Source organism: Schistocerca gregaria, chromosome 6 (assembly GCF_023897955.1).
Source record: "Schistocerca gregaria isolate iqSchGreg1 chromosome 6, iqSchGreg1.2, whole genome shotgun sequence".
NCBI lineage: Eukaryota > Metazoa > Arthropoda > Insecta > Orthoptera > Acrididae > Schistocerca > Schistocerca gregaria.
Genome location: NC_064925.1, coordinates 219,400,105 through 219,472,193, shown reverse-complemented (window position 1 = coordinate 219,472,193; position 72,089 = coordinate 219,400,105). Strand labels below are relative to the sequence as shown.

Below are 72,089 nucleotides of genomic sequence, written 5' to 3'. Positions count from 1 at the left end.
ATCTCCGGGCGGGGACTACTCAGGAGGACGTCGTTATCAGGAGAAAGAAAACTGGCATTTACGGATCGGAGAGTGGAATGTCAGATCCCTTAATCGGGCAGGTAGGTTAGAAAATTTAAAAAGGGAAATGGATAGGTTAAAGTTAGATATAGTGGGAATTAGTGAAGTTCGGTGGCAGGAGGAACAAGACTTTTGGTCAGGCGTGAATACAGGGTTATAAATACAAAATCAAATAGGGGTAATGCAGGAGTAGGTTTAATAATGAATTAAAAAAATAGGAGTGCAGCTAAGCTACTACAAACAGCATAGTGAATGCATTATTGTGGCAACGATAGACACAAAGCCCATGCCTACTACAGTAGTACAAGTTTATATGCCAACTAGCTCTGCAGATGATGAAGAAATTGAGGAAATGTATGATGAGATAAAAGAAATTATTCAGGTAGTGAAGGGAGACGAAAATTTAATAGTCATGGGTGACTGGAATTCGTCAGTAGGAAAAGGGCGAGAAGGAAACATAGTGGGTGAATATGCATTGGGGCTAAGAAATGAAAGAGGAAGCCGTCTGGTAGAATTTTGCACAGAGCACAACTTAGCCATAGCTAACACTTGGTTCAAGAATCATGAAAGAAGGTTGTATACATGGAAGAATCCTGGAGATACTAAAAGGTATCAGATAGATTATATAATGGTAAGACAGAGAATTAGGAATCAAGTTTTAAATTGTAGGACATTTCCAGGAGCAGATGTGGACTCTGACCACAATTATTGGTTATGACCTGTAGATTAAAACTGAAGAAACTGCAAAAAGGTGGGAATTTAAGGAGATGGGACCTGGATAAAGTGAAAGAACCAGTGGTTGTACAGAGTTTCAGGGAGAGCATAAGGGAACAATTGACAGGAATGGGGGAAAGAAATACAGTAGAAGAAGAATGGGTAGCTTTGAGGGATGAAGTAGTGAAGGCAGTAGAGGATCAAGTAGGTAAAAAGACGAGGGCTGCTAGAAATCCTTGGGTAACAGAGGAAATATTGAATTTAATTGATGAAAGGAGAAAATATAAAAATGCAGTAAATGAAGCAGGCAAAAAGGAATACAAACGTCTCAAAAATGCGATCGACAGGAAGTGCAAAATGGCTAAGCAGTGATGGCTAGAGGACAAATGTAAGGACGTAGAGACATATTTCACCAAGGGTAAGATAGATACTGCCTACAGGAAAATTAAAGAGACCCTTGGAGAGAAGAGAACCACTTGTATAAATATCAAGAGCTCAGATGGCAACCCAGTTCTAAGCAAAGAAGGGAAAGCAGAAAGGTGAAAGGAGTATATAGAGGGTTTATACAAGGGCGATGTACTTGAGGACAAGATTATTGAAAGAGAAGAGGATGTAGATGAAGATGAAATGGGAGATATGATACTGCGTGAAGTGTTTGACAGAGCACTGAAAGACCTGACTCGAAAAAAGGCCCACGGAGTAGACAACATTCCATTGGAATTATTGACGGCCTTGGGAGAGCCAGTCATGAGAAAACTCTACCAGCTGGTGAGCAAGATGTATGAGACAGGCGAAAAACCCTCAGACTTCAAGAAGAATATAATAATTCCAATCCCAAAGAAATCAGGTGCTGTCAGATGTGAAAATTACCAAACTATCAGTTTAATAAGTCACAGCTGCAAAATACTAACGCGAATTCTTTACAGACGAATGGAAAAACTGGTAGAAGCCGACCTCGGGGAGGACCAGTTTGGATTCCGTAGAAATGTTGGAACATGTGAGGCAATACTGACCTTACGACTTATCTTAGAAGAAAGATTACCTACGTTTCTAGCATTTGTAGTCTTGGAGAAAGCTTTTGACAATGTTGACTGGAAAACTCTCTTTCAAATTCTGAAGGTGGCAGGGGTAAAGTACAGGGAGCGAAAGGCTATTTACAATTTGTACAGAAACCAGATGGCAGTCTTAAGAGTCGAGGGGCATGAAAGGGAAGCAGTGGTTGGGAAAGGAGTGAGACAGGGTTGTAGTCTCTCCCCAATGTTATTCAATCTGTATATTGAGCAAGCAGTAAAGGAAACAAAAGAAAAATTCGGAGTAGGTATTAAAATTCATGGAGAAGAAATAAAAACTTGGAGGTTCGCCGATGACATTGTAATTCTGTCAGAGACAGCAAAGGACCTGGAAGAGCAGTTGAACGGAATGGACAGTGTCTTGAAAGAAGGATATAAGATGAACGTCAACAAAAACAAAACGAGGATAATGGAATGTAGTCAAATTAAATCGGGTGATGTTGAGGTAATTAGATTAGGAAATGAGACACTTACAGTAGTAAAGGAGTTTTGCTATTTAGGAAGTAAAATAACTGATGATGGTCGAAGTAGAGAGGATATAAAATGTAGACTGGCAATGGCAAGGAAAGCGTTTCTGAAGAAGAGAAATTTGTTAACATCGAGTATACATTTATGTATCAGGAAGTCGTTTCTGAAAGTATTTGTATGGAGTGTAGCCATGTATGGAAGTGAAACATGGACGATAAATAGTTTGGACAAGAAGAGAATATAAGCTTTCGAAATGTGGTGCTACAGAAGAATGCTGAAGATTAAATGGGTAGATCACATTACTAATGAGTAGGTATTGAATAGAATTGGGGAGGAGTTTGTGGCACGACTAGAAGAAGGGATAGGCTGGTACGATATGTTCTGAGGCATCAAGGGATCACCAATTTAGTATTGGAGGGCAGCGTGGAGGGTAAAAATCGTAGAGGGAGACCAAGAGATGAATACACGAAGCAGATTCAGAAGGATGTAGGCTGCAGCAGGTACTGGGAGATGAAGCTTGCACAGGACAGAGTAGCATGGAGAGCTGCATCAAACCAGTCTCAGGACTGAAGACCACAACAACAACAGTGTATAACCTACGGAGCGCTGTACGGATCAGGATGAGACTGACGTAACAAAAAAAAAAAAAAAAAAAAAAAATTATAAAATCTTCCAGAGAATCAGCACGAATTCACGTAAAAACAGTTCATATGAAAGGCAGCTTCCTTAAGTCAAACGCGATAACTTGGAAACAACAGTTGCAAGTGAACAGGTAGATTTGGGTTTCCTAGATTTCAGAAACGCGTACGATACTGGTCCACATCGCCGGATACTAAGCAGTTACACTCACGCAGAGTATTTTCGTAGATATGTACTGTCTCGAGGAATATTTGACTAATAGAACCCAGTACATATTACTGGATGCTGCATGTTCCACAGAAGTGAAACTAATATCGGGTTTGCCCCACGAAAGCGCAATAGGACAACTACCGTTTCCTACATACATTGGGGTGTAAAACGTAAGGAGGAAAGCAACTCTTGCATGCTGCGTCCTCCAAAGTAACACAGCTCAATGAAACATGGACCTCGCGTAGAAGAAACTGCTACAATATAGCACAGCAGATAACTAAAAGAAATACAATACTTTTGGGCGCATTACTTGTTCCCATCCCTCGTCATATGAGGGTAGGTCCAGCATTGTCGAACATAGTCGTTTTGGCGATCCAGATGTTACGTTGTGGGGAGGCGTAATGTTGCATGGTCGTACTGACCTCTAAATGTTTGAACTCGGTACACTCACTGCTCAGCGTTACTGTGATGCCGTACTCTATCCATATGTATGTCCTTTCAAGGCTGCATTTTTAGAATTCCGTAACTTAATGGATGAAAACGGAACCCTTATAGAATCACCTTGTTCCCCGTCTGTCATCCGTCTGTTAAAATCCCTTTCTCTCAGGAACGGGTAGACGTATCTAATTGAAATTGATATCAAGTCTACAGTGCCTCCATAGTGCAAATAAAAATGGAAGCTTTTAAGTCGGTGCAATCACAAGATACGGTCATTTGTGTCGCATATTTTGATACTCGAAAACTCACTCATCAAAACCTATAGGGTATTACCGTCGACCTAGAACAAAGAAAATGTGACAACAAACGATGGTTAACAGTACAACCAAAGGAAAAAAATTTGAATATTGTTATTGTGTGTTTGTATCGCGCGAAACAAAAATTCGTTTGTCATTTATTATCTGTCTGTCCATCCGTCTGTTAACTTCACTTTTTCTCAGGAACGAGTTGACAGATCATGTTTAAATTTACGTCACACACTAAGGTCTATAGACCCTTGGCGGTATAAAAAAAGTTAGATTCTGAGTCAATCTAACCAAAAGATACGGTCATTTATGCTGTATATTTTGATACTCGACAACTCACTTCAAAACGTAAAGGGTACGTCCCGTTGGTCATGAATCAAGGAAAATGACAAGTAACGTTTCACTATACGAGTAAAGTAAAACTACGAAAATCGTTAATTTGTTTTTGTGTCATACAACAATAATTTTTTTTTCTTATTTCGTTTTCAGACTAAGACACCTTTTTTCTAAGGAGCGGGTAGAAGCATCAAGCTGAAATTTAACTTCGCATATTGAGGTCTATTGTCATTTGGCGATCTAAAAAATTGAAGCGTGTTAATCAGTGTAATCACGAGTTACTGCCATTTATGTCACATTTTGATATTCCCAAGCTCGCTCATTAAAATCTGTAGGATAATTCCTGTTGACATAGAATCTTCGCGATACAAGTAAAGAAAAATTCAAAATTGTTAATTTGTAATTATATAACACGAAAAACATTTTTTATCGTTTGTTATACGGTGTCAAATTTGAAATTAAAACATTCGAAAGTCTTGGAATCTATAAGACCTGATTGTCGATTCGCGGAATGAATGGACTGTCTTTATATTTAATTATATTTGAACGTAACCCGCAATGGGCGAGTCCCACTCGCTCCTGGACAATTTTTATTAGGTTTCCGTGCCGGCTGAAGTGACCGAACGGTTCTGGGCGCTTCAGTCTGGAACCGCGCGACCACTACGGTCGCAGGTTGGAATCCTGCCTCGGGCATGGATGTGATATCCTTAAGTTAGTTAGGTGTAAGTAGTTCTAAGTTCTAGGGGACTGATAACCTCAGACGTTAAGTCCCATAGTTCTCAGAGCCATTTGAAGCATTTTTAGGTTTCCGTACCTTAATCGATAAAAACGGAACCCTTATAGGATCAGTCTGTTGCCCCTCCATTAAGACCCCTTTTTCTCAGAAGCTTGAAGAGGTATCAACTTGAAAGTTATGCCAAATACTAAGACGTTCGGTCCCTTGGAGATGTAAAAAGTTTAAGCTTTTAAGTCAATGCTATGAAAACATACGTCCATTTCTGTCACATATTTTCATACTCACAAACTAATTCACGAAAGCCTGTAGATGATCTATATACGTAATTTAGTTTGTAGGGAGTTCTCAGAGAGCGAGTTCAACTTACACCTGTTCGGTTTTTATGGAGCTCTCGGGACAAGAGGATATTCGGCGAATGGACTGCCCGTTCTCCTGACGCACCTCTCTTCGACCGTTACCGTGCTGCGTTCCGAAGTTTGGCCAACTTGCAACTAATCATGTGGTCATAAAGTTTTGGCTTACCCCTGTATGTTGGCATTACACCGAAAACCTTAGATCACGGCTTGCAGATCGAGCATTGTGAAAAATGGTGAGCACTTGTTAGTCGATACCGACAAATTCATTTTGACATGCTTCTGCCAAAGTTTTCGTACGAAAGAAAAAAAAGTGGAACATGTTATGAAGATGCTAACGTATACAATTAAGCTGTCATCCGAAAACTAGCGAGGATGCAGAGAAAACTGTGGCAGAGGGGATAAACACTGTTTCTTCCGAATTTAAGGCTCAGATGGGAAGCGTTAGTCCTTTCTGCAGGACTACAGATTCCCGAGAAATCGGTGTGGCAGCCGGGTCCTGGAAATCCCCGTGCGGTCGCGCGCACAGTGCCTTCCGTTCAATGGCTGTGACGTCCGACGCCGGTCACGCAACTCGCTGTGCGTAATTCGTCCCCACTTCCGCTAGCGTATCACAAACAGCGGTCACAGCGGAATATGCATACTCCAGTAGTGCCACAGTCTGTTCGTTCACCTCGCTGTGAATGGCACATTAGCAGGCGATGATGCGAGAAACAGCACAGCGCTAATTCATTACCCTCCCAATAAAATGTTCTGCATTCTTACGCAGTGTGGTATCAAGTACAGGGTAATTTTTTGTACGCAGCGGGCAAAGTAGTCAGCACTGAGGAGTAATGCGAGAGACCAGTATCAGGAAAGGTATAAGGCAGGACTATTCGTTGTCACCAGTCACTAGGGGATGTGGGGGAAAGTTGACGACTTTGGCGGTTAACCATTTTCAGTAAATTCATTTGTAAAATAGTTTGATTTTATTTGAATGTATTAAAAAATAATCCCTTGTTGTATTGTACATAGATATATACATTTTTATTTCAGTAAAGTCTTAATTATTTTGCCAGTTTTAAAACCTGATACAAAAGACTTCTTACACCGCTATTCTAGATCAGTTTTTTCATCAACAAAAATCAGACAAATTTTCCTCTTTCAATATTTGAGCTAGAGGGAGGTTAACGCACATGTAATCACACGCTGGGCAGTGCACTTTACTTTCTTTGGAAGTATTTCTTTGCTGTTCCAGATGTTCTTGTTCCACCTTGTGAGTTCCCATATCAACTTTTTTTCTTTTGCAGACGGCCTTCCTTTAGGCAGTAGTTTAAAATCGAAAATTCGTAGCCAACGGTTTGTCTACGTGCCAATAGGATTCGAAAGATTAACCAGCAGTTTCTGTGGGATGACCTTTGGCTGCATTGCCCATAGCGTGAATAGAAAACGATATGTGGTTTCCGCCGCAGCAACATGATACAATTAAACAATTCGATCATAAGGTTACATTTCACCTTCTTTCAACCCATTAATTGCATGAGCGACTGTATCAGAGTTGAAATAACCATGCTCAATAGATGAAGATTTCGTCAAAATGCCCCATTCCAACTGTCCCAATCGGGTATATTGAAAGTGATTTTTGATCTTCAGCCAGTATAACTGTAAAACTATTTACGTATGGGTACACAACTTTATAGCAATGATGTTCAAACCGTGCGCCCCCAGGATTTGGGTTATTAGGAATGTTTGTGTCATTACTTGTGGTTACACGTCGGTAGTGGTCCAGCGAATTTGAAAGACAAGCATCAATGTGCATCACAGTTGGAGTCAACATGGATCTGACAAGGAGGGCAGGGCTTTACTGTTAAAGCTTTTTTTTTGTACCAGAACAGTAGCAATACTGCTGCTCTTCGTGAGCATCAACACAGAGGAATAACGGAGACGTCCTCCTGACGCACTGGGATTGAAGAACCTGATTCGGAAGTTGGAAATTTGGGAATCGCTCCTGGGAGAGGCCATCGACTAACTGCGCCACAAATTGTTGAAGATGTTGCCTTTGAAGTGACATAATGCTGGATGCAATGTGCGACCTTCATGCAGTGCACGAGCTATGTCACGAAGACGGAACATTCCACTGTATACTGCTCGAAAAGTGCTGCAAGCAATTTTAGAATGATATTCGTACAACCTTCACGTTACTCACCAACTTTTGCCACTTAGTGTAACATAAACATGGTGCACAAGCAACAAATGTTGTCCTCTCGTGTGGAAATTAAAATGTGTTTCTTCCAATCATCTATTCGTTATTTCTCTTACGCATGTCCTCACAAATGTTTCCACAAAGTTTCAGTGTCCTACTAACAGTTATTCATGGAAGCCCTCTCAAGAAGCGAAAGTTTAATTAAAATCAAAAGTAACTGAAAAGCACATCGTATGTTTAGTTTTCTGTAGCCACGAAGAACCAAATCACAGTTACTCCCCAAGAGCTTCTAATGAATGGTTTGAAAAACATCTCGCCAAAGCAATATAAACGACTATTACCTAAATCAGATCGAACTGCCGGCAGTGGATCCACTGTGCAAGTTTTTAGTGTCTCACCGTGTGAAGCGTCGGTGGTATCCGTATGGTGATGCTGCCTAAAAGTGCGAACTTAAACTAAGTCGTTATATTATCCTGCTCGTCAGATTTACTCGGTCTTCTCTATACAGGCTGTTTCACAAATAGAAGGCATAATTTCAGGAATATGGTTCCCATGTGTGGACAATAAAAAAATTGATTACAAGTTATGTCGTTTCCGAGTTATGGTGTCCATAACAGTGATACGCACAAGAGCCTGTTTGCCACTGAGCCGTGCGTGGCTCGAATTCGTGCCATCTCATTTGACATCCTGTTTTTAGCGTACTACCACCTCATTGTGTTAATTTCAAATACTGGTGTCACTGAGTCAAACTACATTGCTGCGAGGTCCGTGGCTCACCGACCCTAGACACGAAAGTTGAGTTTGGATTTAATTTATCAGCAAGTCAAGACTGTTCACATTGTGCCGTCTGGTTCTCGTTGCTGGCTGTTGGGACAGTCCCACAAGCAACAACATGTATTTTCGAGTTGGCGAAGGTTTAGTCACAATCCAGTGGAGTCTGACTGTATTTGGTTATTTGCAATTGAAGTGCACCACCGGAATTCTCTACCTTGTGGCCGTTAACGTTCCGGTTACCTGCCCTGGCCATTGACGTAAATTCAGGCAGTGTCCTTTCCTCACCGTGTTGTCGCTGTCCAGCATGGTGTGTAGTTTGAAAGCTTAATGTACGCTTGGTTGTGGGCGTCCATGCCCTTTACGTTTTGCATTGAACTCCTGGTTATGTGCTGGTCGAGTGGAGTGCAAGTTACCTTGTCAGTGAGTCCGTCGGCTGTTCGTTGGTTTGTTGTCGGATCAGAAATGGTTGGGCCGACTGCCTGTCTCACCTAAGTGGTCGTTAGTATTTCAAGTGCTGGCCGACCCCCGAAACTTCTGAGCCCGGTTAGCTGCACTGCCTTTTCTCATTTTCTGTTGTGTGTATTGGTATGGCTCATAGCCGATGGTTTTGAAATGTTTTCAGTGGTGTTTTAAGTCATGGGCCTTCACCCATTTAAAAATTAAAGTTCCTTGCTTGTCAACTGTTAGATTGTTTGGGGCCCTCGGCTTAATTTAAGATAAGGCTTTGTTGTTTATATTTATTTTACCTTGAGTTTTAAGTCATGAGGCTTTCAGTCGTTTTTAAATTAAGGATCTTGTCTTTCGAGCATAAGACTGTTTGGGGCCTTCAGTCTATTTGAAGATAAGACCTTTTGCCTTGTTTTTTTATTTAATTTTGCCTTGAGTCTTAAATCATAGGCCTTCAGCCAACTTGTAGAACTAACGTGTGGCCTTCTGCCCTCTAAATATTCTCTTTGGCGTCTGAATTTTGATTTAATGGCTTTTATGCGTTTTTCTTAATTGACGAGGTTGTGCCCTTAAGGCATAAGATAGTTATCGGCTGAATGCGCCACACTAAGCTCAAGAGTTTCTACTGTAATGTTTGGTCAAATAAATAAAGTTATGTGTTCGAGTAACTGACAGCTGCTCATTTTGGCCCCTTTCCACAATTCGAACTACCTGTCCTGTCCTGCAGGTTTAGCAAGGCGTTTCTGCCCCATAGGTAATTTCCTTTACAACAACGCTCACAACGCCATCTCTTATGAACTGTGCTTCATCTGTGACTAATACTAAGACAGGAAGATTGGATCTGTAACTCACTGCTGCCAGAACAACTGACAGAACGTAACTCGTGCACGGTAATCTCCTGGTGACGGGGAAGTACATGTTGAAAATAATAAGGGCAAAGGGATACTGCAGCCGTATATATACACATGACAAGAGAAATTTCAACATCAGCCGCAATCGAGCAATGCAACGGGCGGAGTGAAAATTGTGCTGGACAGGGACTCGAACCCGAATTTGCGCCTTTTGCGAGTAGCTGCCTTAACCACTTTGGCTATCCAAACACGCTTCCTGCCAAACGCAAATTCTCCTATGTCATAAGAGACATTCACTTGCAATGCTGACCTTCGTTTGCTGATTGGTGTCGAATGCACAGGACCCAGAATCTCCTCCACTATATCTGGAGTTGTAGATCTTGGCCATCCCGACTGCAAACTGGGAGATGTAAACCCCCCTTAAGCGCACTGAAGGCGATGGGGACGTTCAAATGTCTTCAGATCTGGACACCTTCCCTGTGGATACCTCTCCTGATACAAACGACGAACCAGCGCAGCCTTAAAGTACATTAAGTCACTTCTGCCGGCTCCTAATTTGAGTACATGTCGAACGTCAAACCCCACACTCAATATACCCATCCTTCTAGCGTTGTACTCCTGAATCTGTCACTCTGCGCTGTGGCTAATATTCCCAGCTACTTGAAGAGATACCTGCACGATGTACATGCCTGTACCCCATAATTAAGTCGAATTACTTTCGTGCAATGAATTCTTTTCTGTGTAAATGAGGAGCTACGCAGAATATTATCCCATAACACATCAGTGAATGAAAAAATGTGAACTCACCTCTATATTCCAAAAGTTGGTATTCTTATGGCAGGTTACGTTTTCATAAACATGCACCTCTAAAAGCATACCATCTTCTACTCTGTTTATTATTTCTTGTTACATAGGTCAATGTGAGGTGGAAAATTTTTGACGTGAAAGCTAGATGAGCAACCTTTTTTTGTACCTCGTTGTTAACATAGGATGTCAGATCATTAACTTAAAGGAAGAACAGTAGTGCGCAAACAATCGAGCTCTGTTGGACCCCCAATGTAATTTCTACCGTTGGCCTCTTGACCTCCCATGAAGGAAAAAAATATCTAGCATTAACTGGAATCGAACGAGCGTCCTCCACATTGCTGTCATTCTTTTATGTACACCAGAAGCTACTTCACAATGCGTGGAGGAGGCTACTTCGTACCAATTTTGTCAATCTTCTTTCTCACTCTGTTCGTGTATTGAGCGACGGACTTATGACTGTCAAAACGCCTCTGGGCACAGCCTCATCTTTTATTTTCTTCTCAGGGTGCCTACGTGAGATATACGGCAGTGGCGGCAGAATTTTTGTACAGTTGCCCTCCAGAATCGGTTTTCTAAATTTATACGATAGTGTTTTCCTCCAAATATCTCCATTTAAGATGAAGTTCCTTTGGATGTTGTATATGCAGTCTTGTCCTAAGGAAGACCGTCGTAACACGGATGAAACGTAGGTTTATACATGGTTATTTTGTGGTGGTGGTGGTGGTGATACAAACTTTCAGGGAGTCAGAAGTGGGGAGGTATCAATTTGAGGTAAGGGAACCTGGTCTGGAAACGACCGAATCGAAAGTTATAAGCTAAATTCGTCCTGACACTTCTGACTATGGAACTCTTCTATTGCAAGCTCTTTTGCTTTCCACTCTGAGAGGTGTTAGTACGGGCCAAAACAAGAAATAAATGTGTAGTAAACATGGGCTGAGCAAGTGCTCATATCTCTGAAGGTACGTTTTTGGAGCCCATGTTTATCTGATTTTTTCTTCTTGTTTTGGTCGATACCAACCCTCTCCCAAAATAAGGAAAGCAAGGAGCTTGCAGTAGAAGAGGTGTCAAACGTATCCAAGCGTACTTGCGAGGCGATTATTTTCAGAACAGGATCCCTTACTTAAAACTCATACATTTACCATTATCCATCATACGTGATAGTTTGTTTCTTCATCACCGAATCATCCTTTGCTTTAAAGAAATATATATCGTCTTGATAGCGACCACGGAAGCCTATACAGGGTGTTACAAAAAGGTACGGTCAAACTTTCAGGAAACATTCCTCATACACAAATAAAGAAAAGATGTTATGTGGACATGTGTCCGGAAACGCTTAATTTCGATGTCAGAGCTCATTTCAGTTTCGTCAGTGTGTACTGTACTTCCTCGATTCACCGCCAGTTGGCCCAATTGAAGGAAGGTAATGTTGACGTCGGTGCTTGTGTTGACATGTGACTCATTGCTCTAAGTACCAGCATCAAGCACATCAGTACGTAGCATCAACAGGTTAGTATTCATCACGAACGTGGTTTTGCAGTCAGTGCAATGTTTACAAATGCGGAGTTGGGAGATGCCCATTTGATGTATGGATAAGCACGGGGCAATAGCCGTGGCGCGGTACTTTTGTATCGAGACAGATTTCCAGAACGAAGGTGTCCCGACAGGAAGACGTTCGAAGCATTTGATCGGCGTCTTAGGGAGCACGGAACATTGCAGCCTATAACTCGTGATTGGGGAAGACCTAGAACGACGAGGACACCTGCAATGGACGAGGCAATTCTTCGTGCAATTGACGATAACCCTAATGTCAGCGTCAGAGAAGTTGCTGCTGTACAAGGTAGCGTTGACCAAGTCACTGTATGGAGAGTGCTACGGGAGAATCAGTTGCTTCCGTACCATGTACAGCGTGTGCAGAACTATTAGCAGCTGATTGGCCTCCACGGGTACACTTCTGCGAATGGTTCATCCAACAATGTGTCAATCCTCATTTCACTGCAAATGTTCTCTTTACGGATGAGGCTTCATTCCAACGTGATCAAATTGTAAATTTTCACAATCAACATGTGTGAGCTGACGAGAATCCGCACGCAATTGTGCAATCACGTCATCAACGCTGATGTTCTATGAACCTTTGGGCAGGCATTGTTGGTGATGTCTTGATTGGGCCCCATGTTATTCCAACTACGCTCAATGGAGCACGTTATAATGATTTCATACGGGGTACTCTACCTGTGCTGCTAGAACATGTGCCTTTACAAGTACGACACAACATGTGGTTCATGCACGATGGAGCTCCTGCACATTTCAGTCGAAGTGTTCGTACGCTTCTCAACAACAGATTCGGTGACCGATGGATTGGGAGAGGCGGACCAATTCCGTGGCATCCACGCTCTCCTGACCTCAACCCTCTTGACTTTCATTTATGGGGGCATTTGAAAGCTCTTGTCTGCGCAACCCCGGTACCAAATTTAGAGACTCTTCGTGCTCGTATTGCGGACGGCTGTGATACAATACGCCATTCTCCAGGGCTGCATCAGCGCATCAGGGATTCCATGCTACGGAAGGTGGATGCACGTATTCTCGCTAACGGAGGACATTTTGAACATTTTTTGTAACAAAGTGTTTGAAGTCACGCTGGTACGTTCTGTTGCTGTGTGTTTCCATTCCATGATTAATGAGATTTGAAAAGAAGTAATAAATTGAGCTCTAACATGGAATGTAAGCGCTTCCGGACACATGTCCACATAACATATTTTCTTTCTTTGTGTGTGAGGAATGTTTCCTGAAAGTTTGGCCGTACCTTTTTGTAACACCCTGCTTAGTTATGCCATTTCCATAAAGGTTCCAGAGCAGCTCTTACTTTTTCGTGTAGACTGTACCGACCTTTTCGGTCGTAGCACCGCGTCTCTGAATTCATCTGATGTCTGCTGTTTCGCCCACTGTACAACACTGTAGCGACCAGGCCTATTCATGGCCACTACGCATCGGGTGGAGTAAGAGACATGGTGTGGAAGAGGGGTGATTTACGCCAGGACACACAGTGAAACAGTGGTAGCATTAACAAGTGTTTATTTCCATCAGCAATGTATTTTGCGGAGGCCGTCCTCTAGGCCGCCCAGCAAGTATGCATGCACAGGCGGCTTGGTATGAATTGATACCAATGGCGACCGTGACGTCCGCTACCCTGAGCCTTGTGCAGCTGCTACCAAGATGCCGAGTTGGCCGCCAGCAGGCGAAGTAACGGGCATGACCTATTAAGTTTGGCCGGCTATGCACACATGCACTTAACTCATAGTCCCCGTGTTGCGCGTTTGGATGCAATAGCGGACACTAGATGTTAGATACCGAGCAGCAATTACCCCGGTCACCCACAAGGGGTCGACCAGTATGATGGCCGATGACATCTAAAGGGTGTCTGATAAGTCACCCCCTTTTTTTAACAGTTATAATCTCTATTTATGAACCAATTTTCTCAGAACTACTTTTGTTACAAAGGTTATGTCTGACATTTTAAACCTCCATATAAGCTCCAGCATTCTCTGCGCATTTTTTTAAACACCAACTGGTACTTATTGAGCAAGCAGTAAAGGAAACAAAAGAAAAATTCGGAGTAAGTATTAAAATACATGAAGAACAAATAAAAAACTTTGAGGTTCACCGATGACATTGTAATTCTGTCAGACAGCAAAGGACTTTGAAGAGCAGTTCAACGGAATGGACAGTGTCTTGAAAGGAGGATATAAGTTGAACATCAACAAAAGCAAAACGAGGATAATGGAATGTAGTCGAATTAAGTCGGGTGATGCTGAGGGAATTAGATTAGGAAATGAGACACTTAAAGTAGTAAAGGAGTTTTGCTATTTGGGGAGCAAAATAACTGATTATGATCGAAGTAGAGAGGATATAAAATGTAGACTGGCAATGGCAAGGAAAGCGTTTCTGAAGAAGAGAAATTTGTTAACATCGAGTATAGATTTAAGTGTCAGGAAGTCGTTTCTGTAAGTATTTGTGTGGAGTGTAGCCATGTATGGAAGTGAAACATGGACGATAAATAGTTAGGATAAAAGCTTTCGAAGTGGGGTGCTACAGAAGAATGCTGAAGATGAGATGGATAGATCACATAATTAATGAGGAGGTATTGAATAAAATTGGGGAGGAGTTTGTGACGTAACTTGACAAGAAGAAGGGATCGGTTGGTAGGACATGTTCTGAGGCTTCAAGGGATCACAAATTTAGCATTGGAGGGCAGCGTAGAAGGTAAAAATCGTAGAGGGAGACCAAGAGATGAATATACTAAGCAGATTCAGAAGTATGTAGGTTGCAGTAAGTACTGGGAGATGAAGCTTGCACAGGATAGGGTAGCATGGAGAGCTACATCAAACCAGTCTCAGGACTGAAGACGACGACGACGACGACGACGACGACGACGACGACGACGACAACAACAACAACAACAACAACAACTGGTACTGCGATACTACTGCCTGCAACATGTTAGATGGATCATTGGCTAACACATCGGATATTACTGCTCCTCATTCATCCAGGTTCCGTGGTTTTTCTTGTAATTCTACTCATTAGCGCATCCAAAGAGAGAAAAAACCGCAAAGCGTTAAATCAGGGCTGCGAGCAGTTCATTCGTGTGCATCACGTCAGCCTACACAACGACGTAGGAAACTATCATGCAGCCATTCGCGGACATCATTTGTAAAATGTGCAGGTGCTCCATCCTGCATGAAGCGAATCTGTGGGTTATTCCAATGTGAAACTACTGGCCTTGCACGATCTTGCAGCATTTCTAGGTACCGGTCACCATTCAGTGTGTACCTCAGAAAGAAAGGACCAACAACTTCGGATGACGTGACCATGCTGCCACCTTCGGACCGCTCTGGCACATTTGTGTTGGTTTTTCGGCTGCCCAAAAATGCCTGTTTACAAATCCTCCAACGTGGAAAACTGGCTACTCAGTCCACTGAATTTCCTCAAAATTTCAGGCCAATCATCATTCCAACCCAAGAATTCTCCAAACTCTGTTCTCTCATAGTCATCAGAAAACAGTTGCTTCAAATAATGTGGCTTCAACGTCGTAAAACAAATCTTTCTTAAGAATCGTTGCAACTGTGTTATGTGAAAGACAACTTTCACGAAATCGTTGACGCAGTGATTTCTCAGAGCTCGTCGTAATAATTTCACGAACTCTGTCAACATTCTCTGGCCGTCTTGAAGTTGATGGTCTTCCTGATCATTTTGCATCGGCGGCACTTCCTATTGTTAGTTATTTGGAATGGCAGTTTTTAAGCGTTTTTGCGACAGCGTTGCAAGATCCATCGTTCAGCCCCCACCACCTTTGTACTCGCACCACAGATCCCCACATCTCATAACGAGCTACTGTTTTGGTCCTATCCACAGTCAACACAGGTGGCATTTTCCAACTGAAACAAAAGAAAAAATGTTAAACATAACCTTAACGAGTATTGGTACTGACAAAAATAGGTCTACGAAATTATAACTTTTTAAAAATAGGGTGTGACTTATCAGGCATCCTTCAGGTGCCTAGGAGGCCACGAGGGCGCGCCTCCCCCATCTGGATTGGGGACAGCTTGCAGTCCGTTGGACGAAGTCTCAGAGGGAGGAACCTGGCCGCACACCAGCTTCTTCCATCGCTGAAGTTTGAAGTCCAGTACATGCTAAGCTATGGCACGCCTCGGGCTAGCACTTGACAAGTTGAGCAAGCAGGCAGTCAGCCAACAAAACATCACCCAGAGCGTTTTTTTAGTTGCGGTTTTTCTGAAACTCAAAAAACCATCATTCTCTCTAGTTCAAGATGCAGACAGAATGGCGGGACGACTAAATACCCTGAGCCCTAGGCTCGATTATTTATATTCTTATTGCTACGCTTCTGACGTAGTGTTACTGGGAGGGACTAGTGTATTCTATCCACATTACTCGTCCTGTCCGCGCCGAGCACGCGTTCCTAGACGTGGTATATTTGCAACACGAGTGTTTCCGGCAGCATGCAAGTACTCCAAATTACAAGATGTTACTTCACTCTTGGCGACATTTTGTTGTAACCTTAGCTGTTATACGGGCTTCGCCTGTTGGTGGTGTCGCAAACCTGTCTGACCGGAGTGTTTGACACAGTGTCAGCAATACCGCCCAGTGGCCTACTTGACTAGCACATCGGGCCGAATTGGCCTCCATTTTCTGGCAGCGGATTCGGCCTCCATTTCCTGGCAACGGCAGGAATAAAAATTTGAAAAACATTTTAGAACTCGCGCGTCCAAAATTTTCGGGGTGCAGCAATACTTTACAACGGGTCGCACTACCTTCTCTTAAGTAATCTCCTTTACGGATGCATTCCCACCTCCTAAGACTCTTCCAACAGTTTCAAGGTTTCCGAGCTCCCAACCAACTAGGGAATTGCTGTCTTTTCACATTGCAGCTTCGTGTTACCAGTAAATAAATGATGCAACGTTCTGCACAAGTTGTTACTAAGCTTACAATCTAATATTGTCAGCTTCTGTCTCTTTTATAGGCGTTATCTTGCATTATTAATATTTAAAGAGAGCCTTCATTCACTATGCTAAATGGAAAATAAGTCTAGTTTTAAGCATTTCTTTCCCATCGTCCAGTGGCGAAATTTTCTTGTAAACAGCGTAGTCATGGAACAATCTGATAGTGCTGCTGATCCTATCTGGTGCTCCGATACGAAGACTGCTGATACTTTAACAGCCCGGCAAATTATCCGCATTTGATAAATGCCATCACCTCGTAGTGCAAATGTGTGCAAAAAATGCACCTCCTCAGTTGTTTGGAACTGGATTTTGTAGGAGGTTGTTGCGTGTCCTCCTGAGGGTTATAGAGCCAACATCTGTGCAATTGGCGCATTAAATTGCCAAAATCCCGACCTTGTTAAAGGATGCTGTCCACAGTCCTCCAAACTTTCTCAATTGCGGAGAGATCCGGCGGCCTTGCGGGCCAATATAGGGTTCGTTATCTTCCTGGAATGTAAGCACAGGATGGCTTGCTAAGAAGGGCAACAAAAGAGAGCATATAATATCGTCGACGTACCGCTGGACTGTAAGGGAGCCACGGACAACAACTAAAGAGGTCCTGCTGTGAAAAAAATTTGCATCCCAGACCGTCACTCACAGTTGACGGCCATATGGCGGGCAGCTGGTGGCGGTTAGTGTTTAACGTCCCGTCAACAACGAGGTCATTAGAGACGGAGCGCAAGCTCGGGTTAGGGTAGGACTGGGAAGGAAATCGGCCGTGCCCTTTCAAAGGAACCATCCCGGCATTTGCCTGAAACGATTTAGGGAAATCACGGAAAACCTAAATGAGGATGGCTGGGGACGGGATTGAACCGTCGTCCTCCCGAATGCGAGTCCAGTGTGCTAACCACTGCGCCACCTCGCTCGGTCGCGGGCAGTATCCCACTGCTGTTCGCGGCCACTCCAGACACGTCATATGGAATGTCATTGAATGGAGTAGATTTGTCTTCATTTATGAGTCCCGTTTCGAACTGAGCCTCGATGACGAGCGAAGATGTGTCTGGGGACGCCCCAGACAGTGGTGGGATACCAAACCGACTGCCGCCCAACTTACGGCCCGGTAACCATGAGTTATGGGCTGGGGTACCATTTCATTTATAGCAGGTCCCTTTTGGTTGTCATCCGCGGTACCCTTACACCACAACGGTACGTCGACGATATTCTATGAACTGTTTTGTTGCCCTTCATGGCAAGCCATTCTGGGCTTACATTTCAGAAAGGGAACATCCGCTCACACGTAACGAGAGTTTCTACTGCTTGTCTTCGTGCTTGGCAAACACTACCTTGGTAAGCAAGGTTGCCGGATCTCTCCCCAACTGAGAACGTTTGGAGCATGGTGGTAAGGCAGGCAGGAAGGAAGAAAGGAAGGAAGGAAGGAAGCTTGGGTTTAACATCCTGTCATTAGAGACAGTACAAGCGCACATTGCCTCAAGGACAATGCCTTTTCAAAGAAACCATCCCGGCATCAGCGTGAAGCGATTTAGGAAATTCACGGAAAAGCTAAATCTGCCTGGCCGGACTCTAGTTTGAACCGCCGTCCTCCCAAATGTGAGTCCACCGTGCTAACCACTGTGCCACCTCGCCCGGTTAGGAGCATTATGGGCAGGGCCCTCCGATCAACTCGCGATTTTTACGATTAAGGCGCCAGTTGAATACCTCAGAACACCAAACAACTCCACCAGTCAATGACAAGCCGAATAACTGCTTGCATGAGGGCCAGAGGTTGACGTATTAAGGACTTGATCAATTTATGAAGATCTTTCTCTTTAATAAATCATTTACTTTTTCTGAAACTGTAATGATTTGTCTGTCTGTACGTGCACAACACATCTACCGATTTCCATCCCATTTGGGTAATTCCCTCGCGAAGAGGGTTTTTTTTCCTCTGTCTTTTTCTTAGATTAAATTTTAGGAGGTAGTTGTATAGGTTAAGTCGAATAAAAGATACCATATAACTTGTCTCAAATTTTTATTTGTTACAGGCCCGTAACTGATCAGAAAGAGAATTTTCAATATCGCATTTTGGCCCTCTAGTTCCTTAGAGTTTATTTATCTTTTTTGTAATTGTATCCATATTTTGCAGATATGAACATGATTGAACTCAGTACACAGGAAGTATGAGTAGAAACGCGTTAAGTCACAATTTTTTCGTGTTTTATTAAAGTACATTTTGCATTTCGGGTCCTGTGGTTTCATTGTCAGGTGCAAATCGTCTAGAAACGTAACCTTCATTTGCTCTTGAATGAAATGCATGTTCCTGTTATGTGAATGTTAGAGGTTAGGTTTTGTACTTCGTGAATCAATTTATCGTGCTTGAGTTTACAAAGCTCAAGTGTTTTTTTTTTTTTTTTTTTTTTTTTTTTTTTTTTTTTTTTTTTTTTTTTTTTTTTTACTGTGACTAATTTTCTGGCCAATTCTGTCGTATATTAAGTTTGCTGAACGTACACTATCTGATCAAAGGTATCCGGATACCCCTATGTAATGCACAATTGACCACTAGATGTCGCGAGAGGCTGACCTTCCCTCACAAAGAAAAGAAGGAGGCGGTGAGAATGTTTTGTCATCAGAGAAGCATTAACAGCAGAGTAGGTAGGTTAGGCGAGCTCAGTGACTTCGAATGTGGACTAGTCTTTGGATATCACCTGAGTAACAAGTCATGGACATGTCAACCATTGCGCGCCAGCCCCAGATCGAATCCGCCCGGTGGATTAACGACGAGGGCCGGTGTGCCAGCCAGCCTGGGTGTAGTTTTTAGGCGGTTTTCCACATCCTGCTAGGTAAATACCGGGCTGGTCCCCACATTTCGCCTCAGTTACATGCATCACAGACATTTTAACCACGTTCGCACTATTTCACAATTGGCACTAGATGCAGACAGCTGGGGTACACTGATTCCATCCCTGGGGTACGGGGTGGCGGCAGGAAGGGCATCCGGCCACTCCTTGCCAAATCTGTTCTAACCACGCTGACCCTGCGATTGCTGCAGGCCTATGGCGTAAGTGGAATAAAGAAAGAAATGCGACTGTGACATGGAAACTTGAAGGAACGACTCCAGCAAAACCAAGACCCAAGCATACCACATCTACCTACAGACAGGGGGCATCAGGCCTTGGGGAGAGTGGTTGTAGAAACAACTCTTGAAACTAGCGAGTTCTAAACTGCTAGCAGCAGTCCACCTGGCACAATGACTGTGCTGAGTTACTAAGAACAGGGGACAATGGTCGAGCAGCTCCTGACATGCCATACATTTCTGTCTTCAGTGATAAAGCGACACTTGTGGCTCTGTAAAGAGTAACGCTACTGGATAGTGGTGACCAGAAATGAGTGATTTGTAGTGATGAGTCTTGCTATACTCTGTGCAAGTCCGATGGGACAGTTCGGATTCGCTGTTTGACGAATGTATGGAAAACGATAGCTACCATCACGTTTAGTGCCAACAGTGAAGTTCGGAAGAGGTGGGGGTGTTACGATCTGGGGGTATTTATGGTGTTTAGGTTGTGGTCTCTACATCGCGCTTAGGAAAACGAAAAATGTGGAAGGATATAAACACAGTTTACAGCATTTTGTGCTGTATTCTCTAGAGGGACAGATCAAAGGCGATGATTGTATCATCATGACAAGGCATAATCTGCGAGGCAATGGTGCGTGGAGAGTAACACTTCTGAAATAGACTAGCCTGCCCAGAGTGCCGACATGCACTCAATGGAACACCTTTAGAACGTCGACTTCGCTCTGGACCCCAGTGTCCAACATTTCTGGTTTTAGTTCTTGAGTGAGAATGGGCTGCCATTCCTCTTCACAGATATTCAGACACCTTACTGAAAGTGTCGCCAGTAAAGTTGAAGTCATCAAGCCGGCCGGAGTGACCAAGCGGTTTTAGGCGCTACAGTCTGGAACCACGCGACCGCTACGGTCGCAGGTTCGATTGGGCATGGATGTGTGTGATGTCCTTAGGTTATTTAGGTTTAAGTAGTGCTAAGTCTTTGGGGACTGATTACCTCAGAAGTTGTCCCATAGCCATTTGAACCATTTGAAGCCATCATAAAGGCGATTAGGCTGAGTATGTTTATACGATATTTGCTTACAAGTTTTGTAGTGGAAACTCCGCTGCTTGTAGAGAATACAGTAGACCAGTTCCTAACTGCAGAGTATCAGATTCGAGAGTGTTTACTCGTATTTTCACTGAACTATTTGAGACTACTGCAGCGACCATCATATTTCATATGAATGTGCAAATGAAAACAGTGCATGTGAAGTGTTGTATCACGTATCGATACCACCCTGCCGGCGTATCACAGTTGGCGACTTTCCGTCCCATGCCTATAGCGGTCGTGCGGGATACGGCGTACTCAGTGGAACACGTCAACTTGGCTCTGGGCTGAGAGCGCCCTCTGCCACCACGATACAGAATTGCCGGCGGCGGCCACTCTGGCCACTTGCACTTGGTTTGCATCACAACACCGAGTCTCATCCTAGTTGCTGCTGTATGAGCTGGACATTTAGTTCTTGCTACTGATTTGGAATGAGTCTTCATTCACTTGGAAAAATACAAGTTAAGTAAATCTTCTGTTTGTTGTGTTAACGTGTTCACTAACCATTTCCGCTCTTGTCCAGCTCTCCTAGGATGAAACTTACCACGCCGCTCTGTAGTCCACCTCTTCTTACTGTTGTGTATGAAGTCGTATACAACAAGAAGTACAAGACAGTCAGTTGGTAGAATGCACTCGTTCAACAACTGGTGTTCCACGTACAAGACTCTGGCAGACATGAGGGTATGCACAGTTTCTATCCTTATACACAGCAAATTCAACGCCTTTGGGAAGGAAATTAGGGCAGACGATTGGAACTTGGTCGTCGGCTAATTCCAAAGTGTCGAGTAGACCCAATCAGTACTGCTTAGATGAAGCCACTGTAGTGTCTTTCAGCAGAAGTAATAAGTAGTAGTGACAAAGCCACTGTAGAGTAGTGCATAAGCAGCTGCAGTGCGGCGAAATGTGGGTCAGTAAGGGAATTGCGATGAGAGTTACCCACTCTCAGCAGAAAACTGCACCGCGCAGCGTTGGTAATAACCGTAGCAGGTAGGTCGATGTCACCACAGAAGGTTGGTTGGTTGTGGGATTTGGTGGGGGCTAATCATCGAGGTCATCAGTCCCCTGTTCCAGACAGACATACTTGTAAAAGGCCTATACAGTAAAATCGTAACCTTTGCACCCAGAGAGAGGGAACACCAAGGGATACAGAGCTAAAATGAACACCGCAGTTACACGAAATAGAGGAAACTTAAAAGCAGCAGAGCAAATAGCTGACCAGAGTAAAACAGACTACAGTGGTTGATGGATCAGGTAAAAGGTCAACCACTCAACTACGAACGAAGAACCACCAGCTGGAAATCGTTGATAGAGATACCAACACAACGTATTACCATAGAAGACACTATTTTGGTATCCACGTCACAAAAGTCGCTGGAGTGGGTGTAGCCTGAGAAATCATGCGAGAGCGCCCACACTAGAGTGAGTGATAAAACCTAGATGCACTGATAAAACGTGAAACAGCTATAGAGGCATCTTCACCTAGAATTAAAGGTAGTGCAGCTGGTAAATTAAAGGACTGGGGCTAAAAGGGGGGCAGTTCATCAGAAGATGGACCACTGTCAGCCCTGCATCACAGCGATACTTGATTGGGTTCTCACGGCGAAGGAGATAGCTATGGGTCAACCGCGTATGTCCAATTCGGAGACGGCAGAGAACAACTGAGCCCCTACGCGTGCTCCTCAAGTATGATTTCCATACAGCCGTGGACGACTTTACCATGCGGAGCTTTTTTGGCGTGTTCAAGACAGACCATTCAGAGCTCCAGACATCGAGGACCTTGCGATGTAGGGCTGACCCGAGGTCTCTTTCCACGAGACCAAGCTCCAAGGGTGGCGAAGTGGTGGCCTGCTTGGCCAACCGATCGACACGTTCGTTTCCTGGAATGCCGACCACAGAAGGGCCAATCTCTTCTTATGGGCGACGTGACTAGGTGCCGAGTTTTAGTTAAACAAATGCTCCCTGGCATGATATACGTGTCTGATTTTGACGCCGAAACGTCCAGCAGCACAATCAATGCCAAGGCCACACTGGACAGACATGGGTTAGAGACCGCGTTGCACCTGTCACCGCACTAAGTTCCTCACGGCCTACAGATGCCGCTGGCCAGCCCCGGGCCTGCTGTCAGCAACGCAGGTTGCCTACCCAACATCCTCTCTCCAGCGCAGAAGCCACCGCCCGTACGTCAGCGCCAGCCAGGGTCAACAGAGTGAGACGTTCGGCCACTCTGAGCCACGATAAAGCATTTACTGAAGCTGAATAAAGCACTCTTTATTTACAGCAGTGTTTCCACTGGGCCTACCGGCCCGTCACCACACTACCACCACACACCCCTCAGAGCTCAACTTCACTCTTCACCACTTTCACTCTCAGTGGTCCGACGAAAACCCACATTTTCAAGAACGTTTTTCTGTAAGCGTGTGGTATAGTATAAAAGTCAATCAGCTGAAATGGCCAGATGTGCTTCCTAACCATCTTGTAGGGCTCTGTTCTTTACACTTCATTGAAAACGAGATTCCAGCATTACTGGAAAAGAATCCTGTGACCACAACGATGGGTATGTTTTTCCAGCATGAAGGGGTCCCCGCACATTTTAGTCATTAGGTAACATCTAAATCTAAAATTCTCTGGAGGGCAGATAGGCAGAAACGGTCACGTTTCTTGGTCACCAAGGTTTCCTTTGGACTTGTGCTTATGGGGATGGCTGAAAGCCGAAGTGTGCAAGGAGACAGCAATACGCAATACATGAACTGAACGTATTAGGCATAGAGGTGCCCTCATAAAAGAATGCCCAGAAGCCTTCAGAAGAGAAACGGAATTGCATTGGCGTCAGAGGTGGAACTTATGAAAATCAACTTTAACTTACTATTTGCCTTTGCTCATACCTGTGAATACTGGTTTGGATTACATTCTAACAGCTCTGTCAGTACAATCAATACGAATTGGACACATGTTGTATGGAATATTTTACTTGAATTAGTCAGCACACTATATTTACTATTCGTCATGAACCATCCTTCATACTATGCACGTTTATAAAAGACAGACTTGAGAAACAACCGTACGGTGACATGCTTTTGGCGTGTGGTTGTGGTCCACTACCTCCCTTAAGAACTAACCAGTTCATGGCCTAATCAGAAGCAAATCCAGAGAACGACCTAAACAGTTTTCGAGGATTACATTAATTTCCTTCAGCTTGAGTCTTCAACTGGAGTAAACCTTTTGTAGGTAAAAACCATTTTCCTCCTCCGACTACACAAAATGAATTTATCTTTTTAAGACCATCGTTCACTTTAACGCTATCAGCTGATTTCGGAGCACTGTAATTATCAACTGCTTCAAAAGTAAAGGCAGTTTAAAGTACATGGTGCTTCGATGTGTGTGTGTGTGTGTGTGTGTGTGATTTAGGGAGGCTCAACGACGAGGTTATCAGCGCTTTCGACTTTTAAAGCACTTGATAAAGAGCAAGTGTCTAAATCAGCTAATGGTGCGTAAGTGGATGACAAAATGAAGAAAGATTCGTTTAAAAACAAAAACTGGCTAGGTGCGAGTGGGATTCGCACACTGAGGGTTTCGTACAAATTAATTATGTAGCTAGACAGTTCATCAATTCCGGGAATCCAACATTGACGATTTTTGCCTGTTATCGACATTGATACTAACAAGTTATCGGTCCAAGAGACTCCAAGGCTCTCGAAAATGTTGTAGTTTGAAATCTGAAGTCGGATAACAAATGACAAAAGAAATAGCTTTTCGTGTGATGTAATTACAGATTCAAATTTTTGAATTTTTTTCCTATACTTGTTTAGTGTTACCTTGCTTCTCGCCAAATTTCATTCTGAACAAATGGTTCCATAAAGGTTTTGATGAGCGGGTTTGACTGAATTGACTCAGAGGCTTACAAGTACACCGCCAAGGGGCTGTAAACCTTAGTATACGGTACCGCTTTCAACTTGCTTCGTCAACACATTCCTAAGAGAAACAGGTCGTAACAGGTGTGATGAGGGTATTTGCGACCATCAAAATATGTTACATAAATAGCCGTATCTATTGACTGCATTGACTTAGAAGCTTCACTTTCTTATATCTCCAAGGAACTATAGATCCTAATGTGTGAATAAATTGCAGCTTGACACGGCTACCTGTTCCTGAGGAAAAGTGTTTTGAACAGTCGGTCGGACAGACAGACAGACAGGACAAGAAGGCAATCCCATAAGGGTCCGTTTTTAGCGATACGGGTACGGAACCCTAAAAATTAGCAGCCGAATATGGTTAAATGGTTTTACACCTTTAAAAAGCCTTAGATTTTTGCAGCCACTTAGAGTAACTGACCATACTTAAGGCTTTACGTTCCAGAAAATGTGCCGCACGGGGTTAGCCGAGCGGTCTCAGATGTTGCAGTCATGGGCTATACGGCTGCTCCTGGCGGAGGTTTGAGTCCTCCCTCGGGCGTGTGTGTGTGTGCGTGTGTGTGTGTGTGTGTGTGTGTGTGTGTGTGTGTGTGTGTGTGTGTGTGTGTGTTTGTCCTTAGGATAATTTAGGTTAAGTAGAGTGTAAGCTTAGGGATGATGCACTTAGCAGTTGAGTCCCATAAGATTTCTCTCACTCTCACACACACACACACACACACACACACACACACACACACAAAATTTGTTTCCACAAATTTTGACCGTTTATACAACACTCCTATTATTATTATTATTATTATTATTATTATTATTATTAATTAAATTGCAGTGCAGTGTACTTTGTGTGTAAAACCGTGGTCCGATGTGAGGAAGGACCTGGAGGCTGGTCAAACAAATTAATAAATACAAATGTGTGAAACTTACAATAAATTCCTTCAAACGGTACACTTTTTAAAAGAAGTTCCTACAATTATTTTTAAACGGTATCAAGGAGATTTCCTCGCAACTTCGATCTTCCCTAGCATTACGGAGAGAACGCTGTTTCCGTGAAAGAATTGTGTGGGCTTGAGCATTAGATGAACCTGTATCAAGATTAAAAATAGTAATTCGCTACACTGCACATTATTAACGAATTGTAATGTTTAAAGTTGCGCCATTTGGATGCTGAATCGAGGGGGCGTGGGGCGGCCTTGGAAGCTACTCCCCAACTGTCATCTTGAGGCTGAGAGCGGACCTCTTCCCAGTCCAGTTCATCCCCCCCCCCCCCCCTCCCTCCCCCGCCGACGCAGCAGCAAAGGACAAATCCCTTGCAGTACCGGAAACTGCGCTTGACAACCGCACTGACCCCGCCGCTGATGAGAACAGGTGCGACATAATCCCTTTAAAAAGGTTCTAACCGACAATCGGTAGTATTAGTGATGGTCATAAATGTCGTTCTGACAACGAACACACATACACTTCCTGACAGATAGATCCATTGTTGAATACTGGAGAAACAACCCCTATCTTCAACTCGCCATTTGATTGCTCCTCTGATAACATTGTGAATAACGGACTCGTTTGGCGCCTGCTACTAAGCATCGTCAAATTAAGTACTCTTTTGATTTAAGCAAATACTGTTTTGCTTTTATTTCGCTGAAAATTAATGAAAAAATGACCGCTGTAAGAGGCGACAGTTACCTTCAACTATCGCATTATTAAGATCTGACAAAGTGTAACGTCCGTAGACAAACTCGCGGTGGATGTCTTAGCAGACCCAGGTGGTAATGAGCAGACGCACTAAGTAGGTGCGCCAAGACCAGCTTAACTGTCACGCATCTTCTCTTGCCGTAAGGACCAGGAGACAGTAAGAGTAAAGTGTGGAATAACGAAACAGTTCCTTAGATTAGGCACTGATTGTGACTAGGGATGTAAACGAAGAGCAAGTTTCACATTAACTGTCCTACTGAAAGCGCTCTAAGTTCTACTGCATTAACTGTTTGGCACCACGCTCCCCTGTGACAGCTGCAGTTGTATAGGAGACTTCTGACAAGGGAACCTCCCCATCGCTCGCTCCCCACTCAGATTTAGTTATAAATTGGCATGGTGGATAGGCCTTGAAAAACTGAACACAGATCAATCGAGAAAACAGGAAGAAGTTGTGTGGAACTATGAAAAAATAAGCAGAATATACAAAAGGAGCGCCGTGGTCTCGTGGTTAGCGTGAGCAGCTGCGGAACAAGAGGTCCTTGGTTCAAGTCTTCCCTGAAGTGAAAAGTTTATTTTTTTATTTTCAGACAATTATTATCTGTCGGTCCGTCCGTCCGATGCGAGGTAACTGCGCCGTAGTATGGGGACGCCACACCTAAACAAACATCGAGACACGACGTCAGACGACTACAGCGCACGGAAGAGAATATTCATGCTAACGAGACTCCCTGGGTGGCAGTAGACTGTTCGCTACTTTGGACGAGAGTGCATTAAATACGTGAGATGTATTCCGTGGGCAATATGAATCCAACAAATATAGCTCGCGACTTCAATAACAATCGCACGGTTGTGCGGAGCGGTCGCCAAACACAGACACTGAACTTATTACAGTGAACAGAGACGTCAATGAACGAACGAACAGATCATAACTTTGCGAAAATAAAGAAAGTAAACTTTTCACTCGAGGGAAGACTTGAACCAAGGACTTTTCCTTCCGCAGCTGCTCACGATAACCACGGGACCACAGCGCTCCTTAGCTCACCCTGTCCTCGATGTTGCCTATGTTACTCATGGACTACTCAGTTCGTATATTTTGCTTATTTTTCCATAGTTCCACACAACTTCTTCCTGTTTTCTCGATTGATCTGTGTTCAGTTTTTCAAGACCTATCCACTGTGCCACCTTATAACTAAATCTGAGGGAGGGTGCAATGGGGAGGTCCCCTTGTGAGAAGTGGTTCACGAAATAAAAGGTCCGTTATATCTTACACTACGCACCTCATTAAATACGTGTCACTTTAGAATGCAGGAAGCATATAATAACTGTAAAATTTACATCAACTGAATTTATGTGTGCCACCCTTGTAATGTCGACTTTCGCATACCAAATCTCTGTTTCTATAACTGTATGCGAGACTATCAGCAAATCTAATGTTCGTATGCAGTATGAAAGTAGTAACATCAATTAAATTTTTTCCTTAAGAAAATGGAAAGTGGTTTATACGTTATCTTATTTGAAACGTTTTCGATAGCGGCTGTAGCACAGCTTGCCTTACCGCTTACTCACTCGGCAAGCAATTATCTTGGAGTGGCGCACGTTTCCTCATTTGCTTTATCTCGTACGTGTAAACAGGGGCTTCCTCGTTCGCGATAACGGTCTCGCGTAGACCAATGGAACGCCGGGGAAAGCTGTGAACATATGCACACACGTCGCGCTCGCGTGAGATATCCTATTTCACCACGAGGCCACTTAACCTCGTTTGTGCGTGCAAATACTTCTCTTAAAAATGTGTGGTACCGGATTATCTAACACGTAATGAAAGCGGATGCTGCAGATGCCACCCACACATATTGCTTCAAAAATGACAACCCACCAAGCACATGCAAATTTACGTTATTAATACAGATTACGTCGTAGGCTGTCCGTGACTAACTTCAAGGCTAGCGATATACTACCTAATAATATTCCTTCTACAGTCACAGTATTTTTATTTCCTAATTACTGTCTAGCGCGTTTCACAACTACAGCTCCATTCTGGACTATATAGACACAATGGGCGTTACAACTGTTTCGGTTTTCCAACCAGAAGTGACAGCACGCCACAGATGTTAGTTTTACGAGATCAACTGTCTCAAACGGGATTAATGATAAAAATACGGTACTGGAAAGTGAAGGATCACATGCCCAGATTGAACCAGTTTTCACACAGGTAGCAAATATAATATAAAGACATAACGAACAAGTCGACTCTACGTTTGAATGTAAATAAAAAATCTGCAATGGCAACTCCTCTTTATTACAGCAAATGCATCCTTCCAGACGTCGATGCAGATCTCACAATTTACCATAGACGACCCTCAGGCACAAAACGCTAGATACTAGAGGCACTAGAAATACCCAGACTATAAATACACTGGCTTGCTGAATGAACAGTTAGCGAATACAACCGATGACTTCCTGTAATCAGTAATGAAATGACTGTCTCTTCAATACAACAGCCTCACAAGAAGTAATGAACCCAGCTCCCTTTTCCCTATACAAAACAATAATACACCCTCTAAGTTAAAAACAAAAAAAACACACACACACACACACACACACACACACACACACACACACACACACACACACACACACACCTCCACCGTAGCAGTAGGTTATTTCATTTGATCGTCATGCTTGAATTAAAAAAACTAAATTAATATGATTGTACTAAATTACAATCTCAGCCAGTGTACATCACACACTTAGCATTAGAAGTAGTAAATTGTAACGAGTATTTTGAGCCACTCTGTATGTTAATAAGTATGTCGAATCTCGTGCTGAAGCTGTAAGAACGTAAAACAAAAGTTGTTAACTGTCACTGCTCTAAGTAATATGAAATCTATTTCGTCAATCTATCCAAACGCAAATTATACACAGTTCGGTACTGTACCCCATCACTATAACATAGTTTAAATGTTTATCAGTTAGGTCATCTAGTACTACCACAGACATGCTAATATATCGTTCGAAAATACTGTGGGAAATTGCAAGTTTTTCACCAAAACAGAAGACGAATGTTATGTGGCCATTACTCCCGTATGAAACAGAATTTATCGCGAAAGCAACTACTATATTGCTCTGTTACTATTAGGTAAAAAAAAATGAAGCGGAAGTACCGCCCGTGAGTGCATACAGTGCATAAAAATGGAGTTGTAGCTCTGAAACGCGTTGAGCAATAACTAGAAAATAAAAATATTATGATAAATATCGAATCTAGTTAATAAAATATGTTGTATAACTAAACGAAACTTTTTTTAATGTTACAATAACCATGTTTCACTAAGAACCCACAACGGAATCAAAATGAATAAATTACATCCATACGCAAATACCTTTCGGAACACACATGTAATCAAAATAGACATAGAAATTTTACAAAATACTGGCGCATGAGAAGGAAAGCAGGCAGAGAACATTACACAGCGATTTTTTGTTTTGTTTTAAAGTACACATTTCTAAATCGTTAGTAGTCAGTACTCTAAAACATCCAGAGACACAAACCATACTAAGTTTGTAACCAACTGAGTCTCTTGAAATCAGATCGAATTAAGATTTCAAAATAACTTTGGCATGATGACAGAAATATTGTGGCTTTTATATCACGGCACTAACACGGCACCCCGGTCCGTCTTCACTTCGTGCAATAGTAACCTTATATCTCGTCCAAAAACCTGCATATTCTCTCATATTTTAAAATAGGAAGCAAATACATACAATGAAAAATAGCGTAGAGTTACGAGTATGCGCCCCACCGTAGTTATTATGGGACTTAACAGCGGAGGTCACCAGTCCCTAAGCTCACACACTACTTAACCTTAAATTATCCTAAGGACAAACACACACACCCATGCCCGAGGGAGGACTCGAACCTCCGTCGGGACCAGCCACACAACCCATGACTGCAGCGCCCCAGACCGCTCGGCAAATCCCGCGCGGCGCACTTGTCAACCTATGAAAATTGAGAAAAGCATACCTGATAGCAAACATCGATTAAAAGATACCCGACTAAAGCTAGGCAGTGATTAGCCTATCGTAGCCATCTCCTACAAAAATTATGGAGCCAGCCCATCGAGCATATGATAATTTTTAATAAATCTATAACCTTGCATGTTCTTTGCTGCTTGTATTCTTCAACTCACCAAAATACAAAAGTTGGCCGGTTTAAATTCCCATTTACAATAAAAGAAAATAAGCACACATACACACACATAAAAAACATGGAACATATTGATTAGAGCCCAAAGCTGAAAAGCAGCGAGTTAATGACTGTAGCGGTCTTCGTAAAGACAATTCTTGGCAGTATAATTCGAAGATTTACACATGAATGGCATACGTTTCACGGCTACGCAGACTCTTTAGACCATCCATTCCCTCGACACAATTCAGCAAGTGTGACAATAGTACCATCGCGAAGGAAAGTTGTCAAGTTTCCGAGCTTCGCAGCCTCATCGAAAAGATAATATCGTTTAAACTGTCCGCAATTACTTGCAGATGTGAATGCACGTCGCGCTCGATCTCTGAATACAGCGTCGAATGCACAACACAGGTAAATGACAATAGAAGGCGACGGTGTCTGCCTCTCGCAAAGCGATCAGCTGACCCTGGCGCGTGCTAGCCGCTAGTACTGCAAAGCTTACTCCCTCTACGGTAACTCCCCGGCAACTGGCGGGCTTGAGATCGCTACGACTGAAACTGTCGTCGTCAGAGATCGCCGCTATTCGGCTGGCTGCCGGACACCGCCCCCCCCCCTCCCCCCCCCCACCAACAACCCCCACCATACCACCCAATAGGCTATCTGGGTGCTCGGGAGGTTCCTTGTCAGTAGCTTGCAGCACGTGCTGCCATGAAGGTGACGTTGAGTCGTGGAATGGCAGCGGCGCAACGGAGGAAAGCGGAGCTCGCGCAGTCATTGTCGCAAAGGCGCGTCAACAAATCGAAGGTGAGCTGCGTCATGTGGTCGCACATGGCGTCATGATGCACCAGTCTTCAGAGCAGCAGTCGACAATGTTATGTTATTTCTACGAGTGAACATTTTATAAAACTTTTTTTTTCCACTGTCCGCTCGACTGTGTCTTTAGCTGTAGTGGACAGTTACTTAATTTCAAATAGTGAGTCGAAGTGTCGTTTCTTAAAGTGAATATCCGAGTGGCTGCATTAGCTTTCCATCTCAGAAATTTTCCAATTGTCAACAATGTTCAAATAAATCGTGTGGTACATAGAATCGTTTGTCATCAAACGTCAGAGTAATTTGGATCAGAGTAGAAAATGGCACTAAATGCTCATACAGTTTGTATTATGCCAACCGTTTTCTGTTGTTGATACAGTGGCGAATTCTTGGCCTCCGATTTCATTTAGTATCAGGTACGGCAATATTTCAAATAGTTGTTAAGTATGTACATTGCTTGGTATTCTTACACATCGATAGGATATTCAGCATTATTTAATGTTCCTCCTTCAGAGACGACTTTGTTGTGAACTGTAAAACATCATACTGTTTTGTTTCCTCTTTGATCCCCCCTGTGTTTATCCAAAGATACAATTCGGTACAGTGCTGACACTGCAAGATGCACACTTATACGTGGTTAAGGCATCCTAGTACGTAATTTTGTAAAAACATAGACCCAAAGGCTTTTTTTTGCCATCGTTTTCATAGGCCTGGTGGAAGGGGGTGTGAGTGGTGGGGATGGGGAGGGAGGGAGGGGGGGGGGAGATTATGCAATATGTGAGCCCTATCCCTCTAGTGACTAGAGTCTAGTCTGTGAATACTGTTGCCAGCACGAAGATGACAGGCGTGAACAGAAAACTTACCGTGCATTAAAATGTCCACATACCGGTCATTTAAATTGCAACTAACTTATTCGTTTACGGGTGATAGCGTAATACTGCTAAAAAATTGAATTGCAAGTACTCAAAACAAGTACGCGAAATTAAAATACAAAGGATTCATCAATGGCGATGTGGCTGCTGTTTCGAAGCGTTTAAGCACCACGGCGTGAGAAATGGGTAAATCCGTAATCTAGTGTTCCCACAACCAGCTTCCTAATTTAAATTCAATGTTTGAGATACGCATAAATATTCTCTGCCGTCCCTTTCTCAATTGCATCTCGAAGAACACTTTCAAACAACAGATAAGAAAAGTCATATACTGGATATGTACTGTTACTAGTGCCTACACAATTGTTCAATAATTTTGCATATTCCGTTAATAACTGTTACTAAAGTCTTCTTATACAGTACACCGTACAATTAGGCTTGTCATTTGAATCACAGTATTCTATTACGGTTCTTTATACTCAGTCGTAGTTATGTTTTTTCAAACTAAATACAAGTGTTCATTAGTTGTCATAGAAAAGTTGGTATGCGTTTGTTCCGCAATAGTCACAATTTTAATTTCCTGGTTTCGCACGTCATTAAAGACGGTACAATAATTTAGTTTTACGAAGGTAATGCAGGAGCAGGTAGAGAGAATCGACCTTGTCACACCAAAACTATCACTGCAGTACTAGACATAAATTATTCTAAAACAGAATGCATTTAAATACGGAGAAACGACTTTCCGAACGTTTCCTTTGTATTAAAGTTTGTGTTGATTTTCAAAAATAAGTAAATTATTCTGTTAATTGTCAGCGAACGAGTTAAATTATGGTTCTAAATATTATACAATGCAACAATTAACTGTGTCATGAGTCGCCCGGCCCTACACCGTATGAAAAGTGTTGCATCGTTAGCGCCTTCTTTTAATGTATTTGCAGCCGGTTGCGTTCCCCATCAACAGTTTCTGAAATAGCCAGAGTTACAAGATACATCGGCATTTCCACGAAATGTTTCTGGAAAATGTCAAACCAAGATAGCCCCGATATTGCGCGCATCATTCAGCTATATTTCCTTAATGTCATATCAAAACTGAAGAGTTACTTCAATCAGAAGATCGATAAGAGCATTTTTCTTTTTTCCCATGGAGTACGAACAGCTCTTTCGTCAATAAGGAAAGGTTCAGTTCTTTTTAAGTCTTTTCAGATTTACGAAAGACTTTGTGCTGTTCTGGCGTTTATAATTATTTTCCTTTTGTCTTTAATTAGCTTAGCGCTCGGTGCTTCGTTCGTGTAGGCTGTGTGGATGTGCACAGACAATTTATTTTTTCTTTAAACGAATTTGTATATTGTGAAAATTTACACACTAGTCTAAGCAAACTAAGGTGCAAACCGGGTATTCAAATTTAATAATGCAATTCTTCGTATAAGATTTGCACATTTTTAAAAGTTTAATTGAATTTCTATATTATTACAGATGTGGTACATGTACAAATCAACAATCTAGAAACATTGTACCTGCTCATCTCAAATTGATATTCCTGTACAGACTCGCATTCAAACGTTTTTGTCATCAGTATCTGTTTGTACCTGGCATTTATTTTACTAATATTCTATTAGAAACAAATACAAAAAATGAACTGTTTGTAGTGTAATAGCAATAAAATTTTATTTCCTTATAGTCGTGAAAACGCATCTGAAATTACGAATTAGTCGTACAAAGAACTATGCATAATGTACAAATGTATAAGTACAGTATCCAAATTAAGAACCATAGTACGCAAAATAAAAATTTTCTGTAATGTTTATTTAACTCAGAACCTGATTATAAACAATATTTCTAGTACGGTGGCTGTACCTGCTTCGCAAGTCTAAAACGCGATTTTGTAAATGTCTCTATGAAAACGCCTCTTCATAGCTCCGTAGGCGGCTATTGTATTCGCCTAAGGCGTCGCAGTTGAAAGCTTTCAAAAGCGCTGCCTGGTGTTAGGGATTTCCGTAAGATGACTCGATTTTAGGAGTGTCTTAGTAATAAAACATAAAGGCATTAAAACTCCATGAACGATGCGGCATTTCTCACACATCGCAGTGTTTAGGTATACGGTTCTTACTCAGCGATTGTTGCGAGACACTAAGGAATACGTGTATCCAGTTTGGTTGAAACCGATCCAGTGGTTTAGGAAGAGATGTGGAAATTACACACAAACATTCATTTATTTGTCTAACATGTATGGATATTAGGCCTACTGAAAAATTAACTTATGGAAGATCTATTTCTTTTTCTAAGCATTTAACAAAATAGCTTTCGTTGATTTAGTTCACAAATCGCAACCAACACCTTCTAAACTCTTCACACTAATTAAGGCCACAAAATCATAGTCTTTGCCGAATGCACTTTGACCATAAAGCAATTCTGGTAGCTCGAAAAAAAAAAAAAAAAAGGTCCTGTCGTTCCACTTTTTGTGGTGACATTTCAATAAAACTTTCGATTCCTAACACACACTATTTTATTTCTAGCCGAGAAGTCTATTACAAATTTTCGTAGGTTAAGCTTCAAAAATGCTTTCACTATGAATTATTTCCCCCTACTTCCCCTTAAACATCGAGTGAGTGTAGCTTGTCCCCCTGCAGATAGGATCGTGGTCTAGCAGGCCGCGTCACTTCCTAAACGTGCGTTCACTGTAATTGCTGAATACTGTTAACGGCAGTTGTGCCAGCAAGCGTTAAGATATACAGCTCTGTTGGTGGGCAGCAGGAAAAGCGTGGCGGAAAGATTCGAGGTAGTCCCGGCCCCCGTGTCGTGGGCGATATTTCCGCGCTGAGCGGTTCTTTCCTCTGCCGACCTTAAAACGTTTCCTCTTCCGGTAGCGTCACACTGCCCCCGACTGCCTTAGAGCTGGTCAGTGCTTCATGGCAGTGTGAAAGCACCTAAAACACAAATCACTACGATTTTTTAACTACATATTTATGTGTAAAGTTACACAAGTGGTATTGCTCAATACCGGTTTCGACTCATTGCTAGTTCCAGGAAAATTTCGCGAAAAGGATGACGCGAAAAATACGCTAAATTGGCGCTTTTTAAGTGAAATAATGTGAAATCGCCAATTTCTGTTAAATACTGTCATTTTATGGTATAAAAATGTTATAAATCTGAGGACAGCGGCTTACCAATATCCGTTGAATGTTGAAATGCATTTGCTAAAAACAGCACCGAACTGGCAAAAAATGACACCGAATTTGCAAAAACAGTACCGTTTCGACAAACCAATAACGCCGGATTTGTCAAAAAATCATCTCCATAGTTAAAATAACACCGAAATCGACGAAAATGATGAGGTCCCATACTCAGAGGAGCGTAGGGGACGATGCGGGAGACCCACATCGCTGTACTAGGCAAGGTCCTAGTGGAGGTAGTTTGCCATTGCCTTCCTCCGACCGGGATGACGATGACGATGACGACACAACACCCAGTCATCACGAGACAGGAAAAATCCCTGACCCCGCCGAGAATCGACCCCTGGACCCCGTGCGCGGGAAGCGAGAACGCTACCCAAGACCATGAGCTGCGGACATCGGCAAAAAATAACACAATGAAAAAAAATCATCGTAACTGGCAAAACATAACAGCGACATTAGCAAAATAAATACTTAACTAGGCAAAAAAGTAAAACCGAATTTAGCAAAAAAGTAACACCAAATCTGGCAAAATAGTAATACATAAAATAGCAAAAAACAGCTCCAAAATGACACCTAATTTAGCAAAAAAAACGCCAAATTCGGTAAAAAATAACACGGAAAAGAGAAAAATAAAAACTGGCAAAAAATAGTGAAACTGGCGAAAAATGAATCAGACAAAAAATAGCACTGTATGGCAATAAATAGCACCGAAACTGACAAAAAAGAGTAATTGGTAAAGAATAACACCATATTTGGCAAGAAATAACACCGAATTTGGCCATAAAGTAAAGATTTTTTCGTGTTCCTACTTACTACCAATTCGTCAGTTAACCTGGTTAAAAAAAGATCCGAATAAGTGCGAGCAGAACTCGAGCACAGAGTGTTCGTACAAACTTAATTATGTTTACATGTAGTTCATCCATCCTGAGACTCGAGAATTTCGACAATTTTTGCCTTTGTCTACGAGGGCTACCCACAAAGTTAGGTCCGATAGCGCGCGAAACGGAAACCAATGTGAAAATCAAAAATGTTATCGTAGTGCTCGTCATAGAAGACAGCCGCTAGCCAGGGTCATGTGAACAGAGATAAAAATCAGAGGGAGCCGCGTCCGGGCTCTATGGTTGGCGATCAGACTTCCTATCTAAATCCCTGCAGGTGCGTCTTCGTTGCCCCTACAATGTGCTGCCGAGAATTGTCAGTAAGAAGGAAATGCGTGACAATTAGGTTACGCTTACTGCATGAAATCAGGCGAAAGCTCACGGCGAGCACGCTCAGAACTGAAAAGGAGCGATGTTGATGCGCTCGATACGCCTACTAGACACACAGCCCAACATATCCCGTGGAAAGCTTCATCGGGTTTTCAGTGGTTTCCGTTTCGCGCCCGGTTGGCAAGATACCAAAATACCTGACATAAATGGGCGTCCTTTTGATTGAACTGAATTAGAAGCCTCAGCTTTTTACACCGCCAAGGGACTGTAGTCCTTGGCATGTGGCAAAATTTTCAACTCGGTACGTATACCCATTCCTGAGAAAAAGGATTTTTAACAATCGGAGACAGACCGTGACCCTACAAGGGTTCCATACCTCTGACGCTGTGAAAGAGAGGTCGCCGTGCAGATTACGCTGACGAGCAACAGATCTTAGACTGTTTAAAGCAAGAACGTTTTTCACTGCATCTACAGACTCCCTACTTATTTTCATTGAAAAAGTATCAGACAAAAATCGACAAAAGTTACAGAAATGTGACATTTAATATTGTCCCTGCGAATTAAGTGTTCGAAGAGATTTTGGGACTGCAGCCGTTTTCCGCTGAAGATCACTGGCAGATGTCCATTCGAAATGTCGTGGAGTGAAGTTTCCGACGACCGTTGCAATCCCGAAATCTCTTCAAACTTTAACCAGTTTCATCATAAGAAATTCAAAGCTAGTGTAGACAATTTTCAAAGGTTCCTTCTCTTCTGCAACAACTGGAAATAGATATGGTTACACTCAGGTCCACAACTTAAACTTTTTCGCAATGTCATTTGTGCTTTTCTCACATTAATTTCACCGTTTGGTGCAGGTATTTAAAGCACAACATATTAAGAGCAAAGGACAATTAAAGATCTTTATTAACTTCTTCTAATTTCACATCATCGAAAATGTTACATTATGCAAGCATCCAATGAATTTGTCTTTCTCACGCCCCCTTGCAAGATATTTTTCAGTGCTTCCGCAATTTTCTAGGAAGCACGAATGATATCTATATTATTATATCAGCAGCGTTACATTCTCTTCGGACTACCCAATCGTTCACGCAGCTCATGTCAACAACGACAAAAGTGAAAGAGAGCAGACGATAAGTTTTTATTGCTAACACCGAAGCGGAGAGAAAGCGAATTTTCCTTGATGATTCGCTGAAAATCTGAAAACTAGCGAAACAATCAGCGAAGAAATGAGAAAGCCAACCAAACAAAGCCGAATGCCGCTTGCACACGCGCGCCTAGTTTTTTATGGCGTTTACATAAAAGAGAATTCTATTTATAAGTACGTCCGCTCCGCTGTAAAAGCAGCTTTACATAGTAATTCGTAACTGAACTACGTTGGAACTGAAGTCTAGAGTTGACTACATAATGACATAACGTTGGTGACTGAAAGATCAAAGATATGATTAAGAATATTCACATTGTAAAGTTTATTATGATCAGAAAATGCCTTCTCAAAGTCATAACAAGTAAAATAAATAAATAAATAAATTCTTAACTTCTTGTGTAGATACGCTAGATGTGCACTAGGATTAGGATAGACGATGCGACTAGTAAACTATTATCTGCTGGTCTGAAGTGTAGACTTAACAGCCAGTATGAAACAGGAAAAAGATCCTAATGAAGAAAAAAGGCAAGAAGGAGGTAAGGCCTTGTAACAGATCAGAAAGGTCTTTGAAAAAGACTTACGGAAATCGCTTTGTTCATCTAACGAGAGATTTAATGTTTTTTTGTTTAAAGGTCTTATGGGACCAAACTGCCGAGGTCATCGGTCCCTAAGCTTACACACTACTTAATCGAAAGTAAACTAACTTACGCTAAGGACGACACACACACACACACACACACACACACACACACACACGCCCTAGGGAGGACTCGAACCTTCGACGGGGGGAGCCGCGCAGACCATGACAAGATGCCTTTTAAAATTAGAAGAAATTTCAAGCTATTAACATGTATCCAAAGACATCCTTTATGAACCTGATGACAGACATAAAGATGTGGAGCTATGCCTCCTATACTGTGCCAACTTTATTTTTTTTCTTTTCCCAGTGAGAACCAAAAGCTGTTTTATTACTATCTAAATTATAAAGTTTACTAAAGCGAACTTCAAAAGATCAACGCTTTTGGACCACGTAATATTTCTGACAGGCACCACGTTTATAACATACATGCTTGCTTGACTTTGAGAATGTATTATGAGCTACTGTAGTCGTATTTGGAAAGCTAAGTTATTATTTCTTCAGTTACAATCGTTTTTCTTGGAACAGACGTGTGCAATCAGCTTAAACAATTGCCTATAATGTGCGTACCTTCCGCAGGGGCGGCGACGGGGAGGGAATCTGGCCACCTTGTGCCACTAAATTCAGAATAAGATGTCGACCCGGTGAGGAAAAAAAATTGTCTTCCACACTCGTGTCCTCCGCCACTTTCGACAAAAGTTTACACGTCGCGGCAATATAATTCATGTCCTGCGAATTTCGCGGTGACTTATTTTCACTCTTAGAATTATAAGCGTTGCTGTATCCGAAATAGTTAATTACATATGAAATACGATCTGAAACTAGCAGCAACAGTCGCCTAACTGAACAGAGTACGTCGACCCATCCCGTTTCCCTGGAACACGTCATCAGTCGGCAGAGTTGGGAGCGTGAAATTGGGACTTGCCACAGCCTGTATCAGTCATAATCCTTACTCCGCCGACAGGCGGTCGGAAGAATACGATTCGACTAGCCTTACAGCCCGATCAGCCAAATTCACAGTGTTGGGAATGAACTGTCCAGAAACAGGCGTACATCAAAAAAGTACTACGTGATGTGGCGAACTGCTAAGGGCACATTTTCCTATAGTGCCAGCAGGAGTCTGCCGAGAAGTACGCTACTACATTCAGTTATCAGAGTGGCATACATAGTCGGGTGATCGTTGGTAATATTGCACCATGCGACCCAGATCGGTGTTGACAATGACAATCGTACAAGGGAGATCACTTGTGTGTGAGATAGTCCAAATATTCACCCTATCTCAGCATTCCGCACACTGCCACAAACACCCATATAAACGTATCACAACGTTCGGAAGAAAACTAATATCCAGTGAAACTGGATACAAGAATTACGTGGATCAAACGTTTAGCAAAGAATATTAGGATTTTCAATGCTTCAGCACGTGTCAGTTTCATTCGCACGAGAACAACAACAAGAACTTAACACATAAATAAGGCCTACTTTCAGTTGTCTTAAGAGACCAGATGCTTGAGTAATACAGCCGATGACGTATAGCAGGACGTACGTTTGGTTATACGACACCGTCTAGAAGCACCACTGCCCACATTCGTAGAACAGTGAGGCAAAGATATGTTAGCATTAAAATGTTTACTGTCAGGCGCGATGGTGCATCCCATCAGTCCAGGTCTTGAATTTTTCTTGTACAATGCTTTGGGATTGAAAGAACTCAAATGTTCAAATGTGTGTGAGTTCCTAAGGGACAAAAATACTGAGGTCTTCGGTCCCGAGACTTACACACTAATTAAACTAACTTATGCTAGGAACAACGCACACGCACCCATGCCCGAGGGAGGACTCTAACCTCCGGCGGGAGGGGTCGCGCAGTCAGTGACATGGCGCCTCAAACTGTACGGCCACTCCGCGCGGCTGAAAGACCTCAGTCCGGGTAGCTTCCTGTGTTCATCTGCGGAAAACAGAACATAAAATTCCCACTTAATGTTGACAGAAGCAAAAGTACCGGCTGGAGGGGCAAGTAAATTTCATATCCCCGACCTTTTCTGCTTGCTTTGCTGCGATCTCAGCCGCTGGAAATCGAAAACTTTCGGTCAAATAGCACATTTTCTTGAAAATCCGCTCGCCGACCTCTGACAGCTTACAATATTGTAGCAAAGTCGCAGCAGGAATCCATGGCTGAACATGAGCGAGGTGTGTAGGCGGCAGCAGTTTAAACCAAACGCTCTGTTGCAACATAAACCATGTCACTGATAGACATCTGTTCAGTGGTTGTCGTTTCTTTAGGATGTTACTGGTACGTGACGAAACGTCGCTGCAAAAATGACTGTGACAACAGCTTGCGTTTACTGTCGCGGGTCGAGGGAAAGGCTCACTGGCAGAAAATATGAACACATAGGGTAGGATAACTCACGTATCCCTCTCCCTCCAGTTATTTCATAAAGACTTTCTTTCCTGCGGTCGCTTTTACCTATTCCAAACAGCAGATAAATATTCACTTGACGCCTTCCTGAGAGAGCATCTCCACTCATTCCAAATTAATAACATAAGTGTAGACCAGATGAGGCTTAAATTCAGAGAAATAGTATCGGCAGCAATCGAGAGATTTGTAGGAAATAAATTAACAAACGACAGAGCTGATCCTCCTTGGTACACAAAACGTGTTAGAACACTGTTGCAGAAACAATGAAACAAACATGCCAAATTTAAACACACGCAAAATCCCCAAGATTGGCAATCCTTTACAGAAGCTCGAAACTTAGCGCGGAGTTAAATGCGATATGCTGATAACAGTTTTCACAACCAAACTTTGTCTTCAAACCTGGCAGAAAATCCAAAGAGACTCTAGTCTTATGTGAAGTACTTCAGCGGCAAGAAACAATCAATGCCTTCTCTGCACGATATCAATGGAGATACTATCGAAAACACTGCTGCCAAAGCAGAGTTACTAAACACAGCCTTCCGAAATGCCTTCACAAAAGAAGACAAAGTAAATATTTCAGAATTCGAATCGAGAACAGCTGCCAACATGAGTAACGTAGAAGTAAATATCCTCGGAGAAGTGAAGCAACTCAAAACACTTCGTAAAAGCAAGTCTTCTGGTCCAGACTGTCTACCAATTAGGTTCCTTTTCGAGTATGCTGATGCATTGATCCATACGTAACAATCATATACAACCGTTCGCTCGACGAAAGATCCGTACCCAAAGACTCGAAAGTTGCACAGTTCACACCAATATTCAAGAAAGGTAGTAGGAGTAATCCACTAAATTACACGCCCATATCGTTAACGTCGATATGCAGCAGTATTTTAGAACATATATTGTGTTCAAACATTATGAACTACCTCGAAGGAAACGGTCTATTGACACAGTCAACATGAGTTTTGAAAACATCGTTCCTGTGAAACACAACTAGCTCTTTATTCACATGAAGTGCTGAGTGCTATTGACAAGGGATTTCAGATCGATTCCATATTCCTGGATTTCCGGAAGGCTTTTGACACTGTACCACACAAGCGGCTCGTAGTGAAATTGCGTGCTTATGGAATATCGTCTCAGTTATGTGACTGGATTTGCGATTTCCTCTGAGAGGTCACAGTTCTTAGTAATTGACTGACAGTGATCGAGTAAAACAGAAGTGATTTCAGGCGTTCCCCAAGGTAGTGTTATAGGCCCTTTGCTGTTCTTTATCTATACAAACGATTTGGGAGACAATCTGAGAAGCCGTCTTCGGTTGTTTGCAGGTGACGCTGTCGTTCGACTAATAAAGTCATCAGGTCGTCAAAACAAACTGCAAAACGACTTAGAGATGATATCTGAATGGTGCGAAAAGTGGCAGTTGACCCTAAATAACGAAAAGTGTAAGGTCATCCACATGAGTGCTAAAAGAAACTGGTTAAACTTCGGTTTCACGACAAATCGGTCTAATCTAAAAGCCGTAAATTCTACTAAATACCTAGGTATTACAATTACGGATAACTTAAATTGGAAAGAACACACAGAAAATGTTGTGGGGAAGGCTAACCAAAGGCTGCGTTTTATTTGCAGGACACAGAAAAAGTAACAGACCTACTAAGGAGACTGCCTACACTATGCTTGTCCGTCCTCTTTTTAGAATACTGCGCGGTGTGGGATCCTTACCAGCTAGAACTGACGGAGTACATCGAAAAAGTTCAAAGAAAGGCAGCACGTTTTGTATTATCGGGAAATATGGGAGAGAATGTGACAGAAATTATGCAGGATTTGGGCTGGAAATCATTAGAAGAAAGGCGTTTCTCGGTGCGACGGAATTTTCTCACGAAATGCCAATTACCAACTTTCTCCTCCGAATGCGAAAATATTTTGTTGACACCGACCTACATAGGGAGAAACGATCACCACGATAAAATAAGGGAAATCACATCTCATACGGAAAGATATAGGTGTTCATTCTTTCCGCGCGCTATACGAGATTGGAATAATAGAGAATTGTGAAGGTGGTTCGATGAACCCTCTGCCAGGCACTTAAATGTGATTTGCAGAGTATCCATGTAGATGTAGATCCGTTCCCTATCTGGCAGGGGTCTCATCACGCCCACGGGCAAGTCCTGCACAGCAGATTATAAAATTTGCGTAGAATAATAGCAGGAAGGTAGTTTGGTGGAGAGGGGAGACAGCTTTGGGGTTTCTGCCAAGGGCGCAGTATTACCTCGGTGCAGCTTTGTTGGCGGATAGTGCAAATAATTTGCTTATACCGCCTTTACGACCGGCACCCAACCATCCCGTGCAAGTCAGCCAGAAAGCAGGAAACAAAAGGATGCGGAAGTAGACCACAACTCGCGGAAGAGGCGTGGCTGGGAGGCAGGGCAGTGGTGGGGGGCAGGCACGTGGCGCGATGTTGGCACGTGTCCCTAGCTGCTGATGTACGTGTGACGTCACGTTGTAAGCACGGCAGGCGTGTCACGGCGTCTCGCGTTCTAGGATAAACAGACCGAACACTTAACGAGAGTTGCCGTGCCAGTCTGTACTAGTCTTATTCATAAACATTGTCGTAATAGGATGGATAAGACAGGCGCGCCTTCTGTCGGTTTACAGGCAAGGTTTAAGGCGAAGAGACTAGGATTTAACAACGACATTATTAGAGACTAACCCGAGCTCCAACAGGTCAAGAATTGGATAGGAACTAGGCAATGCACATCTCAAAGGAACCATCTCGGTTATCGCCTTAATCGATTTAAAGAAAGCTATATCTGGACGACCGAATGGAGATTTAAACTCAGTTTCTCCCGAATGTGATTCATTTTCTTAACCGCTGCGCGCATCGAGGCTGGAGGTCCTTCTTGAGCACTATGGCTGCACATCCAGCACCTTACTTTCCTTACTTTTCGTTCATCTGTACTTAATAATACATCCTTTAAAGATTCCAATATTTTGCCAAATGGGTTTTCCACCAAATTTGTACTTATAGATTACATTGTAATTTTTTTCTGTGGAATTCATTATGAAAATTATTTTTTGGTTAGTCATTTGTTATAATTTTTCACCGGTAAGTCAATAAAGATTCAAAGTATAGTGTATCGAAGTTCATGTGACAACCATAAAGTAATTTCAATCATTTCTCCAATGGATTTCAACACCTAAATGAAGCAAGGTAAAATCATTGTTGACACTCGAAAAAGTACCCGTTTGAATTATTAGCCTCCATTTTTTAATTTAGGCAACTAATCTGTACTTTCTTTTAAAATTAAGTTCTCAAATGTGACTGACAGGATACTTGATCTGTTTGTGTACTTCCAAAACTGTAATACTTTTCATTTTCTAAATTAGCCAATTGCTGTACGAAGTACCACAGGGCCTACTTGGATTTTTTATGGTATCTATTCTGTCCGCCATGTTGCCATCAATTCGTTTCCCAACTGATTGTCGTTCACAAAAATACGTTCTGTAATTCGGTATTACTTTAAAAGAAATTCATATCCTGTACGTGATATACGTTACTTTGTTTGGTTATATGATGAAACTTACCACTTCAGCGACAAGAGGGGAAAATACTAAAAAAAAAAAAAAAAAAAAAAAAAAAAAAAAAAAAAAAAAAACTGTTTTGAAGATGGGCCTAATTCAGAAATCATAATAGAAAAATAGTTTATTTAATGAAATTGACTGGTTGTAGTGTATTTTCTCATGGCCATGAAACTGTCTTGCGATAAAATACTGCCTTGTGCAGATAAATCTGGAGTCACTCTGCCGGGCACAGGCAGAAATTCTCTTCAATTTTTCATTGCTGCTCAGTAGTTTGGTGGCACATTGCCAAACTACAAATACTATAGATATCATGTTCGATTCCCGATCAGTCCTACGATTTTTATCTACCACTTTTCCCTTCTTCCACCTGTAGTAATGTTTGTTGTGAAAAATGCAGTCACGCCTTGGTTCGGGACCCAAGTTGCACTGTTGGGTACTTCCCGCCCCGTTGACTGGCTGGGTCGGTAGGCCGGTCAGTCAGCCAAAGGACGAAGAAGGCAACGGCATACGGTACCTCTCCCAACAGACCATGCCTGGTTAAGTACTGTGTTAAAAACAAACTTTGGCTTGATGACAGCTTTTTGGCTGGAAAGTAAGAAATGGTACTACATCCAAAAGTCAAGCAAATCGCAAATTTCATAGGACTGTGGAACACGAAGTTTACTCTTTTTAAATCATAAAATAGAATGAATATTGTCGTACTCGACCGAATTCCACTTCATAAAGTATATTTACGTCTGTTACAGAATACCTCTGAAAGCAGTTCCGACCTTTTGACCGAAGAATACGACGAACTGAAGAGGAATTATCGGTCAATGCAAGAGGAAAATTTGAAGTTGCAAGCTATCATAACGGACGTAAGTAGCTCACCGAATAAACGTGGCCTTAGCTGTTTACATTCTTGACTTCATCAACGTGTTTAGTGTACCGTCATATAATGTTAAAACTCGTGTCACTTTAGCTTTCTGCAGAATCGATGAGACTAATGTAGCATCTTCAGATCGTTAGCTATGATGCTTGTAATGAAAAATATGATCTCTTCATTGCTTATTCGAAATTCATTCAGAAGCCTTGTTCCCGTAAATAGCACCGAAGACAATTACACTGCCCGTCAACTTTGACCAGTGATATCAACCAGCACCTTTTTGGCGACTAATGCAATACAATCGCAGTTAGACTGTGATAGACTCCCGTACAGTGAGAACAAAGGGAGTTTGGGTGGACCTTCAAAACGCATTAAAAACTTGAAAATATCGTACTACAGAAGGAAAAATTGTTTTTATGAGTGACATAAGTATAACAACAGAACGTACAAAGATTGTGTTGACACAGTTGTTCGTTTTGCCAACACAACCAAACTGTTACTTTACTCGAGCTATAATCCGTTTACCATTGGAATAAACCTGCTGTAAGCATTGCACTATGTATTCTTCCGCGTTTGCTGGAACCTCATTGGATTTCCGTTTCACGTGAGACTGCAGCCAAGCTGTCTAGAGTACTGTCGAGTACGATAATAAGGGTACTTTTGTACAGTGCGTTACGCGCACATCAACTTGGCTATAATACGGGACAACAGCTTTACTGGCGCAATTAACTAAGACAGCACTGGTCGGTCAGATGGTACAGCTAGCCTGCAGTGACGTGGCTGCAAATCTGCCACAATATGCTCCTTAGACGACTAGACGAAAACCGCAACACGTTATCGTTTTTTAGCTAACGTACTGTTGTAATTAAAAACAAGGATGATGAAAATTCCTGACTTAACCACTGGGTAATTTTTCTGCATAAGCTGTGTGTAACGTAAGAGAGTATTGAAGGATTTCACCGTATAAATACTGAAGCCACTGAAGGTATTACTTACAGTAAGTTGTCTGGTAATCTCTTAGCTCCTTCCTTTCCGAAACCGAGAAATACATTTCATTTCTGGAAGTGTCACTGGCTACATTGATAACAAGCCTATCAACAACAGAATCCACGAAGCCAACCAGGCGCAGCATTTTCTTTTCTATGACGAGCCGTTCTGTATCCCGCCATTTGTTTGTAACAATCTTTTCGTTGTGCCTGATGTGTCATCTTTACAATGAGTAACTAAAAAGTGTGTTTAAATGTTAATCAAACCGAATCTTAATAATAAAGGGTGCCAAAACACACTAATATTAGCTAGTATTGGAAATCCAGAGCGGAATCTGGTGACTGTGCATGCATATTGTAAATAATATTAGGGTTGTATGTTTAGTAGTTGACAAGGTCACAAGAGGTGAAACATTATCCGAGATTGATCAAGGAAAGGGAAGGAGGGCGGTGATATCCTTCGAGGGAAATGCCAGAAAATCTAAATTTACATAGGTGGGAGGGATGTTAAGCCCCACTCCTCTAAAATGTAAGTCCTGTGTCTTAACCATTGCACCATCTCACTCAGGGGCCCATAAAGACCAATAAGGAATATTTTGTCGCAGGTACATGACTTGATATATTTTTACATTGTGTGTTGGATTATCAAAAAATGAAGATGCTAATGATAGACATGAGTGGTATTTATTAGCCATGGAACAAGAATAAAATAATTGCATAGCAACATCTCATTCAATAGGAGGGAGGGGGTCACCCTTTTAAACCATCTTTATGTTACACAAGAATCATGGCCAGTATTGCAAATTATAGTTGCAGTTGTTATGATATATAGATACCTACTTTGATGCAGTTCGCCGGCTGCGGTGGCCGAGCGGTTCTAGGCTCTGTCCGGAACCGCACGACTGCTACGGTCACAGGTTCGAATCCTGCCTTGTGCATGGATGTGTGATGTCCTTAGGTTGGTTAGGTTTATGTAGTTCTAAGTTCTAGTGAACTGATGACCACAGATGTTAAGTCCCATAGTGGTCAGAGCCATTTCAACCATTTTTGATGCAGTTTACCTTGCTAGTCTATCCAGTGCAGGCTTCATCCGTGTTCATTTGAATCTGCTTACCACAGTCATCCCCCCCCCCCCCCCCCTCTCTCTCTCTCTCTCTCTCTCTCTCTCTCTCTCTCTCTCTCTCTCTGTGTGTGTGTGTGTGTGTGTGTGTGTGTGTGTGTGTGTGTGTGTGTGTGTGTGTGTGTGTGTATCATAAACTTTTCTTGCCAGCTTGATGTAGTACCTCTTCATTAGTTATTAGATCCTGATTTACTCATCTAGTCTTCAGCAGTCTTCTTTTGCTCCAGAATCTTGTCTGAACTGTTTATTGTCCAAGTTTCACTCTAGGTAAATACCTTCAGACAAGATTTCTTAACACTTGAATTTGTATTCAATGATAACAATTTTCCATTTTTCAGAAATGGTTTTCTTATTATTGCCAGTCTGCATTTTATATCTCCCTTCTGTCGATATAATGTTATTTCTCTGCCCCAACAGCAAAACTCATGGTGTCTCACTTCCTAATCTAGTTCCCTCAGCCTCAATGGACTGGATTTGAGTACATTTCATTAACCTTTGTTGGTGCGGGTGCCTTTTAACACATTTTCAATAAACTGCTTCCTTCACATGATCTTCAAAGTCCTTTGTCATCCATGACAGAATTACAATATCATCAGCAAACCTCAAAATTTTAATAGATATTCCCTGAACTTCAGTTGTCTTCTAAATTTCTCTTGGATTTCTTTTTCTGCTTGCTGAATGCACACTGAATAACATCGGGGACATACTACAATCATCTATCACTTCCTTATCAACTACTGTCCCCTTTCACTTTCTTAAACTATTAAAATTGCAGTCTGGTTTCTGAAATGTGTTGTGCATGCAATATAAAATATATAAATCCTTCCAAGCTACTGAACTAATTTTCTTAGTACGCACGCTGACTCCAAAACTTGCATCACTAAAGTGTGATAGCAACATAATCATATTTAACCCTTTAAGTGACAAAAGGTTTTTTTTCTAGCTCTACAGTGAAATATGTCAGTAAGTACTCTTTGGGAACAATTATCAATTTATTGCGTATTTTTAAGTCTGCCCTGAGGTATAAAGTGATAAAGGTTCATACCATTGAAACAAGAGAGAAAAAAAAATTATTCATGGTAATTCCAGTTGTTTACCAGTGGTACATATCAGTGCCACTTAAAGGGTTAAATGCATTCTGTTACACACAGATGGGGGTAATATTCATTATATTTTTCCCTCACCTATGTTTCACAGATGTTGGAGCAGGTAAATACTAATTGTTTCTTGGGCACTGGTAATAGTTTCATGTACTTTTCATTAAATTTCGTAGCCATTTAACTAGATATTTTTTACAGGTAACACAGGTGAACAAACGGTGGCAGCGATATAATAACGATCGTCAAGTGTATGTAGACAAACTTTTGACAACCATAAAAGAACAACAAGAACAAATGAATAAGATATCTGAGGACTCAGCTGTCAACTTGAACAAACAGGTATGGTTCCAGTCATTTGTATTCACTTACTAATATTACCATGGATTTCCTGCCACTTGCATTGTTAGAATTAGTTTCTCTAAAAGGTAATTGATACTCAGTACTATAGCAGAGGTGCTAATCCATCTGAATATGCAGAAGAGCTTCTGTTGAGCTTAGATAGCTGGGGAGAGATAATGGCTAAAGTGCTCGACAGCTCTTGGTAAGAATATTGCCACAGATGGCAACCTTTCACGCTTGAATACAATCTGGTATGTGGTTTTGATCTGCCACCAATTTCGTACCAGAATACATCAACAAAGACTGTGGTATCATATTTGGCAGTATTGTCACATATTTGTTCCTTCATATGTAAAGTTGAAGTACTGAGAACAATCTCTAACAAATAAACACAGTGAACTAAGCTTCTTGTTAATAGTATAGAGATAAGTATTTAACTCATTCTAAGGGTGTGTTGTTTTAAGTATTGTGCTTCCGAGAAGAGTGTTCTGAAGGCTGCATTTGTACCATGTCACAGCTTGTAGCCACACAGAATTTCATGTAGTACAAACTGTGAATGTACTAACAATGGACCCGTCCAGGTACTTCCAACAGACAAACTCAGACTTCATCCATCTTATTTTAATAAACTCCAGGAAGTTTTCCTACATACGCTGTCACTCTCGCCTGACAGAGGTGTATTCAGCAAATAATGGTTTATCTGCATCCTAGGGTTTCTTTCACGCTTTAGTTTTGGGCTGCAAGTCATATCCAAATGTGGGATGTTAAGAGTTGTAGGTTACTTTGATCTAATAGACCAGGATGGGAGTTGTTATAGATAAACAAAACACTTGCTCATATCTTGACTGATGTTTACAAATATTTATTTCTTCATTAAGTACTTCTGCACTTTACTTAACAGATTCACACTAAATAATAGTTTGTTGAGTGATGGTATATCATGCATCATTTGAGATTTTATGCACTTAAATATGCTGATCAACAGAACCTACGGCAAGAGAACTCGAACCATATAATCGGGCACATAACTCAAGCATCACATACCAACATAAAAATAATGGCTTAACAGATGTGTTTCTTATCACACATTTCAGTTACCTAAGAGTGGAGGTTTACTTTGTTAGTATCTTCTCCGAAGAAGAGGCATATCAAAGCCTTGATTAACACTGAAATTCACTTTAAGTGCAAGCATTACTAATGTATAAAATATTACATTTGTAGTGCTGCCATCATTATCTGTACTATTTCTGCTCCAAAATCTAACTTTTCTTGGAAATGTTTGTTACTAACAGAACTCAGCTGGCAGTGAAATTGAGAATCTGAGACAAAAAAATCTGGAACTGAGAGAAGAGGTTCACCATTTGAGGAAAGAGCTTGATGAGAAAGAACGAGAAGGAGCTGCTCTGAGGGTACAGGCGCAGGTCCATCGCGATGACTGGGAAGCAGAGCGTGCAGAGAAAATTGCTGCCCTGCAGCAACGCGAACAAGCAGAGAAGCGTGTAGAAGAATTGAAAATGGACTTACGGAATCTTTCACACAAGGTGAGATCTTACAGCCAACACAGGGGAAAGCTGTTCTACTATTCTTGGAATTCATTAAGTATCTTTATCTATTTCCTTGTACAGACACACATAAAGCTCTCCCCTCAAAACTACAGATTGAAAAACACTTGCAGTATTAAATGTAAACACTTACTATTCCATGAGATAAGACTACAGTGTTGTTAATCAAACAAGAAATTTACACTTGCATGAAAGCATTAGATACATGCAACTCGGATAAGAGCTTACACTATTTGCATAAATATGCTGTCAAAACTATCACAATAGCTATTTGAATAAATATATCCATACCCCACATTTTTTGTGGTTTTCTACATGCTCATAATGTCCTTGTTTTATACTACAGTTAAGAGAAGAACGCTTGCGCAGTCCATTCCAGTGCCCAAGCTGTGGGCACTGTATTCCTTTAGAGGATACAGCAATAGCTCCTAAACCTGTGGAACCATGCAAAAGAAAGGTAAGAATCCAAAATATTAACCACTAGTTAATTCAATAAACATATTTAATCTTAGCGTAAGGTCATATTGAATGCAACGGTAAAGAAAGTAACAACAGATGTCAGTAGATAAGTATAAATTTATATTCTTGCTGTCTGTATGAACTGTTATGTAATCTTACTGATGTATTACTTTCGGTTTTCCTTTGCAGGGATCCTTGATAGCGCGAGGTTGTTACATGACATCAGATGATGATATGTACCTCACCTGTGACAAAGTTGCCAGCAGAAATCCATCATCTGCACTGGTCAAAGATTCAAATACAGAAGACTCTGGCAGTAGGGAAGAAATCTGTGAAACAACTGAAACGCTTAAAAATAGTTTTCCTGAAGATTCTCCATGCACAAGCTTCTCAGTTGTATCTGGTGAAGGTGCTGTGACATTGGGGTTCAGCAGTTCTGGGTTGGCTTCCGTTACTTCTTTCCCTGTACGTACATATTCTCCAACGGCAGCAAGTGGAGCATCAAGGAAAAGTACTCCATACCGAAGTGGTTCTCCTCCCTCAGTTCAACGGCACTCAAGAAGGTCTTCACAATCATGTACCCCAGTCTCGACACAAGAAGATGAAGATGAAGATGGTGGCATAGCAACACAAACTCGTATGGACATAATTTGCCCTGGGTGTAGTGCTGTATTCCCACCTGGTCACCACATAGACTTCTTAGACCACTTCGAACTCTGCCAACAGCAGAAACCTCCAATCAGTGATGAGCTAGAAGAGCCAAAAACTGTGCTAAAATGTCCAAAATGTAGTCGGACTTTTCCATCTTGTCAACAGATTAACTTCTTAGATCATTTTGATCAATGTAAGTGGCCAGAAAGGAGGTTTGTTGAGCAGGATACAGCAAACAATGGCTGTATGAGCAGGTGATATGCCTAAGTTTGAGAAGTGGCTTCCCAGTATCCAGTCACAATCCTACCCAACCTGCAGCTCCTCTTCCGCTTCTCTTAGTATATTTATTGTGCTTCTGTTGCAAAGTGTGCAGTAACAGTATTCTCTCTCATATTTCTGAGAGACAATCTCTGTGGTTAACAAACCTCTCTCATTTTTACCAGTGTAAATATCACATGCTCCACATATTAGAAGGCATAGGAAGAAATCTTCTAGACATGGTAGAGAACAGAACAGGCCATTGTGTTCAGTGTAATAAGTAATTTCATTACAGCAAGATGTAGTATGATAAACATTGAGTGAAGAAATCCAAATGTCTGAGACAAGTAAAGTAAAACAGTGCAGGAATGGTAGTGATAACACAATGTGTGTCACAATCTTTGAATAATGGAGGAACTGTGTTTGGGAGACTCTTTCTGTTTCCTGCCACAATGTGCAGAAAGAATGAAAATAGACAAGAATTGTGAGAATGAAAAAGTATCTCCTGTGTTGCAAACTACATTACACAAAACAAAATGAAAAAGTTTTCTTTTGTTGTCCTCTCTCCTTAACACAGAAGCAAGGAGAATGAAACTTGAAAATAATTTACACTGGCCCTGTGTTCCACAGATTTGAAAATCTAGTCAAATTACAATTTCTATTGATTGTAACACAGTATGATATAAACTGTATTACTTAATGTTTATTACTGTTAGTCTGAAAACAAAAATATTTCTCAACTACACAGAACTTTTTCTTTGTGCAATCTACCTCATTGTTGACAGAAATATGAAAATGTTGTTTTCTTTTATTTACCCAGATATAACACATTTTTCTCATACAGACTTATTTTGGGAATTATGGTATATCTTACAAAATATTTGCCAAAACAGGCTTGTGGCGAAATTAAAACTCCAATGCAGCCAAACTCAGCAATTGTTTGACAAAATTCTGTAAATGTCACTGGATAAATAAAAGAAAAACAATAGTAATGGCACCAGCAATTAATGTTGTATTTTACCAAGCATGTCAATCATATTAAGTGTGTGATTAAACCAGAATAATTCTATAAGATAATTATGAATTGGTAAACACTACATCAAAAATCAGGGTTTATTATTCTCATTTTTAGATAAAGCTGCAAAATTTAGTGTTACTGCATTGTAAAGAACTTCATAAAGATTTAATACTTAATAAGGGGTTCAGCTCTTTGGTCAATTAATCTCCACCAGTCAAACAAGCAGTGAACTGGTACAGTGAGAGATATAAACAAAGTGACATTTTCAGAAGAAGCACTTATGCTGTGCTCACTCTTTATCAGAAAATTCATAATGGAAAGAGAGGAAAGATGTAGTTCATCAAAAAGAACATAAAGGAACAAAATTTTGAGAAAATTTGTCACCAATTCCTGTAGTAAATATAGTAGAACCTCATTACTTGAGGAAGCTCAGCAACCAACCACTTTTCTGCGCAGCTTTACTTCATACATGGATGTGTTTTGGGTTATCATCCATCCTCAACTTGCAGCTAAAGCTACATTAGATATGAAAGACATGTCTTTTTTATTATCTTTATATCCATTGCAACCTCCCCATGAACCACAGACCTTGCCAGGGCGGGGAGGATTGCAAGCTTCAGTGATACAGATAGCTATACTGCAGGTAAAACCATAATGTAGCAGTATCTATGGAGAGGGCAGACTAAACCTTGGTTCCTAAAGGAGAGAAGCAACCTGTTCAGTGGTTGCAGGGGGCAACAATTTGGATGATTGACTAATCTGATCTTATAACATTAGCCAAGCCAATATGGCCTTGCTGCATTGGTGTTATGAATGGGTGAAAACTAACAGAAACAAGCCATTTTTTCCCCCCTGAATGCATGCAACTCTGCTTTGTGTCTTAATAATGTTAGCATTCTCTTGGGCAAAATGTACAGGAAGTAAAATAGTCCACTAGGATCTCAGAATGAGGACTACTTCGGAGGATCTCATCATAAGGAAAAACAAGACAGTCATGTCATGGTTGTTGTAAATATTTTTTAGCATGCAATCCTAATATTAGGAACATAATCCCCAGCAACATGTTTTGGGCTGTCATGAGATAACCCTACATAAAGATGAACTCTGAAAGCACGCAAGGTCAACACACAAAACAATATTATTTGAACATGAAGTCAGTCTCAGTTTAAAAATAGTACCACCAGATTTTCTGCTACATTTATCCACGTTACTGCCCATTCATCAAAGTATTCCTTCTGTAAAATGGTAAACACTGGTCACATCTGCTGCTCTATACACCACTAGTTCATAAGCATTTGTACAAACTAGCAGTGCATGGGGAGACAGCTGATGCAGCCAGTTTTTACCGCATTATCGAAGGAAAGCTTTGTTGTACGAGCAGTAACACGGACAAGTGGAGCAGAGAATCTGGTGGTGGATTTCATGTCCAAATAATTTTAATTGTTTTTATATTTGGGCCTTGTGAGTTTTTGAAAAGACAGTCAAATGATGGGAGCTTGCCTCCCAAAACATGAAGCTTATGATTATGTTCCTAATAGTGGCTGTATGCTAAATCAAACAATGGAAAGTTCAGGATGGAACACTGACAATTATAGAAAAGATAAGATTGCTACTCAGCATAAAGATGGCACATTGAGTGCCAGACAGGCACTCATTAACCTTCAGCCAAAGTGTTCATCAGGGAAAAAACACACACACACACACACACACACACGGCCATTAACCACCAAAGCATTCCTTCTGTAAAGTAGTAAATGTCGGTCTCATCACTACCTCCCAATGTACTGCTAGTTCTTACACATGTTTATGAACTTGTGGTGCATGGAGAGGCAGCTGATGGGAATGGTGTGTGTGTGTGTGTGTGTGTGTGTGTGTGTGTGTGTGTGTGTGTGTGTGTGTGTGTTTTTGTGTGTTATTTTATTGTGCTTGTCTACCGGTGCTTTCCTGCTTGGTAAGTCTTGGAATCTTTGTTTTTAATATATTTTTTTCCCATGTGGAAGTTTAGAAAGAAACCTCCACATGGGAAAAACACATCAAAAACAAAGATTCCAAGACTCACCAAGCGGGAAAACGCCGGCAGACAGGCACAAGAACAAAACACACAAACACACACACAGAACTACTAGCCTTCGCAACCGATGGCTGCCACCCCAGGAAGGAGAGGGAAAGACGAAAGGATGCGGGTTTCAAGGGAGAGGGTAAGGAGTCATTCCAATCCCGGGAGCGGAAAGACTTCCCTTAGGGGGAAAAAAAGGACAGGTGTACACTCGCGCGCGCCCACACACACACACACACACACACACACACACACACACACACACACACACACACATACACAGACACAAGCAGACATGTCCCATAGTCACTAATCTTTTTATGGAAGACTGAGAGGCCCTGAAAACATCTTTATTTTGTAGCCTACTTGCTTTTGAGGTATGTTGACGATATGTTTCTTGTTTGGTCACATGGAATAGATTCTTTGCACTTTAAGAAATATGAAATCAGATGTGTATTCCATCCGCCGACTGAGATTAGAGAACTCCTTGGCTCTGTTAAGGGTAATTTAGGCTAGAGAATGCCTCGCATTTACAAGATACCCTGTGAGTGTGGTAAGATATACATTGGCCAAACTATTCATACTGCCAATGACAGATGTGTTGAACATCATCACCATAAGCAATTATTAGAACCTGACAAATCCGTGGGGGCTGAGCTCTGCCTTACAGAGGGACAGAAGCTACTATACAATGAGGCACAAGTAGTTGGAAATTCCTTGCATTACTGGAATTATGCTCTAAAAGTATCTGTCAAAATCAGACTAACAGACAATATCATTAACCATGATAATGGATATCCACAGAGTAAAACTGGGAATCCTGTTTTAGCAGATATGGAGAAACAACAGAATCTGAATCGGCTGGCTATGAGTAATAATCTTTAACAATATATCATTTTTCAACATTATTCACCACTGGAGGTGCTGCAACTCTCTTCGTGCCATGGGGCAGCAGGAATGATCAAGCACTTGCACATTTTACCTTAACACAGAAGCAAGGAGAATGAAACTTGAAAATAATTTACACTGGCCCTGTGTTCCACAGATTTGAAAATCTAGTCAAATTACAATTTCTATTGATTGTAACACAGTATGATATAAACTGTATTACTTAATGTTTATTACTGTTAGTCTGAAAACAAAAATATTTCTCAACTACACAGAACTTTTTCTTTGTGCAATCTACCTCATTGTTGACAGAAATATGAAAATGTTGTTTTCTTTTATTTACCCAGATATAACACATTTTTCTCATACAGACTTATTTTGGGAATTATGGTATATCTTACAAAAATTTGCCAAAACAGGCTTGTGGCGAAATTAAAACTCCAATGCAGCTAAACTCATTGCATGCAAGGTCTGTTCAAAAAATTCCAGAACTTTCCTACAAAATTTTTATACACTTATCTTTTATTTATTATGCATGGTCTCCTTCAAAATACCCTCCTCCATGATTGATATACTGCTCCCAGTGTTGTTTCCACTTCTGGAAGCAGTCTTCCTGATGCGTGTAAAGTGCTGTCATCTTCTCTATCATTGCGTATCTTCAGCCTTTCAATGGAGTTTTCAATTTGGAAATAAAAAAAAGTCCGCAGACGTCAGCACAGTGTTTTCGTTTTTTTGTGAAATAGCCACACACCAACAGGAATGAATGTGTGGGTGCATTATCGTGATGCAAGAGCCATGTATTGTCTCACTACATTTTATGCTGTTTCCTTCTCACATTTTCTCTGATAGTACCATTGATTAACAGTTCATCCCTGTAGCATGAATTCATGATGAACTAATCCTTCAAAGTAAAAGAAAATTATCAGCATGGCTTTGACATTTGATGTGACATGATGAGCTTTTTTTGGTCTTGGAGAAGCGAGTACAACTTAAGCACTCATTACCGTAGGGCTTCTTGCATCATTTGGTGTGTCTCTTTAAAGGTTTTCTTGAGTATCACACAAAATTTAATGCAGATGCATTACTCCTCTAACACTGCCATCCTGAAATTCACAAACTGTGCAACACAACGTTCTACTCAATATCTACTCAATACAGCAATGACAGACATATAACAATGCAACGTTTGGTAGTTACACATTAAACAAAGGTGTGTGCAGGGATCCCAGTTGCATTTTACTCCAGCACCATTGGCACGAAATTACAAATGTTCCAGAGGTTTTTTTTTTTTTTTTTTTTTTTAAACAGACCTCATATAAAGGTTCCATCATTCATGGTTTGAATTAGTTATAGGCAAGAGCGGCTTAGCTTTCCTCACCTGATGATGGCAGCCAGGTGGACCACGGAGATACTGTGTGCAGGTGACAGTTTAAGGTGGCTGAAGACCCAATGAGAACTTGATTTGTTAATACACCAGTCATAGCAGTATGGCATTATCAACACAAAAATCAAATTGGGGTATGCAGGAATAGGCCTAATAATGAATAAGGAAATAGGAATGCAGATAAACTACTATAAACAGAATAGTAAACACATTATCATGGCCAAGATACATGCAAGAGCAACACCCTCCACATTAACACAAATTCATATGCCAACAAGGTCCGATGAATGAATGTATGATGAGATAAAGGAAATTATTCAGATAGTTAAGGGAGATGAAAATATAATTATGATGAATAACTGGAATTCAGCAGCTGGAATAGGAAGAGACGGAAAAATAGCGGAAGGTGGACTTGGATAAATGAATGAAAGAGGAAACCACGTCATAAAATTTTGCACAGAGCATAACTGAATAATTAATAGTACTTGGTTTATAAATCATGAAAGAAGGTTGTATACATAAATATACAAATGAACCAGGTGAAATGGAATACAGACATCTACAAACTGAGATTGACAAAAAGGGAGAAATTGCTACGGGACAAATGCAAGGCTGCAGAAGCATACATTTAGAAGCCACTTATGGGAAAATCAGACATTTGGAGAAAAAGGAAACAACCATATGAATATCAAGAGCTTGGACAACACATCAGTACTAGGCAAAGAATGGAAAGGTTGAACGGATATATAGGGAGTCTATATAAGGGAAACAAACTTAAGGACAATGTTATAAAAAGAGAAGAGGAAGTACTGACAATGAGATGCAAGACATGATACTGCAAGAAAAATTTGAACGCTGGAAGGCCTCTGGAATGGAAATATTACCTTAGAATTACTGAGATCCTTGGGACAGCCAGCCATGACAAAAATCATTCCACCTAGTTTGCAAGATGATGTACGAGACAGGAGAAATGACCTCAGACTTCAGGATGTCTGTAATAATTTCAATTTCAATTCCAAAGAAGGTAGATGTTGAAAGTTGTGAATTCTACTTACGTACCTTTTAAGAAGTCATGGTCGCAAAATATGAGTTATTTACAAAGGAATGGAAGAAATGGTAGAAGCCAACCTTCGGAAAGGTCATTTTGGATTGTGGAGACAATGTTGACTGCAACAATTTCTTTGAAATGTTGAAGGCAGCAGGAACAAAATAAAGGGAGTGAAAATTTATTTACATCTTGTAGAGAAAACAGACTGCAATTACAAGAATCGAAGAGCATGAAAGGGAAGTCACAGTTGAGAAGGGAGTGGCACCGAGTTGTAACCATCCCCAATGACAATTGTTCTGTACACTGAGCAGTAAAAGAAATAAAGGAAAAATTTAGAAAGGGAAAAAAGTTTAGAACACGAAATAAAAACTTTAAGTTTTGCCAATGATATTGGGATTTGTCAGAGACCACACATGACTTGGAAGAACAGTGTCCTGAAAAGAGATCAACAAATGTGAAACAAGGATAATGGAGTGTAACTGAATTAATTCAGGTGATTTTGGGCGGATTCAGATTAGTAAACTAAAGGAAGTGGACAAGTTTTCCTATTTGGTCAGTAAAACTATTGATGGCTGAAGCAGAGGTGACATAAGATGCAGACTGGCCATAGGTAGAAAAACATTTTTTTTCCGAAAGAGGATTTTGTTAACATCTAATATCGATTTAAGTATTAGTAAGCTTTCCTGAAAGTATTTGTCTGGAATGTAGCCTTGTATGGAAGTGAAACATGGAGAATAAGCAGTTCAAACTAGAAGCTTTTGAAACGTGGTGCTACAGATGAATGCTGAAGATTAGACAGGAAGATCAAATAACAAGCAAATAAGTACTGAACTGAATTGCGGAAAAATTTATGGCTCAATCTGACTAAAAGAAGGGATTGGTTGATGGAAACATACTGATGCATCAGAGAATTGTCAATTTGGAAACAGGAGGAAGTAAGGGGGTACAAATAGTAAAGGGAGACTGAGGCTTTAATACATTAATCAGGTTAAAATGGATCTAGGTTGCAGTAGTTATGCAAGAGTGAAGAGGCTTGCAAAGGACAGACTAACACGGAGAGTCAAATCAAACCTGTCTGTTAACTAAGATGACAATGACAACAACAACAGCAAGAAAAACAACAACAACTGTCGACAGCACAAAAACTACTATATTCACAAAACCACTGATGCATAACTGCATTTGTCACATGGCCAACAAAGTCAAAAGTGAAAATACTGACTGAAAACCTTTTGTTTCAGTCAAATTGTAACCTCAGTTTTGAAAACACACTGTTTTTAAGAAAAATCACTTCCAGCCATTTTTACTATTTTGTTTATTTCTTTTACTGCTCATGCAGTAGTTGTCTCCAACTGCCCTAAATACAAAACTCAACTGGTTCTATCGGTTGATTGTTAATATTTTTACTGGCTTCAATATCTTGGAGACAAAAAGTTTTAGAATACTTAATTTGGTAGTACCGTTACTATTATTAAGTTTTAGGCCTATTCTTCAACTTGAAATATGCACACTAGACAAAATATAAGTGACTCCCTGAAAAGTGCACACTGGTCACTTTTGAGTGCTGTCATTGTGTAGAACTGGTATCAGTGTCATGTGACTCTTCTCAACATATGTAAACATGGAAGTGATGTGATACATATGTGCAAGTCATTCATATGGAATCAGTACAGTTAACATTGTAAAAACACATCAAGTACATAAGGAGACAGGCAGCTTTAACATCAGGTGCTGCAGGTATGTTTGAAAGTGGCATTGAGGCAGCGGCTGTAGAATACGGATTGTCAAATTTGGTGAGGGCTTAGAGACACACAACAGCCTTTTGTAAAAAAGCTAGACGGTGTGTGCCATGGCGTAATTCTGATGGGAATTAGTTTAACAGCTCATGCATCCAAGCTACTGACAATAATAATACACAGAAGAATGGAAAAGAAAATCGAGAATCTGATAGATGATGATCAGTTTGGCTTTAGGAAAGATAAAGGCACTAAAAAGGCTTGGTAATGGAAGCAAGACTGAAGAAAAATCAAGTTATGGCCATAGGACTTGTCAGCCTAGAAAATGTTTGTCACAATATAAAATCACACAAGATGTTCAAAATTCTGAGTAAAATAGAAAGAAGCTGCAAAGAAAGACAGGTGGTATACAATATATAAGAGAACCAAGAAGGAACAATAAGACAGGGAGACCAAGGACAAAGTGCTCAGATTAAAAGAGGTGTAAGAGAGGGATCAGTCTTTCACTCCTACTGCTCAATCCATACATTGAAGAAGCATTGACAGAAATAAGAGAAAGGTTGAAGAGTGGGATTAAAATTCAAGGTGAAATTATATCAATGACAAGATTCACTGATGACATTGCGATCCGCAGTGACAATGAAGAAGAATTACAGGATCTGTTCAATGGAATGAACAGTTTATGACTACAGAATATGGGTTGAGAGTAAACTCGAAAACGATGAAAGTAATGAGAAGTATCAGTAATGAGGTTAGTGAGAAACTTAGCACCAAAATTGTTAGTCACAATGTAGAAAAAGGTTAAGGAATTCTGCTGCCTTTGAAACAAAGTAACCCAAGATGGACAAAGCAAGGAGGACATTAAAAGCAGACTGTCACAGGCAAAGAGGGCATTCCGGACCAAGAGAAGTCTACTGAAATCAAATATAGGCCTTAATTTGAGGAAGAACAGGAGAGTCAAGGTTTTCAGATATGGTGTGACAGGAGAATGTTGAAAATCAGGTGGACTGATAACAAAAGGAATGAGAAGTTTCTCCACAGAAACAGTGAAGAAAGAAACATGTGAAAAACATGACAGTCATGTGTTAAGATATCAGGGAATAACATACATGACAATAGAGGGAACTAGAGAGGGTAAAAACTGTAGGGAAAGACAGAGATTGTAATACATTCAGCAAATAATGGGGATGTTGTGCCACTGAGATAAAGAGGTTGGTGCAGGAAGGGAATTCATGGTGGGCCACAGTAAACCAGTCGTAAGACTGATGACTAAAAGAATGAGGTCCTGTTTACTATAAAGGGCAATTAAAATATTCGCAACATATAGGCAAAGAGGGTCTGGCTCGCACCCAGTCATCTGTAGACATTAACTATTTTTTTAAGCCCCAGTTACTATAAAATGATATTAAAGGCTAAATTAGTGTGGAGGGGAGTACCATCCCGACTGGCTGTCACACCTGTTGTTCTGGGTAGTTTAGAGATAATACTGCTAGAAAAACTTCACTTCTTCCTCAGTTCTAATAAACAGTGTACATGCAAGCATGGAAAATCATCAGCTGGGAGATGGATTTGCCTATAGTGATACACAACTTTCATGAGGTGGTGTATATCAATTACCTTCTTGGCTTTGGGTCTCCCTACCCAGGATCAGTTTGTGGCCTAGCAATTTTAGTGTAAATAATTCCTTCTGATGTTGTTACACACATTGTAAGCAGTGTTTTGAGTGTACATGTCATACGGCATGTCATAGAGGTGGAAGTATAGTTTGATAACAGTTGCACTGGAGGACTGTTTCCAGAAATAATTTCACTCTGCAGTGAAGTACATGCTGATTTTAAACTTCCTGGAATATTAAATCTGTGTGCTGGACCAACACTCAAAACTGTGATTTCACCTTTTGTAGGCTAGTTCTCTGAGCTCTCCAAGCAATGACTCTGCTGCAGAGCAAAAATTCATTCTAGAAACAATCCCACTGGCTGTGGCAAAGTCATGTGTCAGCAGTATCCTTTCTTGCAGGCATGCTAGTTCAACAAGGTATGCAGACGAACTTCTGTAAAGTCTGAAAGGTAGGAGACAAGTTAGTGGTAAGAGACAAATTAGTGGCAGAAATAAAGTTGTGATGGTGGGTTGTGAGTCGTCCTTGGATAGCTCAGTCAGTAGAACACTTGTCCGAGAAAGGCAAAGGTCCCAGGTTCAAGTTGCGGTCAGGCACAATTTTGATTTGCCAGGATGTTTCAGTTGTGTTGGAGTGTTAGAAACCAGAGCTCAGTCCACTGGAAATCCACAAGTTTTGGAATCTGCTTTCCACAGTAAACAGCATTTTGAATGCTTTAATACTACAAACAATTTATACCATTATAACATAGAATAAAAGAAAGAAGCTCTTGTGCCTGGACTTGACCATGACCACTCAGTGAATGAATGAAGTTGCCCAAGATGTTGGTGTATCAATGTGAACTGTCCAGCAAGAATATAGGAGTGGTGTACCATTCACAACTATGTAACAACTAGAACACTGATATAAGCATCCATACAAACAGGAGCTGGAGCTCAGTATCATGCCTTTTCAATGAAAAATGGTTTCAAGTGTGACAGGAATTGTTGCCTTCAGTATTTTTAGGGCCATCTCTAACCAATTCTAAGTGAGCACCCAGTAAATATATAGAGTTGAGTATGTCATAAAAGGCCTAACAACACAGAAACTGGACAATAGTATGTAGTTCAGTCCAACAAGTCCCAATTTTGCCTCTTTTTACAAATTATCTAAGGACTCAAGGGCACTAATAGCCAGATAAACTGTTTAAACTGCAGTGTGTGGAGGGTGTAGATCAGACCGGAGATATTTCTGTAATGTTTTTGGGGTGTTCTTGAGACCATGATATGAGCTCATAATTGAAGTTACTGTGAATTTCTTCAGTAACCGAATATTGCCCTTTCCTCTACATCTTCATGATGCTTATGCTGTGGACACTTCCATCTTCCAAGGTGACAACTGACTGTTCACATAGGATTGCAAGGGTATCTTCCTTGTCTGACAAACACCAAGGCATCCTATTGTACCTTGACTGACCCACTCAACCATTCAACCTTCATCTTACAAAACAAAAAGTCTGGGTCTATCTGGAACAAAAGGTGAAATGTAGCAGCCCTTGCTGACCAACATTTCCAACCAGTTTGCCCAAAATTGAGCTTCCCACATCAAAGATACCAAACACTTCATTCACCAACTTCCCACCATCCCCATCCCGTTATATCCTGGACTCCTATACATCACTGTTGACACCACTTTCCTAAAATACACCAACATCCCTTAAGTGCAGCCAGTACAGATTTTCCTGAAACTGAGTCAGATGATTTCTGAAAATCTGTGACTCCTAGATCAAGTTTTAATTAATACTCCTTGTTGTGTTTTATAATTCCACTCCATGTTGTTGCTTCCACTTATTAAAAGCCAGTGTGTTCCTTTACTTGATTAGAATCTAATGTCTCCTCTATGTTGTTTTGAGAAACTGTCTTCCTCCACTGTCATTCTGCAAGCAGTTTTGTTAAGATGTTTTGTATTACTTTGCCTCCAGCTTCAACCATTTCTATTAATGATCATTTCAGCACCAATTTTTAGTGTTCAAGAAAGTAGTTTTTAACACTTTCACTCCCATTGTTGTGACCATTTCAAATTTGGCTTGCGTCTTCATATCTCACTTCTCATCTTCATTTGCATATAGCACAATACCTCATATCATCAATATAAAAAGCTATCACAAAGTAGAGAAAATCACAAGAAGTGTGCCGTGTTTTTCTCCAATGTCCCTGATTGTTGAATTTCTAGTACAAATAAAGTACCAAGATGATAATTCCACTCGTAACATGTTTCCAATACACCAAATGGAAAAAAAAGAGCAAAAGGGGTAAAAATACACATTAATATATCTTGAGACAGTTCTTCTTGATCTATTACTATGTCACAACATGAAGGAATTAAGAATTGTCTATCAATATTATTAGTCAATTACAAGGAGTTGGGATAGCTATCCAGTGCATACTTCCTGGAGGCAAAAATCCTACTGCTGGCAATAGAAACACTTCAAGGGAGGAAATAAGGATTAAGTAGTGTCAGGAAGGAGGAGCAAGTATCTACAATTCTAGGTTGGCACAGGCTGTGAGAACAAGGGAGATAGTTCTGAAAGGTATGATCTGTATTTTCTACTTTAGTTGTTTCTCAGCAGTACAAGGAATTTTATCTTCTGAAGGTTATTACTTGCCAGTCATTCTGTTTCCTTGTAATTGAGTTTTTTTAATTGAACTTTTTCACTGAATCACATTAGTGCAGTGGCTGCAGTCAGATTACTGAAGATGATGAGGTATAGCCCATTTTCATGGCTACATTTTTTTATGTAGATGAAAAAGGATTTGTCAGTTCTACTTTTTTACTGAAAGTACAGTATTGTCTGTGAGTTAGTAGAAACAATCTGCACAAAAATTTCGACTGGTGCAATCATTTCCCTTCTTTTGGAAAGAGAATGCTTTCTGGAGGCCGTTTCTAATGAACAGGGTGTAACTCAAACATTACCTATATTTTCTGCTTAATAACATTTCAAATAGGAGACTTTGTTACAGTACGTTGCTATTATTTCTGTATAGATTCTGCTTGCCTTACTTTGGTCTTTCAGTTCACTCACTTAAACACTCAACAGTGACCCACAAAGCACTTATTTTTTACAGGTATGAAAAACATTTATGTAAACAACTTTACTATATCTTAGTCTGCTTACATTTGGTCTCACCAGTTTTTTAATGCTGCATCCATTCGGGCTTTTCCCATTGTGAGAAGATCAGTGGCCTTATTTCATGGCAAAAATTTCAATTTTACAAAAGAACGCAGTCACATTTCCAATTTTTCACAAGCCGCCTGAAATATGATAAGTGCAAAATATTTGTATAAGTGAAGTAATCTCTATATTTGATTAAAAATTAATTTAATACTTACAGTCACAAAGTATTGAAAATATTCTTATATGCTGGCCATTGCGGCCAAGCAGTTCTAGGCGCTTCAGTCCGGAACCACGCAACTGCTATGGTTGCAGTTTCGAATCCTGCCTCGAGCATGGATTTGTGTGATGCCCTTAAGTTAGTTAGGTTTAAGTAGTTCTAAGTTCTAGGGGACTGATGACCTCAGATGTCAAGTCCCACAGTGCTCAGAGCCATTTGAACCATTTTTTATTCTTATATAACGAACATGAAATAGTTGAGAAATGAACAATAATCCAGACAATTGCTGCACAGAAGAAGAAAAGTAGTTTTATTATTCTTTTGCATTAATTATTTCGACATTTCTGCTAGTTTATGTAAATAAGTTACATAGAAGATATATTGCAGTGATGTTAATAGCCACTTAAGGCAACACAACAAAAAATGCTCTGCAATAAAACAAAGATTAAAAAAATGGGATCCTTGGCAGCATACATGAACTGGTATGAAAGAACAAGACATACATTTTAATTGTTAATATTGTCACAGCAGAATCTCACTCCAGTACAAATCTGAAGGCAAGGCTTTGAATGAAGTACAACACTTAGCACCGAACACACATTTAGTATGAACATCGACATAAAACATTCAATAAATGTAAGCAACTTCAAAAGAAATTTCCCACAATGATAAAACTGAACTGATGTCTGCATGTCAGCCAGAGCCAATAACCACTACACCACAATGTCTGCAGCACAGCTCATGGCATTGCTCCCTCTGCTGGATCAGCTAGCTGTTTTAGAAGTTCTCATTGAAGCCAAATGCAGCACCCTAGACCTAGATTTTATCAATGGTCCACTCCATGGCAGTGTTGGTAAATCTGTGCATTTTAGTCATGTTGCCACTTCCTCTTTACTCTGATGAACACTGAAGATAACCCTTCCCATCAATGCTTCACAGTCATCGAGCATATCTCCACTTTCCTTGAACAAGAAACCCACCATCATCAATTTACACCTCAGTACTATAGTATGGCTTCATACAGAGGACAGGTATGATATCTCTGCAATTTTTTCCTCTTAATGAAGGGTCATAAGGTTCGACCCATGTTTGACATCCAGCAAGAGATGAAGGATACAATACTTTTAAGATAATCACACTTTCCACATAGACATAAGAGTCCATGCCAAGTCTACTGGGCTGAACCTCACTGGCTGGTGCTCAGCATTATAGTGCTCTTGGTCCTTCTCTTGGGCATTCAGGGGCCATATGCCAGCCAGCTGCGTTGCTTCTTCAGTCTTGGTGATGAGGTGTTTTCCATAGCCATCCTGAAGCAGAAACAGTATATCCATTGTTATTTCGGCCAAATGACCACAGAGCAGAAAGAATGGTGTGAAGCATGTAGTGTCTTGCTACACTGCGTTGAATGCAAATGTCCCAACCAGCAGTATCGTACCCCAATCTCTTTCTTCAGCATCAGTGTCTTAAAAGTATTGAGACCATCTCTGCCAACATCTTATTAAAATATTCTGTGAGGCCATTTGTCTGTGAGTGGAAAGCAGTTGTCATCTTGTGGGTGATGTCACAACATGAAATAACATCTGATACTAGTCTTGACTGTGCGAGAGCTCAGTCGATATGCATGTTCCCAATGAACTACACATCTGCCCTATCGTAATCGTTGAACTCCTGACTCGATGGAATCTTCTTAAATCTTGATTTGATGCCAACATCTACCAAATCAGTACTCTGACAACTTGGAGTTACAATCGGATTCCATTACATGTTTTTTGCCATCCAGTTCAGGATGTAACATACAACCAATTAAACAAAATGCTACTCCAAAAAGATTCAATACATGTTGACATTATTGCCATGTATTATGTTAGAGCCATTAATATTCTTTTGAGCCATGCACAGCATAGCAATCTCTTTGCTGGACTTGTGATGATGTCAAGCACAGTGCTACAGTTCTCTTCTCTGCACAAAGTCCTTTAGAACAACCATAACAAACAATGCTCCACCACAGTCCTTCATACATAATAAAGACAGTTCTAACTATCTTTCTTGCTGGTCAAATAGTTCATCTCGGACTTGGAGAGTACTCTGGAAACACTTTCTTCAATTTGTATTGTGATAACTGCACCTGTCCACAAATGCTGGGACTGGTGTGAAGTTCTGTCTCGGCATTCTTGTATACAATGCTATGACTAGAGATGATGTTAGCATCTCCTTAAGGACAAGGAAAGATCTTTCTTGCATCTCTTCCAGGAAAATTTGGCATCTCACTGCAGTAGTTCTTGCAAGGAATGTGCCTTGGTACAAAAATCCTTTATGAATCACCAGTAATAAGAGCACATTCTGAGACATCTTCTCAGATTGTGAAAGTACTGTGGAGTCAGAAAAACTTTGACTGATATTTTCTCTGGATCAGGATGGACCTCATTGCCATTAACTAGGTGCCCAAAGATTATTATTTCTTAGGCAACAAAGAAGCACTTTTTTGGTTTACAGTGGAAACCTGAAGACAGAACACACTTCAACATGTTTGTAATGCAGCTCAAATGTTGTTCAAATGCCTTCAGAAAAAATGAGACTATCATCCAGATAACAAAGACATGTCACCTATTTAAGGTGTTGAAGTAGGTTGCCTATCATACATTCGAAAGTGGTTGAAGTGTTATATAGTTCAAACAGTTTAACTTTTATCTCATAAAGCCTGTCAGGAGCTATGAGGCCAGCCTCAGCAACCTCAATTTGGCAGTAGCCTCTCTGCATTTCCATAGTAGAGAAATATTTTGCTCCTTTCAAATGGTCTAGTCGTGTCATCAATCTACAGCAATGAATACACAACTTCATGATTATGTCAATCGATAGTCAGTGCAGAAATGCCATGTACCCCTTATTTTTCACAAGGACCACAGGAGAGGACCAAGGACTCTCTGAAGTCCAATGATGGCATCTTCTACACTTCCTCCCAAATTATGAGTCACTCTGACAGTGCCACTCTATAAGAACACTGGCTAATATGTTTTTTCATTGGCTGCTTGGTCTGTCTTTTCTCTGCTATGTATTTGAAAGCATCCAAAAATTGTCGTAGAACAGCTAACACTTGCTGACATTGTTCCTTTGTCAGGCCACGATCCAATTGGCAGCTGATTACAGTTTCCTCCACTGCCTTGTCTGTAGTGGTCATGGAGTATGATTCTTGCCCATTGGTAATGAGCTACCCATCCTGTAGTAGTTCAGCCTTCTTATGTGCACACCTTTAAGAATCAGGTGTGAATCACACATCACAGGCTGCTACTCTGGTTGTTGATTGCGTGTGGCATGGACTCAAGAGTTTTTTAGATTAGGTAACACCATCCAATCTAGATAATGATAGCTGTAGGAAACCTAAAAATATCAGTGTAAGATCAAACGAAACACTCCCCAGGTGAGAGCATTATAATCCTGCTTGTTAACTGCCAAAGCATTCCCAACAAAGTGCCAGAGTTTGAAGCACTCCTGAAAAGCAGTGAAGCTCCATAATACTAGGTGCAAAAAGATGGCTAAAACCTGAAATTGACAGCAGTGAGATTTTTGGGGGAAATTTAGGTGTACATCAAAAGGATAGGCAAATGGGAAATGGTGGTGGTGCATCTGTCACAGTAGACAAGATACTCAAATACACTGAGATAGAAATTGAAGCTGTACGTGAGATTTTTTGGGCCCTACTAAGTATAACAGATGGGCATAAAATGATAACTAGAGCCTTCTATAACCCAACATACTCATACCCTGAAATAATGAAAACTTTAGAGAAAACCCCAGTTAACTTGTACATATGTTCCCCAGTCATACTCTAATGTGGAGACTTTAATCATTGAACAATTAATTGGGAAAATTACAGTTTTGTTAGTGGTGGGCTGATAAGATATCCTGTGAAACATTACTAAATGCCTTCTCTCAAAACAACCTAAAACAGAGAGTTAGGAACCCCACTCATAATGGAAATATAATGGATCTAATAGCAATAAATAGACCTGATCTCCTTGAGGATGCCCACATTGTTAGTGATATCAGTGACCAAGACGCAGTTGTAGCAACAGTGTACAAAGGACAACAAAAACAAGCAAAAAGATACATTGTATATTTTCAGTAAACTAGATTAAAAAAGTCAGTAGTCTCATCTCAAAGAGGAACTTGAAACTCTCAGCACAAGGCAGGAGCATGTAGAGGAACTATGGCTCACGTTTAAAAGAGTAGGTTGACCATGCACTGGCTAGATATGTACTCAGAACAGTTCATAATGGGAGGAATCCTTCATGGTATACAATCACTGTAAAGAAGCTTTTAAAGAAACACAGATTACTGCATAATAGGCGTAAAACAAAGAGTAGAGCTATAGATAGAGAGATGCTGAATGGAAAACGTTTGGCTGTCAAGAAAGCAATGAGTGATACCTGCAATGACTACCATAGCAGAATATTTCACAAAGCCCACAGAAATTCCGGACATAACTTATGGCGTTAGTGGCATTAAAGTTAGTGACATCAAAGTTAGTGTCCAGTCCCTGAAGAATGAGAAAGGAACTGAAATTGAGATTTAATCCTCATACCAATGAAAAGATTAATGAAATAAGCATTAGTGTAAGTGGTGTTAAGAAACAGCTGAAATCATTAAAACTGAACAAAAAGCTCATGCCCCAATAAAATCCCTGTCAGATTTATACTGAACTGGCTGCTGGGTTAGCCCCTATTCTAAATATAATCTATTGTAGATACCTCAAACAAATTTCCGTGCCCAGTTCAGGAAAAAAGGTGCAGGTCACAACCATCTACAAGAAGGTTACTAGAAGTGATCTACAGAACTACTGTCCAATATCTGTGACATCGATTTGTTGTAGACTCTTAGAATGTATTATGAGGTATCTTGAACAGAATGACCTTATCAATGCCACCCAGCATGAATTTCAAAAACATCTGTCCTTTGAAATCCAACTAGCACATTTCTCACATGACATACTGAAAGTTTCAGGTCAAGGCAATCAGATGGATGAAGTATTTTTTGATTTTCAAAAAGCATTTGACTCAATACCACACCTTAGCTTGTTGCCAAAAGTACTGTCATATGGGGTATCAAGTTAAATTTTTGACTACATTGAGGACTTTTTGGTAAGGAGAATGCAGCATGTTATCTTGGATGTAGATGTAACTTCAGGTGTGCCCCAGGGAAGTGTACTGGGACTCTTGCTGTTCATGTTGTACATTAATGAGTTTGCAGACAATATTAATAGTAAAATCAGTTTTTTGCAGAAGAAGTAATTATCTATAATGAAGTTTTTTTCTGAGGGAAGCTGTATAAATATTCAGTCAGATCTTGATAAGATTTCAATATGGTGCAAAGAATGGCAACTTTCTTTAAATCTTCAGAAATGTAAAATTGTGTACTTCACAAAATGAAGAAACCTAGCATCCTATGACTATAATGTCACTATAAGTACCACATTCCAGAGTCTGTCATACTTCCTGTTTTCAGCCCTTTTTGTTGCACTTCCTGGATGCCCTGGCACCACCTGATGAAGTCCTCAGTAGTTGTGGCATCCTTTACCAAAAGAGATTGGTACATGTCTTCTGAGACTCCTTTCATCAAAGGTGAGATTTTGTCAGATTCTGAGTCACAATGTAGCCAGAACAATCTATATGTGGGGCTGTGCCACTTCCCCATGATTTTAGCCTCTGTTCTTCAGTTATTCTTCTGCTAAGCTGCAGATTTGCTGCTGATTATCATCAAATGTTTTCTTTAGTTTGGCCAGGAATCCGTCTCCACTTCATTGTTCTTGAACCTCTTCTGAGCTGTGCAATCTGAGTAAAAGTATACATTTGCCAAGCACATCATTTCTTCCTTCCCGTTGTGTGTGGCATTTCAGTTCAATCCCTTCAACCATTTTGTTGGGACCTGAGCACCGTCTCTGGAAAAACGGACGGATGCCTTATCTGCAGTTGACTTACGCTATTATGGAACTGACTGGTCTTCTAAATATACATATCTTGGGGATGATGTACTGCTTGTATTCTGGTATGCCCACATATGTCACACCTGAAATGTTGCATCATTGGAGCCACAGTGATATAGATGTTTTATTTTTGATAAACAGGTGAAAATCAAATTTGCCTAGTTCTTTACTAGTTAACAATCCAAATAAAAAGATATATAAATTAAGATACTAATTCAATCAATATTAGAAAATTTAAATTTAATATGTTAATCAAAAACTTAATTATACAATCAAAATTAAAAATAATGAACTAAAACACAATCTCAAAGATAGATGTTTTAAAGCTTACTATTATGTTCAAAATTAATTAAATTATAGGTTACTAGCTATACACCCGCTGCTTCATTTGTGTAGACTGTGTGGTCTGCACAGATTTCTTTTGTTTTTCTTTAATTAAATTTTTATGTTGTTCACAAATTGCAATAACTCATAAACTTTTCATGCTAATTAAGGCTAAGAAGCATGGTCTTTTCTGAATGTACCTCTGACCAAAAAGCGATTCTGGGAGCTGGAGTCCAAGGTTTTTGTTAATTACACCTTTTGCTTTCTTGTGGTGATATTTCCACAGAAACTTTCATCACCTAACACATATTTCTTTACATCTGAATAAGAAATGAAATACCAGTTTTATAAATTTAGCATGTTTTTTTTAATATAAAAAAATATTTTCTTAACAATTTTCCTCTGCTATTACACGCCATTAGGGGCTCGAGTTTTCGAAAACAGTGAGTCACATTGTTTTTATTTTTAACAGAAAAGCAAAATACAAATTTCATATATTCAGTTTTGAAAATGCTTTCATAATGAAATAATTTCAGAAAATCTTTTCATCTTCTATTAATTTCCTTAAAGGGTTGAATTTCCAAAATCACTTAAATATGTAATTTTTTTTTTATATATTTCCAGCCGAGAAATCAAATACAAATTCTCACAGACGTAGTTTTAAAATTCTTTAATAGTTCTTTA

The 72,089-nt window shown here is 40.8% G+C and overlaps 1 protein-coding gene across 1 annotated transcript; it reads left to right on the top strand.

Annotated features, from left to right (window-relative positions):
- Positions 1-31,491: 31,491 nt before the first annotated feature.
- On the top strand, positions 31,492-53,348 carry LOC126277903 (uncharacterized). Its single transcript, XM_049977460.1, has 6 exons — positions 31,492-31,616; positions 45,395-45,505; positions 48,918-49,058; positions 50,351-50,599; positions 50,967-51,077; positions 51,269-53,348. Exons 1-6 carry the CDS (start codon positions 31,521-31,523, stop codon positions 51,986-51,988), a joined length of 1,428 nt encoding a protein of 475 aa, XP_049833417.1. The 5' UTR covers positions 31,492-31,520; the 3' UTR covers positions 51,989-53,348.
- The last annotated feature ends 18,741 nt before the right edge of the window (positions 53,349-72,089 follow it).

Excerpts from the sequence above, each read along its gene's own strand:
- LOC126277903 (XM_049977460.1), top strand. The coding sequence starts at position 31,521 with ATGAAGGTGACGTTGAGTCGTGGAATGGCAGCGGCGCAACGGAGGAAA. Across the intron at positions 45,506-48,917 it reads TGCAAGCTATCATAACGGAC|GTAACACAGGTGAACAAACG; the intron begins GTAAGTAGCTCA and ends TATTTTTTACAG. Across the intron at positions 50,600-50,966 it reads TACGGAATCTTTCACACAAG|TTAAGAGAAGAACGCTTGCG; the intron begins GTGAGATCTTAC and ends TTTATACTACAG.